General features: G+C 40.9%; 2 protein-coding genes and 3 long non-coding RNA genes across 6 annotated transcripts; 4 read left to right on the top strand and 1 right to left on the bottom strand.

The window, feature by feature from the left end:
* Positions 1–8,457: 8,457 nt before the first annotated feature.
* LOC143208446 (uncharacterized) lies at positions 8,458–21,412 on the top strand. Its single transcript, XR_013008907.1, has 3 exons — positions 8,458–8,903; positions 21,019–21,109; positions 21,184–21,412. It is a non-coding gene; the product is annotated as an uncharacterized LOC143208446 (long non-coding RNA).
* A 463-nt stretch (positions 21,413–21,875) lies between these two features.
* Positions 21,876–24,164, top strand: LOC143208439 (uncharacterized). The gene is made up of 4 exons (XR_013008906.1): positions 21,876–22,016; positions 22,390–22,612; positions 22,677–22,990; positions 23,073–24,164. It is a non-coding gene; the product is annotated as an uncharacterized LOC143208439 (long non-coding RNA).
* Positions 24,165–48,595: 24,431 nt separating this feature from the next.
* On the top strand, positions 48,596–51,525 carry LOC143210647 (protein lin-54 homolog; the record flags this gene model as incomplete). The annotated part of the gene is given in 9 exon segments (XM_076427694.1): positions 48,596–48,742; positions 48,817–49,024; positions 49,027–49,058; positions 49,127–49,332; positions 49,502–49,550; positions 49,553–49,640; positions 49,643–49,743; positions 49,806–50,002; positions 50,068–51,525. Coding segments are annotated over 9 exon segments (1,209 nt in total), but the record flags the coding sequence as incomplete, so codon positions are not given.
* Positions 51,526–57,693: 6,168 nt separating this feature from the next.
* Positions 57,694–61,656, top strand: LOC143208040 (uncharacterized). 2 transcript variants are annotated; one of them, XR_013008818.1, is made up of 4 exons: positions 57,694–58,746; positions 58,857–59,060; positions 59,952–60,012; positions 60,159–61,656. It is a non-coding gene; the product is annotated as an uncharacterized LOC143208040 (long non-coding RNA). The 2 variants fall into 2 exon arrangements; XR_013008817.1 differs by having other exon boundaries at positions 57,711–59,060.
* Positions 61,657–63,499: 1,843 nt separating this feature from the next.
* On the bottom strand, positions 63,500–64,577 carry LOC143210640 (uncharacterized). Its single transcript, XM_076427680.1, is given in 3 exon segments — positions 63,500–63,520; positions 63,740–64,130; positions 64,132–64,577. Coding segments are annotated over 3 exon segments (795 nt in total). The 5' UTR covers positions 64,515–64,577.
* Between the last annotated feature and the right edge of the window lie 7,512 nt (positions 64,578–72,089).

Here is a 72,089-nt window from a genome sequence, read left to right as displayed (position 1 = left end):
TTTCGCAACTGAGCGTCGGGGATTCCCGATGTCTTTCGACTCTCGAGCGTGTCAGAGCCCCGGGTGCTTTCGCCTCCCGAGAAAGGATGTCCTGCCGCTTTCGCGACTAGACAAGGGCGACCACTTTCGTATGTCGCGGAAGGGTCTCCCGGTTTCTTTCGAAGTCCGGGCATCGGAGTCGTGGATCGTGGATAGGTGCAGGAGAGTTCTTTGCTAGGCGCTTGATCAGGCGTGGTATTGCCACAGCTGTTCATGCTTCGGCTCAGAACGACTTTACTGGTATCGGCGGGCTGTATTTATACCGCTCCCGGTTCATCTTGACTCGCGAGAAACCGCGAATCCGCGGTGGCCACCTCGCGGCCGCCGCGTGAATTGGCGTGTCGCGGTCTCGCGTCGCGAACTCGCGCCGCGGTTTTCGCTGGTTAGCCTACGTTTAGGGGCGACGTGTCTCGCGTCTAACGTGATCGTCACATCCCCCTCTTTCTTCGGGGCGCGAGACTTTCCCCTGCTCTGTTTACGATTTTCGTTAGTCGATCTTGTGAAAAATAACTTTATTTCTTTTTTCACAACTAGTGACTCTGGCTTAATACTATGTAGGAACTTTTATCTTATACCTAGGAACACGTGAACACTTACTCTAACTTACGTCTAACTTATATTTAGTTGCCTCTTGGGTCCTCGTGGCGCCTGTACCGGATGTACTGCACGCCCTCCGCGTGCATCCGGATGAGGATCCATCCTCCTGTAACCGGGAGGCGGTACGCGTGCCTCCGTTGCAAATTGTCGACTCGTACTAGGTACGAGTCCGGGGCCTCGGCTGGTACGACGTGTTGGGGGAGGGGTCGTCGCTGTGGTTGGGTTTGGGTGGGCGGTGGCAGAGGCGGTGTTGGCCTCGTTGCTGCGTGGTCGGATGGTAGGGGGTGTGCTGGCCTCGGTGCTGAATTGGTGGGCGGGGGAGGGGCGGCGGCTGGCTTCGGTGTCGCCTGGGCTGGCGGGGGTGGTGTGCTGGCTTGCACTGGTGTAGCCGATGGTCCTGCCCCGGACTGCATCGGCATAGGTGGCTGGTGTTGTCCTGGCGTCTTCTTTTTTGGCGCTGACCCTGCTCCGGCCTTGGGTAAGGCCCTCGGTTTCGGCGGCGCCTTGGTTTTCGGCCGTGTTGCTCCCGCCGTTTTTGTGGCGCTCTGTTGGAGCTTGCTCCGTTCCGCCGGTGACGCAGTGCCCTTCCTTACCGGCGGGCCGGTCGGGATTGGCGGCGGTGGTGGTGATGGTGGCGCTGGCGCCATCTCGACCTCTGGTCCCGTCGTTGTTGGTGGTGACGGCGGTAGTGCCGGGAGGAGATCCGGTCGCCCCTCGTAGCTGGCGATTAATTCGTCCAGCTCCCTTAGCCCGTCTTCCAGGCTGAACTCTGGTGGGGTGGGGTCGGTGGCCTTCACCCCTGCTTTGTCCACTTTCCTCTGCTGGTCGCTGGAGGGAGCGTGGCTGTGCGAGGTTATGTTGCTCGCGGTCCCTCCTGCTGCTATCTCCATCAGCTGGTGTTCTCCTCGCGGAGGTGGCCGGACTTTTGTCGGTGGTCCTCGTATTTTGCCTGGCCATGGTGCGGAGCCGTCCCGTATCCTCTCCCGGATTTTGGCCTCCATAGGTCGGTCGGCCTTCTCCGGCTTCATTGGGATCGCCGTTTTCTTCGTAGCCTCGTGGTGTGGTCGTTTCGACATCGTTAGGCTTACTGGTCTTTTCGCTGAGCTCGTCGTTGCTTATATAGCCGGTGGGGATTTCTTCCTTCGTTTCCCCTTCTCCTGCTTCGCACGGTTTCAAGTCCTGTACGTGAACTTGGTGTTGTCGCCCTCTACCGGATTGAATTGTCACTACCGTTGGCCCTACAATCGCGCGTACTTCGAACGGCCCCGAAAATTTTGGGGCTAGTTTGGCGCAGAAGCCTTCTGCGGCAACCGATAGATGGTGTTCCCTTCGCATGACTTTGTCGCCGATTTTCGGTTGCCATTTCCTGCGGCGCAGATTGTAATGTCGGCGTTGTGTTTCGGTTGCCTGTGCTTGCGCGTTGCGGGCCAATTGGTATGCGGTTGGGAGCCGGTTGATCGCTTGTTCCCGTTGTTCGTAGTCCTGTTTGGCTACTTCTTCTCCCGGGTGTTCGGTTACTGGACGGTCCGTGCCGTGGTTGGCTAGTTCCCGGCCGTATGTCAGGTACGCGGGTGTTAAACCCGTGGCTCCGTGTTTCGCTGTATTGTATGCAAATGTTGCTGCGGCGACGGTTTGATCCCATGTCCGGTGATTGTCCGTGGCGAACTGTGCGATGATGGTTTTTAGGACGCGATTTGTTCGCTCCACCGGGTTACACTGTGGGGTGTACGGTGGGGTTTTCCGGTGTTCGATTCCGTAGCGTTGGAGTAGCGCTCGAAACTCTCGGCTTTCGAACTGTCGTCCATTGTCTGTAATTGCCATGCGGGGGCACCCATGTCTTAGTATTACGAGCTCTTCGAAGGCCCGGGTGACGGCGGGCGCCGTTGCTTGTCGCAAGGGTCGGACCTCGGCCCACTTGCTGAACTTGTCTTGGATTACTATTAAGGTTGTGTATCCTTGACTTGTTCGTGGTAATGGTCCTACGAGGTCCGCGGTGACGACATCCCATGGTCCTACGGTCGGTGTGGTGAACATTTCTCCCGCTGGTGCCTGTTGTATGGCTTTATATTGGAGACAACTGTTGCACCGTCGCACATACTTGGCTGCCTCCTGGCGCATTCGTGGCCAGTGAAATCGCTGTGTTAATCGTGCGATTGTTTTGGCCGTGCCCAGGTGTCCGGCGGTTGGGTCATCGTGCATTTGTTGCAGGATCGCTGTTCGTTCCTCGGTGGGGATGCACCTTTTCCATTCCCACTCCGGTCGTAGCCCAGTGTCGTCTGGTATCCGGCGGTAGATTTGTCCCTGGTGTTGACGGTACTCTGGGTAGCGTTCCGGGTTCTCTTCCACCCCCTTCTTTATTTGGTGGTACCAGGTATCTTGTGCCTGTTCCACGAGGCCCAGATCGTCTGGTTGTCTTGAGAGTGCGTCGGCTACGAAATTTTGTTCGCCCCGGCGGTATTGTATCGTAAAATCGTATTGCTGGAGTTCTAGTCCCCAGCGGGCTAGTCTTCCTGACGGATTCTCGATCCGTCGTAGCCACTGGAGGGCCTGGTGATCGGTTATCACTGTGAAGTGATATCCCTCCAGGTATGGTCGCATTTTTCGTATTCCCCAGACTACTGCCAGGCACTCTTGTTCTGTGACCGTATAGTTTCTTTCTGCTTTGTTTAGTGTACGGCTGGCATATGCGATTACCTTTTCCTCCCCGTTTATTTCCTGTGTGAGGACTACTCCGAGTCCCTGTCCGCTGGCGTCGGTCTGTAGGACAAACGGTTTGTCAAAGTCCGGGCAGGTTAATACTGGCGCCTGTGCCAACTGTGTCCGGAGAGCCTCGAACGCTCTGTTTTCTGTTTCTCCCCACTTCCAGCCTCTGCGTTTTTGCAGCAGCTGATGTAGTGGTTCCGCGGTGTTGGCGAAGTGTGGTATATACCGACGGTACCACGATACCATACCTAGGAACCGGCGGAGTTCTTTCACGCATCCCGGTGCTGGTATGCTGCGTATGGCTTGTACTTTTTCCGGATCTGTGTGTACGCCCTCGCTTGTTACCATATGGCCCAGGTATCTTAGTTCGGTTCGGCCGAAATGGCATTTCTCCGGGTTGATGCGTAGTTTTGCTTGTTGTAGTCGTTGTAGTACCTCGCGTAGATTCTTTAAGTGTTCCTCGAACGTGCGGCCGAGAACAATGATGTCGTCGAGGTACGCAAACGCTTTTGGTTCCAGTTGTGGCCCAATAATTGTATCTAGGAGCCGTTGGAACGTTGCCGGTGCGGAGTGCAAGCCGAATGGCATAACTTTGAAGTGGAATAGCCCTCTTCCTGGCACGGTGAATGCCGTAATCGGTCGGCTATTCGTGTCTAATGGTACTTGCCAATACCCGTTTGCCAAGTCGATGGTGGAGATATACCGAGCCTCTCGTAATTTCTCTAATGTTGCTTGCACCTGGGGCAATGGGTAGGCGTCTTTTTCGGTTACGTTGTTGACTCGCCGAAAGTCAATACAGAATCGGGGTTTCCCGTTTGCCTTCCGTACTATTACGACAGGGGAGCTCCACGGACTTGTGGATGGCTCTATGATTCCTTCTTGCAGCATCCGGTCAACTTCTTCGTTGATTATTTTCTGTGTCGCCGGGTTCCTTGGCGTGTACCGCTGTTTTATCGGTTCGTCTGTTTTTAGGCGGATACGGTGTGCGGTTAGGTGAGTTGTACCTTTGATTTCGGCGAATTTTGGTAATTCTTTTGCCAATAATTCCCTTAGCTGGCGGTCTTGTTCTGGTGTACACTTTGCCAGTCCCTCTGTGTCTAGTGTATCTAGTTCCTGTTGGAGGGACCAGTTCTGAGTCCCCAGTGCGCTGAGTGCGTCTACTCCTATGAGCATGGGTTGGGCCAGGGATGGTAGTACTGGGCAGGTGATTTCCAGCGCGTCTCCGCAGAGGTCCATGACTACTTCCATCTCCACGTTCATCTTGACCATGGTTCCGTCGGCGATTCGTACCGTAGTTTCTGCTGGTACTGTTTTTGCTCCCTGTCGTTGGCACCATTCGGCGACGTCTTGGCGTAGGTATGACCGTGTTGCCCCCGTATCTAGTAGCGCCCGGAAGCAACGGCCATATGCGGTTACTGGTATGAATATTCGAGTATCTCGCCCTAGTTCGGTTGAGGCGTTCTGTAGTTCGGTCGGATGGTGCCCCTGCCTCCGACTCGGTTCCCGTTTCCCGTCACCGAATTACAGGTGCACCTGATTGTCGTGGTTCCGGGTGTGCCGCAGTACGAGCAGAAGAGTTTTGTCGGTCTGCGACACTCTAGTCGCTGGTGTCCCCTCTGTCCGCACCTCCAGCAACACGTTGCCCGGTCGTATGTGTTTGTCACTTCGGCTGCGTCGTTGGAGACCGGTGTTGCCTTCCGTTGTCGCTTCTCTTCTGCGATTGTGTCTTCTAGCTCGTCTGTTCGCTCGAGGAGTTCGTCTGTCGATTTTATGTCTGCTCGGCGTATGAATTTTCTGAGTTCGGGTAGGAGGTTTCGGTATGTTCTCTCTAGTTGCATTTCGCTAGTGTACCCTCCATGCCGACGCATCATGGTCTCGAGATCTCCTGCGTACGTTCGCGTTTTCTCCCCCGGTTTCTGTACTCGGTCTCGTATGTTGTCCTCTAGGTCAATCAGCCGGTTCCGGGGTAGGAAGTTTTTGTGGAAGGCTTGGAGGAAGTCTTCCCAGGTTCCCCATTTCTCGTACTGGTTCCAGTACCATTTGAGTGCTTCTCCTCGGAATACCTCGGCTAAGCATGGGAGTATCTCCTCTGGTTCGACTTTGAAGCCTCTGCGGAGGTCCTTAAGTCGATCGAGGAAATCTTCTGCTCCCTTTCCTCCGTCGTAATGAGTGCCCCAGCGGCGGACCCGTTCCATGATGGGTTGGTTCTGGCTGGGGGTAGCGGAGACATCGGCCACCGGTGGGTCGTCCTTCTTTTCCATTGTCTCGCGGACGTGGGCTGCCACTCGTGCTCGTAGTTCGTCCAAGTTGCCTTCTGCGTTGATTCCTCGCTGGCGGGCTACTTTCACTAGTTCTGCTTTTCGGAGGTAATATATCCAGCTAGTACTCATTCGTGGTTCTCCCTGTTTAAAGAACCTGTTCGGGCGCCATTTGTAACACTGGCCGGTTGGGAGAAAGCCGACTCAGCCGATCGCACAGGGTCCTTCGAACCGCGAATGAATACTCCTGGTGGTAAAACAAAGTAAATGTTTATTAGTGGCTACGGCCGATAACTGAAGTATAACACACTATACGCGAACATCCCTCGTTTACCGAGCGCTGGTAGCATCGACGACGTGCCACGGAGACGGGCAGGATGCGCGGTGACGTGACGGGCAGGAGACGTGACACGGCGAACGCGAGTCGCGGCGGACGGCGGCGGTAACCAACGGTGATCGGACGCGGCAACACGGCGTGCGGGTGACCACGGTGATCCCGAGGAGCGGCGGTGTATCGGCGGCGAACGCAACTTATTTTCTAACGTGGTACATCGGCGCGACTTAACGACTAACGCGGTTTATTTACTACTGACGGACGCTGTACATTTATTATTGACGGGCGCGGCTAACGCGGGCATCTATTCTCAACGGACGCGTGGACTCGCAGGACGCTTATATGTTATCGCTCGCAGAACATTATACGGATCCTCTATTCACGCTGTAGAGGTGCGAAGGTGTTGAGGTGAGCGGGATGGTAGTTTGCTTGCCACTTTCGCAACTGAGCGTCGGGGATTCCCGATGTCTTTCGACTCTCGAGCGTGTCAGAGCCCCGGGTGCTTTCGCCTCCCGAGAAAGGATGTCCTGCCGCTTTCGCGACTAGACAAGGGCGACCACTTTCGTATGTCGCGGAAGGGTCTCCCGGTTTCTTTCGAAGTCCGGGCCTCGGAGTCGTGGATCGTGGATAGGTGCAGGAGAGTTCTTTGCTAGGCGCTTGATCAGGCGTGGTATTGCCACAGCTGTTCATGCTTCGGCTCAGAACGACTTTACTGGTATCGGCGGGCTGTATTTATACCGCTCCCGGTTCATCTTGACTCGCGAGAAACCGCGAATCCGCGGTGGCCACCTCGCGGCCGCCGCGTGAATTGGCGTGTCGCGGTCTCGCGTCGCGAACTCGCGCCGCGGTTTTCGCTGGTTAGCCTACGTTTAGGGGCGACGTGTCTCGCGTCTAACGTGATCGTCACAAATGTTTTCGTTGATTCTTAAGGTATAGCCGGAAAAGATGGTCAGAAGTATCCAACCAAATTTGTTTTTAGTCACGTCATGTTCAACAGAAAATTATGAAAAAATTCATGAATATTCTATCGAATAGCATACATGACTGAGATTTTTTCAAAATTTTTGGTTGCAAAATCTATTTTTAGACGAATCGGAAAACATAAAACTGCCGATTTTATATTGGTCTTCAGTTGACCACATTTGTTTTATATTATTACGTTAGTTATGTCTAATCCTGATTATTAATGTGTATTTCTTCAGGTTTTTTTGATTATGGAAACATGTTTTATAAAAATTGAAAACCTCCAAACATTCGAAGAAAATGCATATTTTGTATTGAAGTGTTAGAGACTCCAGTTTTATAAAAATTCAGTACTTGGATATTATTGAAGGAACTGTTCTTAATTTTTTAGAGATTGCGTAGTCGTTAACAAAACAACTATGCGGCTGCAAATCTTCTGGCCCCGAATCGAATCCCGCTGCTTCTGTTTCTTTCAGTAAATACTTGTTGCTTCGGGTTTTAATGAAAAGTTTAATCAAAAACATTTTTTAATTGTTTACATTTATTTTCAACTTAAAGTACTGCATCAGTCCTTTAAGTTGAAAATAAATGTAGACTGCAGACAATTAAAAAATGTTTTTGATTAAACTTTTCATTAAAACCCGAACCAAGTATTTACTGAAAGAAACGATTAGCAGCGGGATTCGATTCGGGGCCCGAAGATTCAATCTCTAAAAAATTATGAAAAAATTAAGAACAATTGCTTCAATAATATCTAAGTACTGAATTGTATCTAATTGTAAGTACTGAAACTAAGTTTGTTAGGAGGTTTTCAATTTTTTAAAACATGTTTCCATAATCCGAAAAATCTGAAAAAATACACATTAATAATTAGGATGAGACACAACTAACGTGATAATATGTTTATATGGCAATAATAATATGTAATAATATGGCAATTTTATGTTTTCCGATTTGTTTAAAAATCGTTTTTGCAACCAAAAATTTTGAAAAAAATCTCAGTAGTGTATGCTATTCGGTAGAATATTCATGAATTTTTTCATAATTTTCTGTTGAACATGACGTGACTAAAAACAAATTTGGTTGGATACTTCTGAACATCTTTTCCGGCTATACCTTAAGAATCGACGAAAACATTATTTAAAAAATACAAAATATATTTTTTTCTGTTTACATTGTTAAAACCGATTTTTCAAAAAAAATTAGGCCTAATTTCTCGTCGATATCTCTTTTAGATCGAAAGTTATAGCAAAATGTGCGTGCCTCGTGCTGTGCCCGAAATTCAAATGCTTGCCGTCTCCAGATTCCGACTTTTCGCCTCATGCCTTCGAAATTTCGGTAACGTGAAAACCGGAGGAACGCGTCGGCGTAGATCAGTCGAGCAGGTAGTTCACACGGACAGAGTAGAGGTACGCTTGTGTGTAGCGCGCGTGCAATCGAACAGGCACCAACACCGGCAAGCGCGGTCGACACAGACACAGATCGACACCTCACCGGCCGCTCACGGATACGACGATACGTCAGGGAAGGGGGGAAACTGCCGTTCAGTTTTCAGCAGTTTTCAGCAGTTTTCAGTTGTTCTCTCAACAGTTCTCAAGTCTCTCAAGTTCTCGTTCGCTTAGCTCGGTCGTAATTGGTCGTAAATGTCGTAATATCTGTGGTTGTCAGGAGGACGCCGCATGTCACACACTTTCACTTTCGAGATACATATTGTCGTTTAATGTTTTGATCACTAATGCTTTGACAAGGACATTGGTTACAAATTGTATTATTTTTTCGAGCCTTTTGAATTTATTTTCATCACGTTTTTTCTGGTAAATACCTAATCCTACAGTATAAATTCAATAAATGCATAAACTGAAATTTTTTGTGGTTACACGTTACACTCGCGAGTGCGGTCTGCGTTGCGGCATTTGACTATTTGACTATTAGATTGACTTGCTTGGATTATGTGATTACGTGGATTACTTGGATTACGTGCACTACGTGGAAGGAAGGAAGAAAGGAAGGTATGTGTACATATTTATATTGGTTAATCGGTTTCATTTTGCTCAAATGTCTCCCAAAATCTTCGCGTGAAAAAGCGTGAGAACGCTTGTCGGCACACCACGCGACAGTGCCATGTGCCATCACGTATGAGGTGCTACGGGGCGAGTATGTTCACTTCAATGCAAATAGAGTCCAAAATAGTAAATTGTTTATTTCTTTATCACTTTATCACTCTCTTTTCATTATCATTATTATCATTTATCACTTTAGACAAATCCAACACAATTCAGCTTTGAGCCATTCAGATTAGAATTAGCTTAACAATATTCTAAATCGGCAAAATGATGGCAAAAAGTTAGTAGTTCACGAGATATTTCAATTTAAATAACTCTAAAACACCATTACTGTCGTACTAAGACGTTAGCGTTTACATACTTGTGTAACGTTTACAAAATATTAAAAAATGATGTTTTGTCAACTTTTTTATCTGGGCATGTAACGATAATTTAAAAAATGCGTTTTATAGATTTCGGTAACTTATATGCATACTGAAAAGTTCATCGAAATCGGTCAACATTGCAATGAGCTACAAACGTTTAAAGATGATCACGTAAGGGCGAAATTTTCAGTATGAAAACTGAATGAAACTTTCAATATTCCTGGAGCTGTCCACCATGCTAGATGGATAGCTAAAGCCATATATATACTAAAAATATATTTATTCCGCGACGAAGTATCAATAAGCAGCGAAAATATTGTAGGAATTAGAGACATATGTATATTTTTGGCGAATTTATACATAGAAGCATGGTTTAATGCTCCGATTCCAGCTATAGCACCACGTCAAGATTTAGAATTTTTAAAACAGCTTGACGACTACAAAAAAATTGATGTAAACGTAAGCCGAATAGGATTACATAAATTTGGGGGGCATTTGTGGTACTTAATACCAGAATGTGCAACATTATGTTTTTTTGACGCTGGTGTGTCATGTGACAAAAGGAAGCTTATGGTAGAAAATTTGGAGAACGATGAAGTAACAATTTCTTCGAAAAAAGTTTCTCTAAGAAATATACATAATCTTGCCAATATCAGCATAGAAAGTTTCATTTGTGCAGAAAGCCGAAAATTTTTTAATAGATTCAATATATCTACAGATTTTTTGCAGAAAGACCCGTCAGTCTGGGAAAACGAGGAAACGTATAAAACAGGTCTAAAAATAGTTAAAAATTTGAAAAGCGGTAACGATACTGCAGAGCGGGGTGTAAAGTTAATATCGGAATATAATGCCTTATTAACAAGAGACGAAGAAAATAAACAAAATATTTTACAAATTTTAGAAGAGTACCGACAATGGTATCCGGATATAAATAAATCCAGTTTTTCAGACGACGTATATTAACAAATTTTATATATTATTTTAATTTACATTAAGTGTTTTTTCGAATAATTTGGTATATCGTGTATAGGTTAAGTTTTAATAATATTTCGAGCGTCACAATATAAATGTATATAATTGTAAATAAAAGGCATTATAGATTATGGCAACCCTAACTGCGTGTAGTGATTACGTTATTTCAATATTTTTGTTATTACTAAATTTATGAAAAAATGTGTGAAACAAAAGTTGTATTGTTAGACGAAGTAAATATAATGCTGAAAAAAAAATTTTTTTTTAAAATCCAATTTTCGAAATTTCAATGTTGCGGAACTTTTTTCTACGATGACCTTGTACGTTATTTGCACATGGTTATAGAGCGTGGAAAGACAAATTTAACGATATATAGAAATGTATATTTACGATTTACTATAATGGAGAAAATCAAGTTTCAAAAATAAACAATTTTCAAGCGCGCTGCGGCATGGGTTCCCATTGTCCGATCGAGTTGAAATTTTGCACATATCATTTTTTCACCAAGTGTCATATTTTAGGGAAGTAAGGCCAAAAAAATTCGAAAGTTGAAAAATAAGACCTACATAACGTAGGCCTGTTACGAACAAACCCCTGTCACACCTCCACCGGTTATACACGACGACGCGAATCTAGTAACGTACCACCGGCCTCCTGTCATAACAACAACACCGCCTGTAGCGCACGTACCCCGCACCCAGGCCCGTATTCCAACGGGAATCCAAATCAAACTTCCAAAATACTGTTCAGAAGAAGGTATACATCACCATCAAAATACCGCACCGCACCACCATCCCTTACTACCGAACCGTTCCTATAAAAGCCGTCGCGAACAGACTAGAATGACCTGAGTCTACCAGTAGCCATCCGGGAATCACCTCGTGTGATATTCCAGTGCTCTGAGTATTCTACCTGTAACCGTTGTCCACGTCTCCGCCGTTATCGGCATCCTGGTTCCGCTGGTACGAGCCGTGCTCTACCTCGAACACCCGGTGCGTCACCGGTCTCTTTCGCTAGGCGCGTCGCCTCCGAGAGTCGACGAACAAGAAGTGGTGTGTCACCCCTTCGGCTTCGTCGAAGAAATCCTGTTGTCCTGTCCGTCCGCTGGTGCGAGCCGTGCTCCACCTCGAACACCCGGTGCGTCACCGGTCACTTTCGTTAGGCGCGTCGCCTCCGAGAGCCAGCGAACAAGAAGTGGTGCGTCACCCCTTTGACTTCGTTGGAGAACCTCCTGTCCAGTTATCCTGTACTTCCGCTGGTGCGAGCTGTGCTCCATCTCGAACACCCGGTGCGTCACCGGTCACTTTCGTTAGGCGCGTCGCCTCCGAGAGCCGACGAACAAGAAGCGGTGCGTCACCCTCTGACCTCGTCGGAGAACCTCCTGTCCAGTTACCCTGTCGCTCCGCTGGTGCGAGTTGTACTCCACCTCGAACATACCCGGTGCGTCACCGGTATATTTCGTGAGACGCGTCGTCCACGAAATCGGCCGAACTAGAAGTGGTGCGTCACCCTTCGACGTCGCCTAAGAACCGCCTAGAAAGTCACCCTCGTGAGGCGAGTCGCCCACGAGGCCAGTCGAACCAGACAAGGTGCGTCACCTTGACCGAACTCCCTGAACGACTGTCCGGAGGAACTTCGATGACCCGTGCGTCACGGACATCGAAGGACCACGACAACCCGGCCTAGGTAGGGAGATCACGATGACAGTCGTGATCTAACTCTACTCCTGTCCATCCTGCCTGCGTCCTACGCCACATACAGGTTAAGGTAGCACTCTCACGGTCACACGTTCTAAAGTCACGGGCACCGTAGCATTACCATCGCGCACTGTATCCTGAGGCACCGTAGCTTACGCGTCCGAAAGGCAGCGAGTATAATTTATTTACCCGCAACCGACTCGTCTCAGTTATTTCACCCGTACCGACTCCGTTCCTCGCGTCGTCACTCCACTTGTCGTTTAGAACCCTGGGTCGGCGAGCTGTTCAACACCAAGGAGCCCGAACGCGAGGAAGCCGAACGACGACGAAACACACTTGTTTCAATATTTTTATTTAAATTACATACTACATACTATCAGGTCGTTCGGAAAGTAATTTCGTTTATCGTGTAGGGATGGCAATGCTTCCGTTTGTCATTACTAAACTGCGAATCTTTCTGCAAAGTAAAAATTGACTATATCGATTGCAAGAGATAGAAATCAAATTGAATGTTATTTCTTCAGCAAAGGAGAAAACGAAATGACTTTCCGAACGAGCTAATACATTAACATATTACAATAGGAGAGCTGCATAAAGTCTAAATAAAATCAATCTCATCATTTTCATACAAAGAAACATTTACCAGTTACTTTTAAGGTTCGGTAGGTGTAGAGGGTTGAAACGTCTTCGTGCAAAAAAAATGTGTCGTAGAAGGGAAAAGAAACTTAATTTATAATTTTCGGCTCGAGCGCGTTTCAAGCTACCCGAGTGCATCGGGCTGCCCGAGAGTGTCTCGATCTCGTCGGGCGGGTTCGGAAAGAATCGGACAATAATAACTCGCTCTCTTTTGTGGCAGCTAATTTCCTACATTTGCCACAAGATGGACAGATAGTCAAAGAAAGACCTTTCTCGCTGCTACCTGATCCGTCACCGATCTCTATATATACACTGTTACGTCCCGGGTCGGGAACGGTCCGACGGAATGGAGCGGGCCGGACGGAGATGCAACCGAGTAATTTATTAAGACGATCTTAGATCCACGTGGCGCGTAACGTCCACGTCTGATCAGGGACCCGATACCGGTGTTCGTCGTTAAAAAGGCGAAGACGAGGATAAATGCGAACCGAGACGGACGTCGTCCGTCGTGAACACCGCGTAGAACTAACACGCGTCGCGGTAGTAGTGATGGTTCCCAGTGGTCGAAGTGTCACTATGCGGGTGTGTGCAACTCGTCCGAACGCGTGGGTTTGCTCAATTTGTAACAGGAGATTTCGATCGATGGGAATTAGTGTTCTCTCGATACCGAGCACCCTCTGGGCTCAGACGTACACGATTGAAACACCAATTTTAGGGTTAGAAGAACGGACGTAGGAAGTCTAAGGAATTTGCGGAACAGGTCGGAGTCGAACAACCCGATGAAACACCACGCGCATACTCACTTTCGCGATCACTTTAACCGGTCACTGAGAACGACACTTTAGAAGTGAAAGATATCGAGGAGCAGGATGTTGCTGAATAAAGCTGCGAAATAATAGATTTAAACAAACAAGGTATAATGAACCAGAATGGATACAAAGTAATGATTTGCGAGCAGAACTCGGGAAACAAATCTGGTGACGTCTTGCGAGCAAGCTCGTGTAAACAAAATAGCACAAGAATAGCAATTATAATTTGAATAATAATGCGAGCAAGCTCGTATGAACAAAATAGCACAAGAATAGCAATTATAATTTGAATAATAATGCGAGCAAGCTCGTACGAACAAAATTGCACAAGAATAATAACTGTAAATATGTAATAATAATCTACGAGCAAGCTCTGATAACAATTTGGAATCAAATGATATATGAATATAATGTGTTGTAAACTCTAGCTATGAAAAGGATGAAACGGAAGGTAGTGCGAGAGAATGGTGAGACAGATTGAAATAACAAAATATATTTAAAGGAAAACCAGAAAAGTTACAAATGAGAAATGAGATGAAATGGTATAATGAGATATGAATGACTACGGTCGGTGAGAAGCGCAAGTATCGCGAGTTCGACCGGGCGTAACAACTTGTAAATAGTAGCGCGTGTCAGTTTGACAGAAGAGAAATTGCGAGAATTCCCGATGAGCGCACATACATCTCTTTTATACCCGCGTGGGCCATCGGTTTTGGAAGGATTAAGGAGTGGGGACTTTAAAATTAAACAGGTAGGATCGCAGCAACGTTCGTTAGGTTAATGACCTAATAAACGGTGCTGCGGAGGAGACAAAGGACTAGGGGAACGGAATTGGAATAAGGAAAACACGATGCGATGGCCCACGATACAATTCGACGGGTTCAATGACTGCTTCGATCCGGCGAGGTTTATATCGGCGGTCGATCACCTCGCCGGTTGTTGTCATTTGTCGCAGCGATGAGCAAAAACTCTCGATCGCGTTCTTCGGGCGCACCGGTGTCGAATACATATAATACAAACGCTTTGACGTTACTCAGAAAACGGATTTTAGGTTTTTGAACATAATGAAATAGTATAGAAATGGTAAGGTGCAATACGACCTGAGTATCGTGAGTGATCTGAAACAGAGTCCGAAAACGCGAGAAAATGATTGAACTGAACTGAACTGGATTGAAGACGCAAGAGAACTGGATAGTCAGAATTCCGAAACTGGAAGAGAGTCTGAACTGTATGAAATTCGGAACTAGAAGAGAGCGATTCGCGCGATTTCGTCTTATTTATAATGAGAGCGCGGACCATAGGGATTCGGTGAACCGTGAAGTTCTTTGTCTCGATCGTACGACGTACGGACGAATATGTTATTGCCGAATGTATACTTTTCGCTGTTTGAACAGGACAACGGTTGGCGTATACGTACACCTGTACTCGCGGTTACCATGCTGGCGTTCCCTTGTACCGGTGGCTATCGCGTCTTTTCCGATTCCCTATGTTCGCGCTCACGGGGATATGTGTATATATATATATATATATATATACATAAGTACGCGTAAGATATATATATATACATATCGTTGTGTACAAGTTTAAACGCGATTTCGGTTGGGGTTTTACGAAGGAGGTATAAGTATATATAAGTATACCATATATATATATATATATACCAATGTGTATAGAATTTGAACGCGATTTCGGTTTGGATGTTTGAAAAGGCTATATATATATATATGTATATACGCGGCGAGAATTTGCTCGTTCGAACAAAGCCGACGCAACACGTCGGTATGACGTTACAACACTCTTAAACCGCCTTCCGATATCGCAGCGTCTCGGGCAGGGCCCGCCTTACTGATGAGTCCTCTAGCGGTTCAGGACTGGTCGGTCAGAGCTGTGACAGACCTTTTTTGGCCATTCCGTCGCGATCCAGGGGGCGACCCTTGCAGCGACCCGTGCAGCTATTGGGTCGCTGCAAGGGTCGCTGCACGGGTCGCCGCAAGTTTCTGTGTTAAAGTCGAATAACTTTCGATAGAAAAGAGATAGAACGATGAATTTTGTTTAAATTAAAGCTCAAACTTTGCAGAATATGGGGAAAGTAGGGAAATGATGGTACGAACGTTTTTTAACCTTGACAAAATTCGTTAAACCTGCACAATTTCAATAAAACTTTTTTGCAACATGCTGTACATCATTTCCCGTAGATTCTTCCACGCTTATTTCAAATCTGGTCTCAGAATTTGTCTACTACCTCAGGATTTTCCAAAAAATCGAATTTTTTGTCAACGAAACAAATGAAATCATATTTTCGTTGAAATCCGATTGAGCTACACTTTTTTTTTGGTGGTTTTATTAGGAAAGGATTGGGCTATTGCAAAATTATTTTTTTAACCTCGACCATCAACTGTATGGAGTCGAAAAATTTAAGCTAATTCGTTTTTTACGTCTTTTTCGATGAGCCGTCACACAGTGGTCTGGATTGGAAAATCGTGTGCCTTTCTGCCCAAAAACGAACTTTCTCGTATCGATATCTATAAACATTGCTTCCCAAATGTTCACAGACCTCGGAAATGAAGAAAATAGTACAATTTAATAAATATAATAGTTGCAATAAACATTGAAAATAGGACATTTTAAGAGGAGGATTTTTCACGAGAAAAATTGCTTCTCTGTGATGCGGTGCCCTGACGTTCCTATTTAATATTATCTCTCGCTTTTTTTACATATTGAAGAGCAGACTTTTGTGATAAAAATCATATCTTTCTATTATTTATTAATGTAAATACTCTATTTATATAATAATGCTCAATGCCGTAAGAAAAATTTGTGAAGTCCTTTCCATTTAAGATGGTATATCTTTAAAGTTTAGCCGAGTTTAGCTTTCTAATTAATTGGAATATTTTTAGTACACCTTCCTTCTAAATAATCATGAAAAAATTAATTCCGCCCCTCTCCGCCCGCTCAAATTATTATTGTTTAAAGCCATTAAAGTTGGATGCGGTATCGCATCAATTGCTGAAACTCAAGGGTCGTTGAATATGAATCTGATGTCAAAATTAAAAAAACAAAATAGCGGTCGGGTATGTGAAAAAATTATGTATTTTCGCAAATATTTGGTAATAGAATGTTTGCGAGGTATATTGTTGGTACAAATTATTATCAGATGACTTCACATAGCGAAAAATGTAAGATTTTAGTGTTAAATATTGCATCCGAGGTAATTCTTTAGTATTAAAATATAATAGAAGTTTTTCAATTCTGTTTCGTTCTGATATTTCGCTCACCTCTAGTAAAATAAAGATATAAGGTAGTAGGCTCGTTTCGTTTTTTAATCATTATAAATTATTATAAAAAATATCTTTGACACGCTTGTAATGCGTTTTTACCTTTACGGTAATTTTTTTTGTGTATGTTGATTGCAACAAGATTTCTCAAATTTATATTTTACGTATTCCATAAAACGTTACACATGTGTGAAACATAAATATAAAAAATACATATTTAGAAAGTAAAAAATAGTACGTACGATTATATTCCAAAAAATTTTTTTTAAATCAAAAATATCAATGAAAATTTATAAAAAATTATTGTTTAACAAATGCAAAAAATATTTAATTACCTATAGCTAAAAATGACTATTTTTTAAATATTTTTTGTGAAAATTTTGTAACGATTACGCGAGACTTCACTCCTTACTCGCGAGCCGCGAGCACACATGCCGCGAGACGGTAGTACCGAGGCGGCCGCGAGGTGGCCGCCGCGACACCGTCGGTTTCTCGCATATGAAAATAGAGCAAGTGAGGGATAAATAGGCTAGCGCGGAAATGCAAATTCGAGTCGGAGTTTCCGAGCAATCAGGCGAGGCAAGTAGTCCACCGAACCGCACCGAAACCGAGACTTCTCTCCGTCCGTTACCGATTCCTAAATACCGATTCCCGATCACAGATTCCGAGGCCTACGTGGCAAACGACCGTAGGAATCCTTTCCAGCGGGAGGCAAACGACACCGCACCTCCTTACTTCCGAATCGCACACCTTCGATTCCCGATCACAGATTCCGAGGCCTACGCGGCAAACGACCGTAGGAATCCCTTCCGGCGGGAGGCAAACGACACCGCACCTCCTTACTTCCGAATCGCACACCTTCGATTCCCGATCACAGATTCCGAGGCCTACGCGGCAAACGACCGTAGGAATCCCTTCCGGCGGGAGGCAAACGACACCGCACCTCCTTACAATTCCCAATTACCGATTCCGGGATCTAAGCATCCACCGAGAGATACCGCTGATCTCTACCGACGGCGACCTCATCAGGTCACAAACGATCGAAACCGCGCCGGATACCGTTAATCCGCGATCGATCCACCGCCGACTCGACACACCGCTGCGCCGTCAATATTACCTCCTACTGTTCCTCTGTACTGTTCCGCTAATTGCAAATATATATATATATATTTACATGAACCCAAAAGCCAGTGTTCTCATTTGCGGAAAACGAATCCTCGACAACTGACTGAGCCGGCGAACTTCTCCCGAAGTAGTTATCACAATTTCATTGCAGTATCTCTACTGGTTCAAAAGTTATAACAAAATGGCACACGATTTTCCAATCCAAACCACTGTGCGTCAGTGATTTAAATTTTGAAAAAAATATGTTTATATTCCTTGGAGGTTCCATTGTAAAATGAGCCCTTCAAAAGAAATGGATATATAAAAATTGGCGTCACAAGGAGCTGGCAACGGACGCTGTATACGACTAAATAACCCCATTTACACCTCGAGAATAATATTAGCAACCAGTCTTGACCAACGATGCCTTTTTAAGTGAAAGGTAACAACCCTGGAACAGACATTTTCTGACGTAAGGATCGACAGCGTCTGTCCTGAAATTACATATTTCATTCACGTAGTGAAAAAACATTTTAGATTTGTCTATGTCCAACAAGTAATCCAATACACTGCCTCGTAAGTACGAGCGATAGCGGAACAGCAGTGGGTTAGGATACGATACCGTTACCGCCCACTACATACTACGCAATTGTAGGGGATGGCGGCAAGACGCCAACACGCATGGATTCGAACTGGTGACATTGTACTTGGTGTAAGCCTGAGAAGAAGGTTCCCAGGCAGGATTACGGTGAAGTGTCTAGGTGCGAATGCACGGACGATTGGATCAGAGTGGAGGAGGCAGGACTCGTTTCACACGCATTTTCGGCTGTATTGAAATACTTATTACAGCGGTCACACATACTACGCAGCGTGCGCCATCGAAGTCAACACATTGAGACTACGGGCGCGCGGCTGGGGTCGGGCTAGGCAGACCCAGGAAGACCCAGGCAGACCCAACCCGGTAGGCTCGATTTCTTTCAGTGCCGTTCCCGGGGCTGTTCTCTATAGAGAGATTTATGACAAGTCATTACTATTGAGCTGGAAGTCGACACTTCCTCGACCAACACGTTTTGACTGTAATTTTCAAATCACTCGACGAAGTCGAGCCACTCTTGGGCCGCTTGATATGTCACGAATAGACTGCGGATCTTTATGCATTTATAGCAAACTTGAGTAGATGAAATTGATAGTTGTTGGAAAATTTTTTAAATTGAAGATGTCAATATATGATTTCTCCTCTATTAAAATCATTAAGGGAAGAGATGACATTCAATTTAGTTTCTATTTCCTGTAATCGACGCTGACATTTTTTATTTTGCATAAAGATCCGCAGTCTATCCGTGACACACCATCGGGTGGCCCGGTGGCCCGAGAGTGGCTCGACTTCGTCGAGCGCGTTCAGACGTCAGACAGAAGCGTACAAGTTCGTGCGAACGCAGAATTGAATCTCGAGTAGCGCGAAAACTCGCTCGCCCGAACTTGTCCGATTCTTTCCGAACCCGCCCGACGAGATCGAGACACTCCCGGGCAGCCCGATGCACTCGGGTAGCTTGAAACGCGCTCGAGCCGAAAATTATAAATTAAGTTTCTTTTCCCTTCTACGACACATTTTTTTTGCACGAAGACGTTTCAACCCTCTACACCTACCGAACCATAAAAGTAACTGGTAAATGTTTCTTTGTATGAAAATGATGAGATTGATTTTATTTAGACTTTATGCAGCTCTCCTATTGTAATATGTTAATGTATTAGCTCGTTCGGAAAGTCATTTCGTTTTCTCCTTTGCTGAAGAAATAACATTCAATTTGATTTCTATCTCTTGCAATCGATATAGTCAATTTTTACTTTGCAGAAAGATTCGCAGTTTAGTAATGACAAACGGAAGCATTGCCATCCCTACACGATAAACGAAATTACTTTCCGAACGACCTGATAGTATGTAGTATGTAATTTAAATAAAAATATTAATTTTTGTCAGTAAAAAGAAAGGCTGCTGCTGCTACACATTTGTACAATAGACATTTACTTTACCGACATCTACCACATAGCACGTCCTACATTAGTGCGACCTGGTGCGACCGTGTTGCCCTCTTACGGCGAGGCAAAATCGAGCCCCGTTCTCCGTGCAGTGATGTGATCAGACCCACCGTAACTCGCGCATGCGCGGCCAAGACAGTAGCGTATCTACAATGACGCGGTCAGGGCCCTGACGCCTTGAGGCAGTTATTCTGGCAGGAATGTACCAGTGTTATTGGCGGGACGACTGATGGACGAGAGACGATTATGTATTCTTTTGCGTAGTTATTGCAGTGCTCTTTCCCTATCCCATCCTCAAAATAAAGAATAAGTTTCAATTATAAAAGTCTGCGGGGTGCTCAAGCTACACGATTTCATCGAAATAGTTACGCTACTGAGACTGAAATTGCCGCGCATGCGCGAGTTACGGTGGGTCTGATCACATCACTGTCTCCGTGCAGTGTCGCGGCAGCAGGGATCCAAAACGCGATATTGCTGCGGCGCAGTGCAGCTGCAGATCGGAGCAGTTGGTTGTCTGGGACGTGGAAGGAAGGAAGAAAGGAAGGTATTTGTACATATTTATATTGGTTAATCGGTTTCATTTTGCTCAAATGTCTCCCAAAATCTTCGCGTGAAAAAGCGTGAGAACGTTGTCAGCACACCACGCGACAGTGCCATGTGCCATCACGTATGAGGTGCTACGGGGCGAGTATGTTCACTTCAATGTAGAGTCCAAAATAGTTTATTTCTTTATCACTTTTTTTATCACTTTATTACTCTCTCTCTTTTCATTATCATTATTATCATTTATCACTTTAGACAAATCCAACACAATTCAGCTTTGACCCATTCAGATTAGAATTAGCTTAACAATATTCTAAATCGGCAAAATGATGGCTAAAACCAATTCAGTAAGGCAAGTATTTAATCTTCTTCACTTGCTTCTCATCATGGAATTTTTTCATTTCTGGTAGTACATTCTTTTGTTTGTCGTTCAACTTTAATCGATTTTTTATTAATATCATTGCAATATTTGAATCAGTTAGATATATTAGTTGATGAAAAACATCAGAAGACCTTTTGTAATTGTAGCACCAGAAATTAGAAAATTCGTTGAGATGAGAAATAAGCGAAGAAGATTAAATACTCACATTTACTCACTGTGTAATTGAAAATCTAATTTACAGAACGGAGGAAAAATATAATGTGCTATCCAGGGAAGGAGGAGAAGGAAGCTGCGGCAACCGGGGAAGAGGAAGACCTCTAATTTTTCGCGTGGTACGTATATCTAATTATGCCATTCAACGCACATACATATATTGTACATTACTGATTTTCTTTGTATTTTTGAGGTATCCCGCCTATGCCAGAACGTGCTACGGGCCACAAGTTTGGGGAAGCAGACCCAACCAGCACACATCGTCTCATAGACATCTGTTTCATGTCGTCGTCCCGTCTGAACGTCTATGTCCCAAAGATACGTCTTTTAGTCGTCAAAAAGATGTCTTTATGGAGACGTTGTTTTCACAGCAGAGGGTGAACGTCTTTCAGCTGTCTCATTTCAGTCGTAAAAGCAACGTCTCCATAAAGGATATCTTTTTGGCGACTGAGAGACATTTTCCGGAGACGTTGTTTTTCCTACACCGCCGGTAAAGAGTGGGGTGGAGTAGGGGGATACAGCTTCTAAGGAAGAACTTTTTTCTGTACACTTTTTCGAAAAAAGAGCTCTGCATGCTAATCCGCAATAATACAGAGAGTATTTCAACGCAAAGAGCATTTGGAAAAAATGTACAGAAAAAAAGTTCTTCCATAAAAACGTACACTTTTGTTGTTTACAAAGTTCCAAGAGCCAAATTGCAAAAAAGGGCTCTGTACGGGACCCCGCAATAATGCAGAGAATATTTCAACACAAAGAGCATCAAAAAATATTGCTTCTTCGCGAAATGCGGCTTACTCGCGTGATCGAAAAAATCAAGCTGTTTCATATATTCTCTGTCAGTGTCTTTCCTGCGAGAAACATATCTGCTTCTCTGTCTTCGTAGTTCACCCCGAGTGGCGCTGTTGAAGTTACTATTTTTGGTCCGGCGCACATGGTCGACACCCCCTGGTCGGTTTAGAGAAGTGTCTAATTGTATTAGTGTATTGTAATAGTGATCATTTATCCGACGAGTGTATATTTACAAAAGTAAGTACTTCCATTGCTGTTATTTGTTACCGTTAGTGTTTTTTGCTGATGCCCTTCCGCTATATTCGAAGTTTACTATTGGGTTGGCAAGAAAGTCAAAGAAAGTACTTTCGGTATTCTAAGGGGGTACACTGCTTTTTCCAGGATTGCAAGGGTGCGGGATTGCAATTGATTGCAATCCTGGAAACGAGTCTACCGCCCTAATGTGTAAATAAGTGTGAAGTCAAAAAATGAACAAAAATTGGTCATATTTCCATTCCTTCATTCTATTTGCTATTTTTCTAAATATATTCTCTAATTAATTATATTTACGTCGTAATTACATATATGTTTAAATTAGTCTCTAAATTTTACCATACTTTTCAATTCTTAGAATATATACACACAAATGGAGATGCCTACAAATACATGGACCGTTGTCCAATTTTTGGCGGACGGAACGGTAGAAGCAGTGCCAAATAGTTGGCTGGAAGGCGACAAATGTTATTGGCCACCGGTACACAAATCAAAATTGAGCAACGCGATCCAACAATGTGAACTGCCTCAACCTTCGTGGGAGTACTTTTCTGTAAAGATCTTCAAAAACAGTACCTTTGGTAAGATAAAGTAGTTACACACCATACATGTACAATTAAAATAATAATTATATAATACTTCTAGACGACTACACGAAGGCTAGAAGAAAAGCAAAGGAGGCCGAAGAGACCAGCGACTTGTTTAATAAATACACTTAAAATTATACTGACATTTATCTTTCATTTTCATTAAATTAGCAGAATGTGATATGCTACATAACAATTTTTTATTTTAGGCAGCAGAAGTGCACAATACGGGGGGCACAACAGCTACAACTTCGCCAGGAAAGTCTAGGTATCATTATGACTGACGTGCTGGCATGGCGGTCTGCTATAGCTGATTGGGCCGAAAGGGCAAAAAACCGTTTGCAAATTATCGAACGGCCAGCCTTGTTATATGTAATTATCACCCTTATTTTAATATTATTATTATAATGATTATTCATGTGCAAATTAATAAACAAAGATATTCTTATTCAAGGTGCAGCGGAGAAAGCCAAAGTGGACGGCAGCTGCAAGAAACATGAACAAAGCGAGTGTGACCAAGTGATTTTAATTTCAATATATCTGTGGTTATCAGGAAGAATGCCGCATGTCACATATACTTTCACTTTCGATCGCTAATACTTTGACATAGGAGGTTGGTTAAATTGCATTGTTGTCTGAGCCTTCCAAACGTGTTTCCATGACTTTTTTTCTGGTAAATATGTACAGTAGCGGACAAAAGTGTAAGACCGCTCTAAAGAAGACGATAACTTTTTTAATATTTTACTATACGATTTGAACTTTTTTGGGATACTAGAGCAATTAGTTTACTAAAGGACGCGAAAAGAAATTTTTTCAAAAATTGCAATTGATCGGAATTGTTGAAAAAGTACTAAAAGTTGATTGTTTATTTAAACATATCCTGAAAATTTCGTCAAAATCGGTCGACGTTGCAATGAGCTACAAACGTTTAAAGATGGTAAAAATTGCAGATTTTCGGCAATAAATCGTGAAAATCTGCAATTTCTACCATCTTTAAACGTTTGTAGCTCATTGCAACGTCGACCGATTTTTACGAAATTTTCAGGATATGTTTGATTGACACAGATCTACACAAAACGTGTTTTTTAAATTTTCAATATAGGCCCACATAAAATAGTTAAAAAATCAACTTTTAGTATTTTTTCAACAATTCCGATCAATTGCAATTTTTGAAAAAATTTCTTTTCACATCCTTTAGTAAACTAATTGCTCTAGCTTCCCAAAAAATGTTCAAATCGTATAGTACAATATTAAAAAAGTTATCGTCTTCTTTAGAGCGGTCTTGAACTTTTGTCCGCTACTGTAAATCCTATACTCTAAAGTCTAAAGCTCAATGAATGCATAAACTCGAATTTTTGAAATTGTGACATGCGGCGTTTTTCCTTACAACCACAGACATTATCAGTAATATTTTATTTTCACTTTTATATTTTATTTTAATTTTTATATTTTTTAATTTTAGTATACAGGGTGAGGCGCCAGAAACAGGCCCCCTGAATAAGCATTAATCAGATGTTAGTAGCTTTTTTGTAGATGGACGCGTAAAGGACATGTGAAGGTCAACTTAATTTTTTTAAATGGAATGAGGTATTTTTTAATACATCAATGATGCAGCTGGACATTCATTATAAAAGTACTAACCTATGTATGTCGAAAAATTAGTAGTTCAGGGGATATTTCAATTTAAATAACTCTAAAATACCATTACTGTCGTACTAAGACGTTAGTGTTTACTTACTTATGTAACGTCTTAGTACGACAGTAATGGTATTTTAGAGTTATTTAAATTGAAATATCTCCTGAACTATTAACTTTTCGACATACATAGGTCCAGCTGCATCATTGATGTATTAAAAAATACCTCATTCCATTTAAAAAAATTAAGTTGACCTTCACAAGTCCTTTACGCGTCCACCTGTAAAAAAAATAATACACTACATAATGTACCCCTTCAGACCATGCAACTTCTGTATACAAAACTTTTTCGTGCAACGCATACTTTGGAAGTTATTATAGGTGTGCAATAGGGTGGACCTAAGCTATACTTGGCGAAAAATTTTTATCGAGATACAAAGCACGACGCCCCCCAGAATGGTTCTCTTTGGTGAGAAAAAAATTTGGGCAAAGTTTGAAATCGATCGAAAAAAAGGATCACGTGGCGCATTTAAATTGAAAATTTTGAAATGTATCGTAACTATAAAGTATTATATATCGTTGGATTTGTAATTTTTTAAAAATAAGAATATGGAAAAATTATATGACCTTAATTAAAAAAAAAATAACGATGACCTTGAAATTTCGAAAATTTCATTTTTAAAAAAAATTTTTTTTGTGCCATTATATTTACCATATTGAACAGTGCAACTTTTTCCTCTGACATTTTTTCGTATAACCACAAATAACAGAGATATGTCATTTTGTATTGTACTATTGTACTATACATGTGAATGAATATTTTGAATATATTCTACAGAATAGTGATAAGGAACTATTTCTTATATTCTAATGTAAGACTATCCGCTTTTAAGATGGCAAGGACAGAGCGGGTCACCAAATAATACGCCGATCAATGGTGAAGCCGCTCGCCAAGAATGCATTTTATTAAATGAACAGAAAAACAATACAAAATCTAGAGAGAGAATCCAAACTTGACAAGTCACTGGAAGAACGGGTCCTCAGACCTGAAGTGGCTGTAAGGACCCGCGCTGCCAGCGTATTTTATGACGCTACCCCTCTGGGTTTCCCTGAGAGGGGTAGCTGTGTGGTTCGCCTGTGCTGCGGACCCTCGACGTTCGATTTACATGTTTTTCGCTATTGTTGTTTTCGTTGCGTCAGGATATTGCTGGCGGTAATCTTTTACCATTTGCAGTACCAACTGCTTTTTTTCCTCATTGCGAGCTAAAATTTGATTGTATGTAATCCTGTATTAGCTTAACGGCTCTTTCTGCCGAATCATTGACCACAGGTAAAGCCTTAACTATATCTAAACCTAGTTTGTAAGAATCTTCATCTTGCCAAACTACTGGATCTTTTTTTAAAAATTCTGTCAATATATTAAATCTACTAAAAAATTTCGGCTTTCGTCTGATATAAAACCTGAAATGTCCTCTTGCATGTGATCGGCCACATTAGTTGGTAAAATGACAAATTTTTTATAATAATCGCCGCTACTAAAAGATCACTAATTGATCAAGAAACTCTTGTTCCTGTTGATCTTGTATCTGGGATCGTCGTTTACAACTCTTTTGTAAGACCTTCCACTTGTGGTATAATGACTCCAATTTCTCGACGCAGCGACTGTTTAACTGAACTGGAATTTTGGCCTTTTCCCACAACACCTCCACTTCTTTAACAACAAGGTGTGCACTAGACCGAAGGTTCAATTTCACTTTCCGCAAATTATAAAATAGCACTCCTAAAACTTGTCGTTTCGATGGCAACTTAGCGTCAATTATCTGATTTTCATCATGTTCTAATAAGAACAGTTTTTCGCGACTTCTACTTTCCATTGGGCTTCTCAATTTATATAGAAATTGAGTAGTCTTCCTGTATGACTACTGTAACGTCTCGCGTCTGCCAAATCTGGATTGAACGACGATGATCACGAGTCCGATTTTGTAAGTTGAGGTGATAGTTGATCAAAGACAACACTTGAGGTTGTATGTTCGCTTACTCGATACTGATGATTACAGTTCGTTAGCTCAGACAGATCTAATCGGTGGTTCTCTGATACATCTAAATCTTACTTCGGTGTGGATGTCGTTTGTTTGAAAAAGCGTGATGATTGGTTGATGGAGTTGAAAGTACTTGGTGGAAAAACTTGTAAGGATAGGAGTAGGAATAGGAGTGGGAGTTTAAGTACGGGTTGTTATAAAATTTTTAACGAGGGTTTACATCTGTTTCCCGGGTGTGCGCTTATGAATTTCAAGATAGGTAAAATTGTAAAAAAGTAGACTTAAGGTCCACGGGGTACATCTGGAGGTAACGTAATAAATTATATTGGGTCATAGGTAATAAATGGATATGTTTAAATATCTGTTATTTGTGGTTCTACGAAAAAATGTCAGAGGAAAAAGTTGCATTGTTAAATATGGTAAATATAATGGCATAAAAAAATTTTTTTTTAAAAATCAAATTTTCGAAATTTCAAGGTCATCGTTATTTTTTTAAAAATTAAGGTCATATAATTTTTCCATATTCTTATTTAGAAAAAAATTACAAATCCAACGATATATAATACTTTATAGTTACGATGAATTTCAAAATTTTCAATTTAAATGCGCCACGTGATCCTTTTATCCGATCGATCTTAAATTTTGCACAAATTTTTTTCTCACCAAAGAGAACCATTCTGGGGGGCGTCGTGAAAAAAATTCGTTGGTCAAAAAATAAGGACCACCCTAGTGTGCAAGTTGCGTGGACCACCCTGTATACTGATTCTGATCCCAGACAACCAAGCGAATCGGAGCCACATCTCGAGCCCAGCGTGTCGACGCCACCAAACGGTCACGTACAATGGTCGACCCTATTCGCAGCTGTCCAAGCCACACGATGACTAGATTGTGGCCACGCCTCAAATGCGCGAGAGGGCTCGTAGTGTTCCCTGGACACGGATCTTGGCACATGATGTCGTTGCCACAATCCGGGATATCGTGCCCAGTTTAACGATCGGGCCGTTGTAAGAGGGCAGCACATAGCCGCACTATGTAGGATGGATGTAGATGGACACTCTCGGAGAGAATCAGAAGCTTCGGGGAAGGTACCGAAGAACGTAGCCTACTCTACGTTTTACTTGCAACACGTGGTTAGGACTTGGAGATAAAATTCACTGCAGAATTTGTAGTTCAACGAGAACCATTTAATAATATTTTATTCACCCGGTAGTGACGTCCGTCGTAACCGTACGACGGAGAATATATTACAAAAAGAGGTAAGCCTCAAAACACAGTACGACTGGATATTGGTGTTCAATACGTCTGACTCTACGAACTGACTATTTTGAACTGCTAGGGATGCCTAGCGTAACGGTCGCTACGAGAGACGGTTGGGAGTAGGACCGCCAACTCCCTATCGGTGATCTCCCTAGGCGCGACCTAGGGGAATGGCGACACGAGCGCCATAATCCCTACACACTCCCCCCCGAGTGTGTACGTGCAAACTTATGACGCTACACAACGATATACAAGCTCGCAACGCTGGGGATACCGCAACAATATAACAATATTATAACTATGAACTATTTACAATGAGTGCGCACTACATCTACTATACAAGTTGTTCTTACAAACTACGCGATTGCTATTTACATGTATACAACAGGCTTACAACTAAATCGGCGATATTAACTCGGCGGGACTGTTTGCACAGTTTTCGCCCGTGAATATGTTCGCAGCGCATTCCGTTGATTCGAGTCGGAGGGTTCGCTAGACGAGGTTGCTAATTCCTCTCGGAAGTGATACGCTGGTTTCACATTTTCTATCGAGACGGAACGCGGTTTTCCGTTGACATCGATCTCTAGAACGCGGTCGGTAGGGCGGCTTATTACTTTGTACGGGCCTGAGTATGGCCGTTCGAGCGCCTTTTTATTTGTACCGGCGCGCAAGAATACATGTGAACAGGTGTCTATGTCTTTAAATAAGAAAACACGCTTTTTATGACGCTGTCCTACGGGAACAGGTTTAACACTGCGCATGTGGTCTCGAAATTCTTCAATAAACATTTGCGGATCCGCGGGACCGTCATCGGGGAGTACGAACTCGCCCGGAATTCGCAACGAGGTGCCGTATAGATATTCGGCGGGCGACGAGCCCGAATCCATAACGTTATTTCGAAGACCAAGCATTACGGTAGATAACACGCGTGACCACGTAGGGTTCGCGTGACACATAATCGCAGTTTTGAGGCATCGGTGCCATCGTTCGATCATTCCATTCGACGCTGGATAAAAAGCGGTCGTCCGAATACGGTGGCATCCGGATAATTGTAGCAGCGCGGTGAAAAGTCTCGATTCGAATTGACTGCCCTGATCGGTCGTGAGAGTTTCAGGGGCGCCGAAACGTGAGATCCAGTGATCTACGAACGCTCTACATACGGTAGTAGCTTCAATATTCGCGAGCGGAACCGCCTCTGGCCATCTCGAGAAACGATCTATCATGGTCAGGCAGTAACGATAGCCTTCCGATATCGGCAACGGGCCGATAATGTCCATGTGGACATGACTAAAACGCTCATCGGGAGCAACGAATTCCGCTGGTTTTACATGGTTATGGCTCGTTATCTTAGATTGTTGACAATCCAGACACTCTGTCGACCATTTCGCGATGTCGTGATGCATTCGCGGCCAAACATACCGCTTTCGGATCACGCGATCGGTAATTTTCGCGCTCGGGTGCGCGGGTTTGTGAAATTTATCGAAAATGGCCTTGCGTGACGGGCCCGGAATGTATGGACGCAATACTTCTCCTTCTAAATCGCATACAATCGCAATGTGAGAGGGTCCCCACCGAATTCGCCGTAAAGCTAACGAGTGATCGGTAGAGGCCAATAAACTTTTCAATTCGTCGTCGGATTCCTGCAATCTCGCGAGCTCCTCCAAGGAGATATCTGCGGCAAGGTGCAAGGTATCTACACGCGACAGCGAGTCGGCGACGACGTTTTCAGAGCCAGGGAGATGCTCGATATGAGTAGTAAACTGTGATATGAATGATAATTGCCGAAGTTGGCGAGGCGATGCTTTATCGGCGCGTTGCCGGAACGCGTACACGAGTGGTTTGTGATCAGTCACAATTACGAAATTTCTACCTTCGAGGAAATGCCTGAAGTATTTGAGCGCTTCGTGAACAGCGGTTAACTCGCGATCATACGCACTGTAGTTTCTTTGAGATGGAGTAAACCTGCGAGAAAAGAATGCCAAAGGTTTCCATGAATTTTGGAATTTTTGTTCTAACGACGCTCCCATTCCAAAATCGGACGCATCGGTAACGAGACGCGTTACTGCATCAGGAGCAGGGTGATTTAGCAAGGTCGCGTTGGCGAGGTCAGATTTGACTCGTGCAAACGCTTCCTCGGCTTGAGAAGTCCAGACTATCTCACGTTTGTCATTTTTCTTCGACTCGCAAAGATATTCGTGCAAGGGTGCTTGCACGTCAGCGGCGCGACGAAGACTGCGTCGGTAAAAGTTGACCATACCCAGAAATCTGCGTAGGTCAGAGACTGTTTTGGGCTTCGGAAAATCCTGAATGGCCTTGACTTTTTCGGGAATAGGTGCAGACCCGTTCCAATCAACTACGTGTCCCAGAAACTCGAGACGGGACTTGCCGAATTCGCATTTGGCAAGATTCAGATGCAGCGCGTGTTCCTGCAAACGTTGCAGAACTATGCGGAGGTGACGCTCATGCTCTTCGAGGTTCGAAGAAGCGATGAGGATGTCGTCGATGTAGGCAAAGACGAAGTCGAGGTCTCCGAGGGCACGATGGATGTACCGTTGAAATGTCTGCCCGGCGTTACGGAGGCCGAAAGGCATCACGGTATACTCGAAGAGCCCAAAAGGTGTTATCACGGCAGTTTTCGCGATGTGCGACGGCGCAACCGGAATCTGCTGATACGCTCTCTGAAGATCGAGCTTGGTGAAGATCGTTTTGTTGTGTAAATTGACTGAGTAGTCATGTAAATGAGGAACTGGGTACATGTCGGGAACAGTCACCGAATTCAAACGACGATAGTCGCCACATACCCGCCAACCCCCATCTTTCTTAGGAACAAGATGGATGGGGCTACTCGATGGACGACATGTTCCTTCAGCAACGAGCCGTCGGAACTCGGCCTTAGCCACCTGAAGTTTATCGTGCGTCAGTCGTCGCGCACGCTCGGCTACGGGGGGACCCTCGGTCACAATATGATGTAAGACGTCGCGCGGCGAATCGCAATTCGATTGCGATGGTCCTATCACTCCCGGAAACTCGGAGAGTATTCCCGCGAACGGAGATGCGGGATCGATCGATTTCACGTTGAACACCGGCGAGGTTCTGACTGTGCAGACAGTGGAAATTCGCGTCAACGGATCGATCAATTTACGATGACGCAGATCGACCAACAAGCTAAAATGATTGAGAAAATCCGCGCCTAGAATTGGGTACGGTACCGCGGCGACGCAGAAGTTCCAAGAGAAGGCACGGCGAAGGCCTAGATTCAAATTGAGTCGCTTCTCTCCGTATGTATTGATCGTTGTCTCGTTTGCCGCGAACAATTTTAAACCGGTCGCACGTTTTTTCGCGGCCTCATCAGCCGGTAACAGAGAGATATCCGCTCCCGTGTCGATCAGAAACGTAAGACCGAGGTCGCGGTCACGGACATGGAGACGATGTGATGTAGCACTCAGCGCGCTCGCCTCCACGCGGCTAGTGCATATTAGTTTCCCGCCTGCCACGAGCAGGGTTTTATGCAATGACGTGCATCGCTTCCGTATTTCCGGTGCAGACGGCACAATGCGGAACCGCGCGACTTGGAACGCGAACTTTATCTCCCACGGGAAGTAGTTCTACCAGTTCGGCCAATTGATTCGCGAGACGGTCGACTTTTGCTTCAAGCTCGCGGTTTGAAGAACCTCGAGAAGAAACTGCGGATGCGACGGCATCCGATGCCTCGACATCGCGTCTAGAAGAGTCTCGCGGCGAAATTGATGAAATCGCGGGCATTTTTACTATCTGCGCGCGCACGCGATGCTAATTCACAGGACCCGCGGCGGTGGGTCTTACACTATCACGACGGAACTGAACGCGCGTCGGAAATGCAATGCGCAATGGATTCTACCGGAATCGCGATAACGAATGTTAACGGCTAAATTAGACGCTCGCACTTACGGAAGTCGCTCGCAATCTTCTATGCACGCCAGAATCCACCTGTGGAACGGCTCCTTCGAGGACCAAGATGGCGGCTTCACAGCGGCGTGCCTCGTGCAGCAGCAAAGATGGCGGACAGGAAACGTCCTTCCGACCGCGTGGCTTGGCCAAACAGCAAACCGGTACTCGAGTGCGTCCTCCTCGAGAGATCGTGGCGTCGGCGTGACGCTGCACTCTGCTTGGCTGGATCCTCGACGCTCCTCGATGAAGGTGCGTGCCAGCCAGAATAGCTGCAGGCACGGGATGTCCCCAAGATCGCGTGCTGACGTCCTTCCTTCTGGTGATCGGCGAGATCACGACGGCCGACGGATTCAGATCACGTCGGGGTCACCAATTGTAGGATGGATGTAGATGGATACTCTCGGAGAGAATCAGAAGCTTCGGGGAAGGTACCGAAGAACGTAGCCTACTCTACGTTTTACTTGCAACACGTGGTTAGGACTTGGAGATAAAATTCACTGCAGAATTTGTAGTTCAACGAGAACCATTTAATAATATTTTATTCACCCGGTAGTGACGTCCGTCGTAACCGTACGACGGAGAATATATTACAAAAAGAGGTAAGCCTCAAAACACAGTACGACTGGATATTGGTGTTCAATACGTCTGACTCTACGAACTGACTATTTTGAACTGCTAGGGATGCCTAGCGTAACGGTCGCTACGAGAGACGGTTGGGAGTAGGACCGCCAACTCCCTATCGGTGATCTCCCTAGGCGCGACCTAGGGGAATGGCGACACGAGCGCCATAATCCCTACAACTAACTCTTCCTTTTTACTTATTTTGTACGCATTGAAGGCGGGAAAATTAAATGATAGGTTTTATTTATTGTAGTATTTGTAGTAGTTTTCCTAGACTGCGGATCTTTATGCAAAATAAAAATTGTCTGCATCGATTGCAAGAGATAGAAACTAAATTGAATGTTACTTTTTTATGCAAAAAAAAAGTTCTCGTCATAAAAGCTACATTTATTTTATAATGCTCATATAAATATTCATTAGAAACGAATCAAATTTTATTTCATTTAAAAAGGAAGGCGTGACAATCTTATTTGTTAGCACAGCACAGTCGCACTAATGTGCCGAATGCCGTGAGTTATACAGGGCACTCTCTTCCTTTTTGTTATCTCTTCCTTATGTTACTTCTTCCCCCCTCGCCGTTCCATTATCTTTACAGTTACATTAAGAGTAAACCTACACATAAATCAATAAACTAGTAATACATTAATTATCCCCTAATACGTACAGTTACACGAATTAATATTCGGACGATCTAAAGAAGATGATAACTTTTTTAATATTGTACTATACGATTCGAACTTTTTTGGGGAGCTAGAGCAATTAGTTTACTACATCATGTGAAAAGAAATTTTTTCAAAAATTGCATTTGGTCGGAATTGCAGAGAAAATACTAAATCTTACATTTTACAACTTTTTCGTGCCGGCCTATATTGAAAATTTAAAAAGTACGTTTTCTAGGCCTGCGTAAATAATATGCACTGTGAAAGTTTCATCGAAATCGGTTGATGCGGGAAAAAAACGACAGGGCTTCAAAGATGTAAGAATTATTCGATATAGGCTGAAAATCTGCGATTTTTACCATTTTTAAACGTTTTAAACGTAGCTCATTGCAACGTTAACCGATTTTGACGAAATTTTCAAAATATGTTTAGTCGACACAAATCTACAAAGCGTATTTTTCAATTTTTCAATATGGGCCCACATAAAAAAGTTGTAAAATGCAACTCTTAGTATTTTTCCATACAATTCCGATCAATTGCAATTTTTGAAAAAATTTCTTTTCACATCCTGTAGTAAACTAATTGCTCTAGCTCCCCAAAAAGTTCAAATCGTTTAGTACAATATTAAAAAAGTTCTCGTCTGTTTTAGAACGTCCGAATATTAATTCGAGTAACTGCAGTTCCAGTATCTCCTTTTTCCAGGATTGCAAGGGTAAGATAACGTAAAAGAAAATATACTTTATTTAAGATCTAACGATACTAAGCTAACCTAAACTAACTATATCGAAAAGAAAAGTCCACTCGGTACTAAGCTGTTCTACGCTGTGCAGTTCGATCTGCTCGCATTGACTTCCAGAGCCACTATGCCTATTTAGCCTTCGTCAAGGGCTCTCGTCGCCAGTCGTTCTTTTACTTCTCCCCCACGATCTATACCTGAGTAATAAACGTAACGGTTTTTTCCGCGAAGGTTTGGGACTGTTTGGGACTTGGGACCAGTGATGGTATATTCGTGGGCCGTGGGTCGTTCCCCTGAGTCACATTCAATTTAGTTTCTATCTCTTGCAATCGATGCAGACAATTTTTATTTTGCATAAAGATCCGCAGTCTAGGAAAACTACTACAAATATTACAATAAATAAAATCTATCATTTAATTTTCCCGCCTTGAATGCGTACAAAATAAGTAAAAAGGAAGAGTTAGTGCGGCTGTGCTGCCCTCTTACAACGGCCCGATCGTTAAACTGGGCACGATATCCCGGATTGTGGCAACGACATCATGTGCCAAGATCCGTGTCCAGGGAACACTACGAGCCCTCACGCGCATTTGTGGCCTGGTCAGAATCAAGGATTTTGGCTGTCTGGGATGTTTCAACTGTATATTTTATTTCAATTTTTATATTTTAATTTAAGTATATTAATTTTAATGTTTTAAGTGTGTGATACTTTATTCTGAATGTAGTATTTTATTTTACTTTTAATAATTTAATTTTAATGATTTGTCTATCTGTGGTTGTAAGGAAAAGCGCCGCATGTTACAATTTCAAAAATCTCAGTTTATGCATTAATTGAATTTTAGAGTATAGGATTTACGTATTTACCAGAAAAAAGTATATGTGACATGTGGCGTTCTGCCTGACAACTACAGATATAATATTATAATATAGTAAATAATATTAAAATATACATTATAAAATATAGTACATATATTATTATAATAAACTATTTGTTCGTTTACTTTAAACTATTATCGTAAATTGATTTTTCCCTCCCACTCCCTTTTCGCATAAATACGTCTCTCTAACAAGCTCAAGAGACATCTGAAAGTCGCCTAAAAGATGCCCGACAGAGTCGTGGAACATGTCTCTACAATGCCTGAAACACGACTAACAGTCGTTCTAAAGACGACTTTAAGACAGGCAAATTTGTAACAAATGACCTTCCGGAGCCCTTGTAGAGACTTTCCGGAGACATTCGCAGACATCTTTCAGACATCTTTGAGCTGTATCTGTGCTGGTTGGGCCCCATTGTACCATTCAACTTTGTCTTTACCATATTTTACGTATCTTTCGAAACAACAAAGATATTTGAGGTGCAAACGTTAGGTGACTCACTCTGTAGATTTAGGTCCATGTAAAGATTGTAAATTTTTGTAATTTCCAATAATAAAGCATAGTAATAATAAAAAATTATAATATTTATTATTCCTTGTGTCATTGTCCCTATCACAGTCCCTATGTCTTCACCAACTCCCCCTGCGGCGTATTAAAAAATAAAAAAATATAAATTTTCTTTTCCCTTATACGACGAGAATTTTTTTGCATAAAGACCCGTTAAGAGGGAAGAAGTAACATTCAATTTAGTTTCTATCTCTTGCAATCGATGCAGACAATTTTTATGTTGCATAAAGTCTAGGAAGTCTAATACACACAAGCAGTCTAGGAATACTACAATAAATAAAACCTATAATCAGAGAGTATATGAGAGTGCTCACGCCCGGGTTTTGGCCGTGCCGCTTTTGTCTCCACATCATGTTTAGCCTGGAACAGCTCCTACATCATCTTTAGCCTGGAACAGAACCTACATCATCTTTAGCAAGAAACAGAACCCACTTTACTGTTAGCACATCTGACGACATCTGTGTCGCTCGAATATTTCTCTTACGCCCTCTAGGATATATTCTGACTGGAGTGAGAAACAGGAGGCCACCAGAGGCCACCACAGAAGACACTGTATCGTGTTAGCAACGCGCCCGCGCGCTACACTCACCAGCGTATCTTTACTATATCCGTGTGCGCTGCTTGTGCGCTTATGCCAGCCACAATCTATTTTTAGCACTTGCCATGTTGCCATGTTGTATTGCTTTACGGCGGAAGCGAAACTGAAATTCGGCTGTCGAGCCGTCGAGCGTATGAATCGCAATCTGGAGCTAGCATTCGAGTCCCCGTGCAGCGGGGATTTTTTTTTAATTTTTATTTTTCATTACTTTTTTAATTACATTTTTTAACCTTCCAAAAAATTAAAAATGTAAAAACTATGTTCAAAATATGTATTCATTTTAAATAGAAACGTTTTGTTACTGTCATAATTGCATTAATAAAAATTGGTATATGATCGAGAACAGGTTGATGGTATTTATTTGGACTGATTGGAGAATACGAAAATGCAGGAAGTATTTTTTAGTTTATAAATCAATTTGTAGATTTATTAGTTGTCAAACAAATAATAAAATAAATTGTATAATATATATAAATTGATTTTATACTAGCATACACAAGTTTATTTATTAAAAAATACAGTCATAACTATAATTATAATAGAATTTCATAAAATGTATATTGAGGTTATTGCAAACTCATCTTTTTTCGCAATGATGCTCTAATTTCATTGCTTCTCTCGAATGTCCATTTCCTTCCGAGACAGTGGCGTTTTTAGGTGTAAATAAAAAATGTTGATATAATTATATCAATTTTAAAATATATCATAATTAAACTACAATTATTCTAATAACGTGGAATGTAGTACATATTAAGTTTTAGTTACCCGGATTTCCTTCTTCGACGTTAAGCACTCTTTACTGCTTCTCGTAATTTACGTATATGCAACATTAGGGTGGACCTTATTTTTCGACCATGAAATTTTTTTGGTCCCGTAAACCAGAATTGTGACAAATGTTGAGAAAATGGTCTGGAAAAATTTTGGGGCCGTTTGGATCATGGGAAAATGAGTTTTTAATGGAAAATGAGAATTTTTTAAATCATGACATAAATAGACGTTATGATATATCGTTGAATTTGTCTTTTTTCTCTTTAAGAATCCATATATAGCATAAACAGTTGTTGATAGAAAAAACATCCGTGACCTTGAAAACTTTAAATAATGACTTTGAAAAAATTTTTTTTCTTTGATACTATATCCACCTCCTTATATATATACTAAAAATTTTGTTTGAAGAGTTTTTTCATATATGTATACATAACTGACAGAGATATTATATATAAATAAATTCATTAATACGCTCCAATCTACAAAAGAACAAGAAAGCGAGCTAATAAAAACGTGGTAAAAATAGTTCTAATATCGGAAAAAGAAGTTATTATGAATAATAAGTAGTCTGACTGAAACATGGACTGAAGGTGGTCAATGATACCGCTGAACGGGGCGTTAAACTAATGGAGGATCATAATAAAATTTTATCTAGAAACAAAGAGGAGAAATAATATATGTATACTATACAAACTGTGATGGAATGTCGAAAGCAGTATCCTGACGCCACAAAGCAGAATTTGTCAAAGGATTTGTAAATATTTTTTAATATAGCGAGAAACACCTGATCAATCCCTACATGATTAATTGCATTTTTAAGAGGCATTGAAGACTGCTTGTTAACTGGGAGTTATTAAATTTTTCATTTTCCTCAGAGTCAGTAAGTTCTTTATTTTTTTCAAAGTCATTAAGTTTTCCATTTTTCTTGGAGTTATTAAATTTTTCATTTTCCTCAGTGCCGTCAAGTTTTTTCATAGAGTCATTGAAGTTTCCATTTTTCTTGGAGTTATTAAATTTTTCATTTTCCTCAGCGTCATTAAGTTCTCTATTTTTCTCGGAGTCATTAAGTTTTCCATTTTTCTTGGAGTCATTGAAAAGTCCCTCTTTGTCGTTTACGCGCTGTCGTAAAAAAAGTTCTGGTATGTTGCTAGTCTAAAAATATGATCAATGCTATTTTTCAGTTTCTCTAATAAATCTGCATTTGTCGAATTTTTGCGTGTTTTTCAGTTTGTGTAATTAACATTTTGAACCAAAAAATCGGGAAAAAATCTCAATTATCAATTTCAATTAAATGCAATTATATGATTAAATTAATGCAAGTAAATGGGAAAAATTGACCGAAAATTGAATGGCGCAACGGCTGTTTAAATTATTCGGAGGACTACCTCGTCCGCCTAGACCCTTCATTCCAAATTGTAATATTCCAATATTTCAGTATCATTTTTAATATTGTTCAAGTACTATTTAAAACTATTAATGAGTTTTAACAACAAAATATTTTAAATGGAAAACTAAATTTTGACAAATAAGATACGATTATAGCAAGCTTGCTATAAATGTCGAAAACTCGAGTCTGGCCAGAGACATTCAATTTTCAGGAAACACTATTCTATGATGACGAACGGAGAAAAGGGAAGTGAAGCTCGAGGGTTTCGGTCGCCGCGGAGTGGAGAGAAACATTGTAACATGATACGGGTCGGGTCGGGTATATCGGTGTAAAATAACAGAATATTTTTTAAGAATTATTATTTTATATTAAAACGTTTGTAGCTCATTGCAACGTCGACCGATTTTGACGAAATTTTCAGAATATGTTTAATTGACACAGATTTACAAAACGTATTTTTTAAATTTTCAATGTCGGCCCATATAAAGATGTTGTAAAATGCAATTTTTAGTAAGTAAGTAAATACGTATTTATTTATTTATTTCAGCCTCGTGGCCCAGAAATTGGACTTGGATTATAATTCTTTCCTTTTTTTCTCTATACTCCTAACCCATTCTACAATTTCTCCCACTCTTTTCTCCTGTACTATCTTTTCTATACCTATGTTAATTCTTTCTACCCCCTCACAGTCTTCTGCCAGGTGTTTTAGTTTCCCCAAGTGTCTCTCATTTTTTCTACAATTCCGATCAGTTGCTATTTTTGAAAAAATTATTTTCACATCCTGTACTATACTAATTGTTCTAGCTTCCCAAAAAGTTCAAATCGTATAGTACAATATTAAAAAAGTTATCATTTTTAGAGCGTCCGAAAATTTTTGCGAGTCACAGTATGTACATATATTGCGCACAGAACACAATTCTTCTTTCTATTAAATCGCATTTCTTAGGTCAAACAATTGCGTTTTGTAATGTATAATAACATGTAATAATAAAGTAAAATGTAATAACGTTAAAAATTACTTAATATACACCCGCGGTAAAATCAATAAGTATAACTTTCCTCCTCACAGCAGAAACGTCGAGAAAAGTTTGACAATGATGTCCCACAATAAAAAAATCTGAAAAAAATTGACGACACTGCCTGCTGTAGTACTTTATCAAGGAACCAAACAGTAAAAAGCATGTTTTCATATTTTCTAGAAATCTGCATTTTTCCGATTTTTGGGGGGTTTTTCATTGTTTACGACCACAGTTTGCAACCAAAAAATCTGAAAAAATTCTATAAAATGCGTCTTAGGATCCAAAATATGTAACATTTTTTTTAGAATTTTAGAACGTATTTGAGACCGGAAAATTGCGCTCGACTGTGCAACAGGCCTAACGGTTCTGGAGAACCGATTACACTGTCCAACACCAAATTTGTTTTCAATATACTGTTGGGTCTTTGTTATAGAGTTTTTTGCGCTGATTCCGAATCTGTCCTTAATTTTTCTCCTATACGCACAGTTTTTGAAAAACATGGCTTTGAAAAAAAAACATATTTTTCAACTTTAAACAAATATTGTGGTTATTATAAAAGATATTGAATTGTTCTTTACAGCAAAAGATTCTGTAGACTTTCCCGAATACAGTGATATCCAATATTAATACATTATGATTGTTTAAACATGTTTAAACAATGATTAAAGACGAAGAGACACTACTTTTGCACCAATTTTTGAGGATATTTTTCAATTTATCTCAAAAAATTAGGGTCCAGCGGAAAATCGAACTATACCACGCGATAGAGCAGACTTTTATCTTGAGAAACCACCCTTTCAAGTTTGTAACGTCGACGTTTTTTTCGAACCAGAAAACAAAATAACTTCGCCCGACATGAACCACCAGTGGCGCGGCGAGGCGGCCTTCGTCGCCGATTTTCAATTGTTACTTCCAACAATTGCGTCCGTTGCCGGTTGCGGCCCGCGCGTATTCTTATGTTTTCACTTTTGGCCCACTGCAGTCCGCGGGGGTTGCTCATCTCACTGGTTTAAATAAATAAATTTATATATTTTTCTATTTGTGAATTATATTATTCTAATAATTTATTGTGAAAATAATTGTTTAAATAAATAAAAACAAATAACAAATTTGCATAGATTATAAAAATCTATTTATTTTAACAATAAATTATTGAAATAACAATTCAAATAATGAATATGGAAACAAATTATAAAAATTTATTTATTTAAACAATTATTTTAACAATAAATTATTAAGGAGAAATAACAATTCAAATAATTAATATAAAAACAAATTATAAAAATTTATTTATTTAAACAATTATTTTAACAATAAATTATTATTGAAATAACAATTCAAATAATTACTATAGAAACAAATTATAAAAATTTATTTATTTATAAATTGTTTAAATAATAAATATTAGGTCGAACACAATATAGAATACAGAATGACAGAGAACCGAAATCCGGAACCGAAATCCTGAACCGAAATACATAATATCGATTCTCCAAAATCGTAACCGTAACCGATATAAGCCAGTACTGCCAGCCAGTACCGATATTCTCGTAACAGTTATAAGTGTTATAACATAACATCATTTCGGTTCTTAATAACTATTTCAATCAGAACCGAAAAATAACAGTTTAAACAGTTATTTTCATAACCGTTCCAATCCCTGTCTGTAGCGTAGATTTACCACTATTTTAATATACTATACGATTTGAACTTTTTTTGGAAACTAGAGCAATTAGTTTACTGCAGGATGTGAAAAGAAGTTTATTAAAAAATTGCAATTGATCAGAATTATAGAAAAAATACTAAAAGTTGCGTTTTACAACTTTTTAATGTGGGTCTATCTATACTTAAAATTTAAAAAATACGTTTTATACGTTGGAGACAGTATTGATGACAGTAAGTACTTCATCACATTAAATTAATTTCCAAGATGGTCGCTTTTAAGCTTCGATATAAAATCTGTGTTTCTTCGAAATCTTCCGGCTTTTTTATTTTTTACAACTAGAGTTTGCAACAAAAGCTCGGGAAAAATTAAAATACTTCTATGAATATAATTTATATTATTAGAGATTTATATATTAGTTACATATTTTATATAAAACAATATAAATTGTATGTCATAATCCTGGCCAATGATGATGTAGGATCTGATCCAGTCTAAAGATGATGTAGGATCTGATCTAGGCTAAAGATGATGTAGGATCTGATCTAGGCTAAAGATGATGTAGGATCTGATCCAGGCTAAAGATGATGTAGGATCTGATCCAGGCTAAAGATGATGTAGGATCTGATCCAAGCTAAAGATGATGTAGGATCTTGTCCATGCTAAAGATGATGTACGAGCTGATCCAGGCCACCGACGAGATACTATTAAAGACTGCCAGCCCCTGTGTTATTCCGCGGGACCGGTAAGTGGGCGCGAGTGGGCGCGGGGATAACGGGAAAGTTACAGTGATCTGATATACCACAGCGGTAAAAGTTCCACAATCGACGAGATATTCGTCAAGTTGAAGAAGAATGATATAGTAGAATGCTGACATTACCTATTCTGTAATTGCCTTATAATACTATATATAATTCACTTATTGCATTCTTATTTTCCTTATTATCACCATTGTAATAATTGTTTACAATATAATCGATAGTTTATAGATGTAGGAAAAATGGAAGTAATTACTACGTAATATTCTACAAATGTATTGGAATTTAAAAGTAATTTGAACATTATTGCGTTATATATAAAATAATGATTCTTAAAAAATATTTTGTTATGTTGTGTAATGACAAAATTCAATCGTTCTTATTAAGATCCTTAGTAGGAAACAGAAAATTAATTTTTTTACTTATTTATCCCATACTTGTAATGCTCGACAGCATTATTGACTGCAATTATTAAAGTAGAGGTAGTAACAAGATAAAAGTATTAACTAATTAAACTAATTTTCGACGGCTCCTATCCATACAATGTTATTTAGAGGCAGTATTTCGTACGAAGATATCTAAAAAAAATAATTCTATTTGACTCTATACGAATATTTCTTGCACCATATATGACGCTATTTAAAAAGTGCTTGTAACATTATTTTATTTCATTCTGAACTGAACCACTTCCTGAAACATGATTCATTTATGAGTACATTGTGCGACGAGGCGAAGATCTAGCAGACGAAGTCGAAGTCGAAATCTTAAAAGAATAAGGACTCTCCGAGTCTCTTTTTTCCCGACGCTGTCCTTCATTGTGTCCGAAACTTGCGTCGCTCATTGCATAAGCAAATATCATCGGAATTATATAATTTTGGTATCATTTTCATAAAAAGAAACAAAATTCACCAAATATGTTAAGGAAAATCCTATAAAAAAGTAATGATAAATAATTAAGCTTTGTTGTTTGATTAGTAGTCTCACACCGATATACCCGATCCGACCCGTATCATGTTACAATGTTTCACTCCACTCCACGGCGACCAAAGCCCCCGAGCTTCACTTCCCTTTTCTCCGTTCGTCATCATAGAATAGTGTTTCCTGAAAATTGAATGTCTCTGGCCAGACTCGAGTTTTCGACATTTATAGCAAGCTTGCTATAATCTTATCTTATATGTCAAAATTCAGTTTTCTATTTAAAATATTTTGTTGTTAAAACTCATTAATAGTTTTAAATAGTACTTGAATATATTTAAAATGATATTGGAATATTGGAATATTACAATTTGGAATGAAGGGCCTAGCCGGACGAGATAGTCCTTCGAATTATTTAAACAGCCGTTGTGCCATTCAATTTTCGGTCCATTTTCCCCATTTACTTGCATTAATTTAATCATATAATTGCATTTAATTGAAATTGATATTTGAGATTTTTTCCCGATTTTTTGGTTCAAAATGTTAATTACACAAAGTGAAAAACACGCAAAAATTCGACAAATGCAGGTTTTTTAGAGAAATTTTTAGACTATCAACATATGTACCAGAACTTTTTTTACGACAGCTCGTAAACGACAAAGAGGGACTGAGGTACGAGGCAGCCGACACAGTTCAAAAGGCTGCGTACCGATTACACCAATGCACATAGGAAAGTTTTTTATTTTTCAATCTTTTTTACGGAATTACCAACGTATTTGTGAGATCCTTCTAATTAAAATGAGCCTAAATACGGCATAATTTGAGCCATATTTACTTATTTAAAGTGTGATAATAATGACCTAATATAGGTTATTATAATATAGGTCATTTAATATAATATATTTATAATTATAAATAATTTAGGGATGTGCGGGCCGCTCGATGTTCGGGTTCGAGTCGAGTCGGCTCGGGTCGCAGAAAGTCCGGCGGCGGCCCTTCGATTCGACTTCGAATTCGTCGGGCGGGTACGAAAAGAATCGAACAAGTTCGGGCGGACGAGTTATTGCGTTATCCGAGATTCAAATACTCTGCGTTCTTATGACATAGATAATGGTAATAATGGTTTTCTTTCTTTACTTATAACGTGATTTTTAATATACTTGGTTTTTTTATAACTACATTAGGTATATTCGCCAAACGCGTGCCTGTTCTTTATTTGTATTAAAGCTTGAATAATGCACGTTTCATGTGAAAAACTTAAAAGACAATATTTCTAGCTTTTTAACGAATTTTCTCCGAATGAACTTAGATATGTATCGATAATATCATTAAAATGTCTTTACGGAAGTTATACAATACACCTAGAAGATTACAATATGGTAAAGTATGGCAATAATTAAAAACGAAATATAAATATAAACATTATACGTATTATATTTCGTGTTTATATTTTATTCTGTATTATCTATAGGCTCTATATAATTAACTTCCCGATTTTATAGGGAAGTTATTGTAATGACCCCGAAAATCGAAAATCGATTTTTTAGCAGATCTTCACGTTTCATGGTCATTGCAGTCATTTTAGACTATTTTCAGCAAAATGTTCGTATATGTGTGTGTGTGTGTGTGTGTGTGTGTGCGCGCGTATGGCCGTTTCTATGTAATCAAATTTTTCGTTAACGTTTTCAGAAAAAGTAACAACGCGATCAGGATGATGAATGATGCAATCGATATGCCCCGCTGTAACTTAGAGCTGATTAGATTTTGGTCCATTTTGGTCAAGTAGTTTTTTAGTTTTTTTAGTTTTTTCGAAAGAAGTTCATTCAACAATGCAATTTATACGAGAGAACGGAAAGTTTCCACCGAAGAAACAAACGTAATTACACAAAAAAATTTTTTTCGATTTCTTTAAAATTTAAAAAAAAAAAATTTTTTTAAATTTTTTTTTGTACCTTACGATGATGTTTCCGCTTACAATAATCGAAAATTATCCCAATGCAAGAGTGAGTTAATCATCTCTACAGGCGAGAATACATTTTCAAAGAATATCGATGAAAGTACAAAAAAAATTTATATTACAATCTTTAAAAAAACAATCAGTTCAAAACGAATTATTAACTGAGATTAAATTGAAAATTAATATAAACTATATGATAATTATTAATAACATTGATGTTGAAAACGGATTGATTAATGGAGCACACATGCGGAATATTAAAATTTATTACTTTTCAAGAAAATACTAAAATTCCGTCTATATTGTGGTTAGATTTTCAATTGGCCAGAGTAGGAGTGAAAGTAAGAACTCGTTATCGTGATTATATGAAAAATGCACAAATATTGATCAAAATTTTACACCAATAATAAAAATATCGAATCAAGTAAATATGTCGAGTGAGGAAAAATATCAAATCACACGTAGTCAATTTCCAGTGGTTCCTGCTGAAGCGATTACGATTCATAAAAGTCAGGGACAAACATACGAGAAAGTATGTTTGGATTTTAAAAAATCAGAAAGGCGAACTTTACAAATATTGTATGTAGCACTGAGCAGAGTTTCAAAATTGAGCGCAGTTTATATATTTTGGGACAATTTAAATTAACAGTATCGAAGAAAACCAAGATCACTACTGCAAACCCGGATAATGAGGAGTTGTATCGTTTGCGAAAAACTAATTAAGACAATTTATTTTGCAACATTAGTATGCTATAACAAGGAACCAAGCGAGCAACGAGCATACGATGCTGGTTTAATGTGACGCCATATAGCAAACATTTTGATAAGTAGAAAACTATTGAATTTCCCTGAAAACGTATAATTTTCTTAAAACGTACACTTAATAATGATAATAATATACTGCAACTAACGAATCGGGAAGTTCTTTGTGTGGCTCGTGGAGAGTCACACACCAAATAAAAAAAAACATTAATAGCTATAGGTACTACTAGCCATGCGTACCACTAACCCTTTCGCAGGAGCAGTCCTATCCGCGAGCGAGCAAAGCGAGCGAGCAAAAACAACCCTACTCGCGAGCGAGCGAAGCGAGCGAGCAACAATAACCCTCTAGTTTTTTATTTTATATGATTTTATTTTAAGTTAATTTCTATTTTATTTTATATTGTATACTATATATTATCTTTTAAGAATTTGTGTAAGATTAATGATAGTTAAGTAGGTTACTTAACAGTTAATAAAAACATCACCCACTGAAAAGTTATCATAACTTATTACATACCACGTTGTAAATATTTTCTTATAATTTTTTCACGTGAAACGTGCATTATTTCAAATTTTAATACAAATAACGATCATGCACATGTCTGCCGAATATACCTAATGTACTTATATAAAAATCACATTATGGACAAGTTATGAAAGAAATACGTACCATTATTATTATTATCTATTTCATAAGAACGCACAGTTGATTCTCGGGTATCGCGATAACTCGTTCGCGCGATCTTGTTCTATTGTTTTAGAAGCCGCCCGACAAAAGTGAGTCATGAGTACACTGCGGATCTTTATGCAAAATAAAAAATGCTTGCATTGATTGCACGGCACATGAGCCAAATATAAATTGTATTCTTCTTTTAATTATCCTATTAAGCTGAAACTAATACGTTGATGTCCTTAAATATTTTTAACATGTCCACTGCTTTAAATTGAACGTGTACATTTTTGTCATACATGCATAAAATCCGCAGTCTAGTCATAAGCTTCCCGATGTGTCTGATGTATCGCGTACCCGACTCGAGCCCGATAGGCGAAAAACCAAAACAAGGTAATAAAAGTAGTGGTTTTTTCCCCCTCCCCAAGTTAGCACAGAGTCCTCGAGGTCGAAAACTGAGATTCGACACCCCAGAGTACCCCTAAATGACGTGTCAAAATTTCATTAAGTTCGGAATACTTTCCAGGTAGACGCCTTTTTTCGACCTGCCGACTGAAAATGAAAAATTGAATAACTCCAAGAAAAATGGAAAACTTAATGACTCCGAGAAAAATAAAGAACTTACTGACTCTGAGGAAAATGAAAACTTTAATAACTCTCAGTTAATAAGCTGTCTTCAATGCCTCTTAAAAATGCAATTAATCGCATGTAGGGATTGATCAGGTGTTTCTCTCTCTATATTAAAAAATATTTAAAAATCCTTTGACAAATCTGTTTTGTGGCGTCAGGATACTGCTGTCGATATTCCATCACAGTTTGTATAGTATATATTATTTCTCCACTTTGTTTCTATATAAAATTTTAATATGATCCTCCATTAGTTTAACGCCCCGTTCAGCGGTATCATTGACCACCTTCAGTCTATGTTTCAGTCAGTCTACTTATTATTCATAATAACTTCTTTTTCCGATATTTTAACTGTTTTTCTTTTGTAGATTGGAGCGTATTAATGAATTTAGTTAAGGTAGTAGAGAGACTTCCAGGATTGCAAGATATTCATTTACTCATTTCTCGATAATACAAACACGGGGTTTTTCACTAGTCAAAAACGCTAGATAAAACATCGATCTAGGGCGCTATCTGCCTCAAAAGTCCTATTTTTTCGATTACGAGGCGTAATTTTCATTATTCGGCAGCATGTAGCTATGAAAATAGCTATATGCGCAGTTGTATGCTTCCGAATAATGCAAATTACGCCCCTTAATATCTCTGTCAGTTATGTATATATAAAGAAACTCTTCAAACAAAAGTTGTAGTATATAAGGAGGTGGATATAGTATCAGAGAAAAAATTTTTTTTCAAAGTAATTATTTCAAGTTTTCAAAGTCACGGATGTTTTTTCTATCAACAACTGTTTATGCTACATACGGATTCTTAAAGAGAAAAAAGACAAATTCAACGATATATCATAACGTCTATTTATGTAAAGATTTAAAAAATTCAAAATTTTCAAATTTGCTGCGCCTCATTTTCCCATGATCCAATCGGCCCCAAAATTTTTCCAGATCATTTTCTCAACATTTGTTACAATTCTGGTTTACGGGACAAAAAAATTTCATGGTCGAAAAATAAGGTCCACCCTAATGTCCATATACGTAAATTACGAGAAGCAGTAAAGGGTGCTTAACGTCGAAGAAGAAAATCCTGGTAATTAAAACTTAATATGTACTACATTCTACGTTATTAGAATAATTGTAGTTTAATTATGATACATTTTATATCAACATTTTTTATTTACACTTAGAAACGCACTGTCTCGGAAGGAAATGGACATTCGAGAGAAGCAATAAAATTAGAGCATCATCGCGAAAAAAGATGAGTTTGCAATAACCTCAATATTTTATGAAATTCTATTATAATTATAGTTATGACTGTGTTTTTTTATTATAGGAAGACAGAAGATCAAATAAACTTGTGTATGCTAGTATAAAATCAATTTATATATATTATACAATTTATTTTATTATTTGTTTGACAACTAATAAATCTACAAATTGTTTCATAAACTAAAAAATACTTCCTGCATTTTCGTATTCTCCAATCAGTCCAAATAAATACCATCAACCTGTTCTCGATCATATACCAATTTTTATTAATGCAATTATGACAGTAACAAAAGGTTTCTATTTAAAATGAATACATATTTTGAACATAGTTTTAACATTTTTAATTTTTTGGAAGGTTAAAAAATGTAATTAAAAAAGTAATGAAAAATAAAAATTAAAAAAAAATCCTCGCTGCACGGGGACCCGAAGGCTAGCTCCAGATTGCGATTCATACGCTCGACGGCTCGACAGTCGAATTTCAGTTTCGTTTCCGTAAGCCGTAAAGCATGGCAACATGGCAAGTTCTAAAAATAGATTGTGGCTCGCACAAGCAGCGCACACGGATATAGTAAAGGTACGCTGGTGAGTGTAGCGCGCGGGCGCGTTGCTAACACGATACCAATACAGTGTCTTCTGCACCGACGAAATTCCGTCGTTGGCCTCCTGTTTCTCACTCCAGTCAGAATATATCCTAGAGGGCGTAAGAGAACACCGAAAAATTCGAGTCCCGCCAACTCCCGTAAGGCTGGCAGTCTTTAACAGTATCTCGTCGGTGTCCAGGCTAACAATAAGTACTAGACTAGGGGGCAGCACTATATGGGCACGGCCAAAACCCGGGCGTGAGCACTCTCATATACTCTCTGCTATAATTTAATTTTCCCGCCTTGAATGTGTACAAAATAAGTAAAAAGGAAGAGTTAGTGCGGCTGTGCTGCCCTCTTACAACGGCCCGATCGTTAAACCAGGCACGATCGTCCCGGATTGTGGCAACGACATCATGTGCCAAGATCCGTGTCCAGGGAACACTACGAGCCCTCACGCGCATTTGTGGCCTGGACAGAATCAAGGATTTTGGCTGTCTGGGATTTAACAGAGCTCTCTGAAACCTGGAACTGTGCTCGGAAGCGGACAAGTTATTAGGATACCGGCTAAGTAGAACATCGTGACCGGATCTAACCAAGTGCATCAGATACAAATGCCTGGAAGACAACTAAGTGATTCATCTCTGGTTCTGGTTACAATTCGGTAGGAAGTAGGAATAATGCACGACTTAATCTTCTTCAAGGTGCAATACGTCAGACTTGTTAGTATGTACTCCTTCGTCGGGAACCACGAATGTTGTCACTGTGGGTAAAGCAAAGTCGCAGACTACTTTGCAGACTGTTGGCGTCAGTCAGGAGATCGGAGGCCAGCAGCTGATTGTCAAGGTCTGTGCGATTGATCAATAAAGCATGTTTACTAGAAGACTGTATCATTTACTTGCTTCGATACGTTGATACAGGTGGTTCCATTGAACACTAGTAACCAGTTGTTACGGACAGTTGCACCGAAGGCTACGTTAATCAGTAGCGGTCAAGGGTTGCTAATCCCTGCAACCGCTATGGTGGGCGGCAACTAGTCGAAGAACACTGTAGCTATTCCAGCATCTGCGTTGAGCCAATTAGCATCCGGACAGGCAGTTCTCTCGATCAACTCGAACGTGGGAAATATCTAGTTCTACAAGCTCAGTACATCCAGCAACAGGTTCGGTATATTTCAGACAGAAAAAGAATTCTACCGGTACGAGAAGTAATTCCTAATTCCTAACACAGACATCGGACGACGCGAAGATCAAGTCCCAGCAAGCTATGCCTAGTCTTCTGGGCAGTACGCAGAACTTGCAAGCTTCGACAGGAAATTTATCTGTGGGATCCGTTATAGAAAACAAGGGCTTCCAGAGATCCTACACCAGCGTCGAGCCTAACGGCATCAGGCCGTGGAAACCATGTAATTGTACCAAGTCGCAGTGTCTTAAACTGTGAGTATACATATGTAATTGAGCTGTTGTTGTTCAATTTTGTCAACTGTACACCTGTTATTGTTCTAACTCGTCTTTCAAAAATTAAACGTCGACTCTCCGCTGGTTTGTTATGCGAATTGACAATTAAGAATCAATCCTGACGGATTATGAATGTGTTTTATGATAGATACTGCGACTGCTCCGCGAACGGGGAGTTCTGCTACATGTGCAACTGTATACCAATTGCTTCAATAATCTCGGGAACGAGGAGGACAGACAGCGAGCCATCAAGTCCTGTTTGGAACGCAACCCAAACGCGTGTCGCCCGAAGGGGAAGGTCGCGAGACCGGCGACGGCATCCGTAGACACAATAAGGGCTGTAATTGCAAGCGTAGCGGATGTTTAAAAAATTATTGTGAATGCTACGAGGTGTGTACCGTTTAGTCATAGATGCAGGACATTTTTATGAATTTTCTAAACAACTATTTCAGGCCAAGATTCCGTGTTCGGCCAATTGTAAGTGCATAGGGTGTCGCAACGTGGAGGAGCCGAATTTAGAAAAGAAATCTCTGAAGGATCTTGCAGAAGCGGCTGAAGTTAGGACAACGCAGCTGACATTGAACAAGGCGAAGTTACAGCTGTCCGAAATGGCCTCCAGACCGCCAGCTATATCTAACACGGGCGCAAAGTATGCTTTTTCGATTATAATAGCAAGTTATTCATTTTACATATTTGATACATTCTTCTTTGCAGACAACCCTTCAACTTCTTGACCGACAAAGCAGTCGAAATATCGTGCCAGTGTCTAATGGCTCAAGCCGACGAAGCGGAGCGTGACATGTCCGACGATGATACGTCTCAAAGATTGATAATCGAAGAGAATCGGTGTCTGAAGGAAATCATCGAATCGGCTCACAAAGCCGGAGCTACCTAGCAGTTACATTTCCAAGAGTTTATGGTTCGTTCGAATGTATTCGAAAGCAAGAAACTCGGACGCACTGGTTGTTGGTACTTCTTGATTTAATCGTTTGGCAGGGAACTTGCGGAGGTATTGAAATTGTTGTAAACCAAAGATAATGGTAACAATGCTGATGTACAATGCATTCGGCCGGCTGTAATTAATCTACGATTTTACTTGTAATTAGACTGCGGATCTTTACGGCTTCTGAGATGTTTAAGATATCCTACCAAGGCTGCTAGAACTTAAAAGTCGTCTTGGAACAACTGCAAATTGCATAAGCTTCCGCAAACTACTTCGCAAGCTTATCCAATGCTTTCAGATTAAGTAATAGTTTGCATAATTGCATAAAGAAGGAACAAATTGAAAATGGCATGGTTGAATGTACTGTGACATTAAAATTCGACGCAGAACGTTTTTGTACCTTTGTCGTTCATTCTCGAAGCGTTAATATTTCACAAAAGCAATTTTACATCCATTAATCTTCTGTGGTACTTTACAAATTTTCTATTAAACATCGCAAACATTTCACTTTCGAACTGCTCCGAATATCTTAAACCAATTATTTAAGAAAAGCGATTACACACGATCGAGGAGATATTAAAGCGGTAAATTAAGCAGTAGCGACGGTATAAAAACGATCTAGTATTCTTGCATTTTTACGATTTCTTTATTAAAAAACTCTTTAAATTTTATTTTCCATTCTGACACAGCGACGGTACGATTTATTTAACATTAAAGTTTCGAGAACAAAGTTTAGCAAACGTTTGGAAATTTCAGATTTTCAATATATACATTATGTTTTACACGTTTCCTTATTACTTTTATTACGATACAATGACAGACATACAATTCTTAATCAGTTATTGAGTCAATTAACAAGAGAATGGCATTGCAGCGAAGATCAATAATACAATTAATAAATCTGTTCCGTAGTGTACAGGTGCAAAAATTTATTCGTCCACCGTTAGGGCTGTGTAGGGACAAATGTAATATAGAGGTACAAATCTAAATATATGTTATATATTCTTAGAATTCGCGTACTTGAAAGTTTATTTTAAATATACAAATTGTACAGACTATGTATACAAGCTCGATCAAATGATTTCGAGAGTGAAATACTTTCACTCGCAACAAGTGAATCAAGTTGCAAAGCTACCAATGTATGTGCTATGTATAATAAATACTATTCGCATATTTCGAAATATATCTTTGTTGTACATATTTTATTTAGAAATTATTTATTTAGAAATTTATTTAAACTAGAAGAGATTTTCCTAACTGAAATGTACATACTCTTCTGTTCGATATCAGATTTCTCAAGTACAATAAATCAATAAATTATATGTTTACATTGTAACCGAGCAGCTGATTTGCATCGCAGGTTCAAAATTTCACTACTCTCTTCGGTCTTTTGCTCTCCGCTCCTTGAACTAAGCATCTACTTCCGTCCAAAGACTCTACATTGCCATCTACGATCGTATTCACCGTAATCGTATTCTCCTTCTCTTTGACCAAGTCTGGATGTCCTTTTTCAAATGTGTCATGTCACATCGCAGTAGAGTATGTCTTTATCTTGCAACACATCTATCGCTGATTTAGGCTCTCTGTATAAGCTTGCGTAGGCAAGTTTCCCTTCCGTTATGGTTTCAGTACGTGCCACGGCTTGGCTTCGTTTGGAGTTTTCTCGTTCGATGCTTTGGATCCCTTCGCTCTTGCGTATCGAATGATATTCTAGAAACAATAATACAATTTAGTGCTGTTTATTAAGAGAGTAGGTTATTGATAAACACCTATTTACTGTTTAATATGCGCGTTAATGAAACTTGTACGTATGTACCTAGAAATAGTACATAACGTATGTTAATATTCTTTAAAATGTACTGTTTGTCCGTTATTCTGTTTGAAAAATAGTAACAAGAAGAAACTTACTGTTTATTAAACACTAAGCGGATCATGAGATTATTGCAAATTCTTGGAAAAATCGATTCATCGAAAATAATAATGAAGAATGTTTGTTACGCACGAAATAATCTCACTTTCTTACACGCGATAAATATTTTTATCTCTTGCTTTTGAGCGATATTGTACATTGGCGGGAAAATACCGATATTCTACAGGATGTTCAAGGTACCCCACATTATCGAGAAGTTTACTTTATCTTTTATCTAGAATTTTAATAAATCTTGCACAATATCTCACCCTTAGACCATATATACCTATAGACCCGGCGCAGATAATTTGGCCCTCGGAAAAGATGAAAACGGTGTGACGTCACGTTCTCGAAAGATGTATAAGGGGGTAGTCTACCCTCGATTTGTAACTAGAAAGGAACTAGAATCTTACTAGATTTTGGGTCGAAAATATGGGTTTGCCTCCAGACGTTGATTGACCTTATTAGAACAAATTGTGGGCTGTGTGAGGGCTCATTCGAAAGAGGAAGGTTAGACGCAGCGCGCTTTTCTCACGAGGTTAACGAGATTATGTTTATATCTAATAATATGATGGCCCAAAGTCGAGAAAAAATCTAGGAAAAAATCCCGCAGATTTCAATGCATTTTCTGTCTCTAATAGACTTTTTTGACTTATGAGATGAGAAAAGCGCGCTGCGTTGAACCTTCCTCTTTCGAATGAGCCCTCACACAGCCCACAATTTGTTCTAATAGGGTCAATCAACGTCTGGGCGCAAACCCATATTTTCGACCCAAAATCTAGTAAGATTCTAGTAAATAGCAAATATCTAGCAAATAACTAGAATCTTACTAGAAAAATGGGTCGAAACATGGATCTGCGCCCAGACGTTGATTGACCCTATTAGAACAAATTGTGGGCTGTGTGAGGGCTCATTCGAAAGAGGAAGGTTCAACGCAGCGCGCTTTTCTCATCTCATAAGTCAAAAAAGTCTATTAGAGACAGAAAATGCATTGAAATCTGCGGGATTTTTTCCTAGATTTTTTCTCGACTTTGGGCCATCATATTATTAGATATAAACATAATCTCGTTAACCTCGTGAGAAAAGCGCGCTGCGTCTAACCTTCCTCTTTCGAATGAGCCCTCACACAGCCCACAATTTGTTCTAATAAGGTCAATCAACGTCTGGAGGCAAACCCATATTTTCGACCCAAAATCTAGTAAGATTCTAGTTCCTTTCTAGTTACAAATCGAGGGTAGACTACCCCCATAAGCTATGCTCATCGACAGTGCCTACGCTTGGCTTATGTGGAGGGTGAGGGGGATCACCGGGTGCGCCATGTACATGCACATACCCAGTACGCAGGAAGAATGGACAGGATAATTTCAAAGAATTTGACATTGTATCATGAAATTATCTATTATAAACTGTATTTGAGATACAGACGTTTATTCTGTATGTTTTATTAAGATATAAAGTAATAATAGTATTATATATATTAACTATTTTAGGAATCGCGCGATATTTGATTCTGAAGACATATTATGCAGGTTACAAAATGGTTTTTTTACATATAAATTGATCACATTTACAACATTTTAAGATAGTACTGCTAGTTTTACACAATTTACATTTACCTCGCTTGTGATTAGTTATTGCATTGCTAGACTACGGATCTTTATGCATTTACAAAAAAATTGAGTAGATGAAATTCAAATTCGTTGAAAAATTGAAAATGTCAATACATGATTTCTGCTCTATTACAATCATTCAGGGAAGAAATAACATTCAATTTAATTTCTATTTCTTGCCATCGATGTATTGCTAATTGCTACCAGCTTGCTACACAAAATTTACACGGAGCAAGTGTATGATGGCGTAGTGTCGGCGTCGGTCTGCCGTTTCAGCCATTTTGAAATTATCTTAAGACAGCTTAAAACTTATCTTGTGACGTCACACCGTCCTTTATCTTTTCCGAGTTGTACTCTCGGTTTTCCTATACACATACTATACCTATGCCGGGTCTATTGGTATATATGGTCTAAGGCTTCTGGTCACTTGAATAATTTGTTTAGGGATATTGGCGCTGCTGCACCATCTCCACTGATCTCCACCCAATCTCCACCAATCTCCACCAATCCCCACTGATCCCCATCAATCCCCACCTTAGACACGTGCCTAGCAGTGCCTAGAGAATATGATCCGACGAGGTTGGCAGCGCCGATTTCGACAAGGCAGGCGGGAGAAATCGCCATCGTTCCTCTATTGTTGCCTGATCGTCGATCGTGATCAATCGTGATAGACGTGTCTCAATAGTGTTCTCATTTCGATATTAAAGTTATTTTTACATCTTTGTGGTGGTTAACTGCAGAGTAGGCTGCATAATAATTCTGTTTTAATTCGCGGGACTCTGTAACGTACAACTGACGTGATCTTGAAATCAAAAACCACGCTGCACGTGCCCGGAAGCCGTTGCACGTTTACACGGAGACTAAACCAGAGGAAGAGGATTCTATTATGGACGTCTCCAGAGGACGAGCTCGCTGGTGTGCCATTAATTGCGTAAAGCCATCGACCTCTGGCGTTTTTACCAAATTCCTGTATCAAGTGGCCACCACGTGCGTGAGAAGCCACCGACCACCGGCGCCTTGACGTATTTATATCAGCGTGTTGCCGGTTTTGCGCTCGTTCCAGCTATGCATGCGCCAACAGGTATGATTCTGTCTATGCAAAAATTCGCGTCATTATTGTAAATGTTCGTGATGTCCGTGCGGTACCTCGTTGCGAAAATATCGACGAAACCACGATCGTGTTTTGGTTGATTCAACCGTAATCGTGACCGTCGCGAGGAAGTGTTTCTGCCGTGTCTTTCGGTACGTAAACAAGTGACTCTTGAAACACGACACAAAGTTATGTTGCTCGAGTACCTATTTACTAGAGATCGTGGTTTTGTACGTGTACTATTTCACGTGTATTTCACTATTTATGTACACGTATTTACAGTGATTCGGATTAATATTCGGACGTACTAAAAAAGGCGATAACTTTTTTAATATTGTTCTATACGATTTCAACTTTTTTTGGGAAGCTAGAGCAATTAGTTCACTACAGGATGTGAAAAAAAATTTTTTCAAAAATTGCAATTGTTCGGAACAGTAGAAATTGTAATACTAAAAGTTGTATTTTACAACTTTTTTATGTGGGCCTATACTGAAAATTTAAAAATTACGTTTTGCAGATCCGTGTCAATTATATGCACTGTGAAAGTTTCGAAAACGACAGGCATTGAAAGATGTAAGAATCCGTAGATTTATAGTAGTTAGAGGCCGAAAATGTGAAAATCTGAAATTACTACCATCTTTAAATCTGTTTGTAGCTCATTGCAACGTCGATCAATTTTCACGAAATTTTCAGAATATGTTTAGGTAATTGTGCATAAAAGGTCCCACCTCACCGATTTTGATAAAATTTAAATATGTTGTAAAACTCAACATTCTGAACAACTTTTTCCTATACATGTAACCGCCGCTCAGCCTTAGTTTTTGAGAGATTTGCGAAAAACGGCAGCTACTAAATACTACATTGAATTTTGCCTATACCTGCACGCCCGTGTCGTGCGTATGCGTTAGCATGATGCGACCACTCGTCAACTGTTTCTGCAGACATATCACTATATACGATCGTCGAATGATCTATATACCGCGTGAACTTTTTAAATCATATGATGATGAAGAATGAGTACATATTATATTACGACGACACCACACACACCCACCCAGTGCTTAACACGCACCCACTGTTTCTAAATTATACTCTAGATTCTTACGTATTTTCACGTGCTGATTACGCATATGATATTGAAAATTTGCACAAATGTTAATTTCTTAACGGAAACCTCCTTTTTAGAAACATTGGTTGCGTGTTAAGCACTGGGTGGGTGTATGTGGTGTTGTCGCTTCTCATCTCCACTATGTCTTTACAAACACAAAATAAACAGATGCAAGTACTTTTCTATATGTATAATTACCCTGTGATCATACATACATAGACTGAGCTTTCAATTTTCAAAGACATTTCTTGGATTCTTGGGTTCCATCTGTTTATTTTGTGTTTGTAAAGACATAGTGGAGATGAGAAGCGACAACACCACACACACCCACCCAGTGCTTAACACGCACCCAATGTTTCTAAAAAGGAGGTTTCCGTTAAGAAATTAACATTTGTGCAAATTTTCAATATCATATTCGTAATCAGCACGTGAAAATACGTAAGAATCTAGAGTATAATTTAGAAACAGTGGGTGCGTGTTAAGCACTGGGTGGGTGTGTGTGGTGTCGTCGTAATATAATATGTACTCATTCTTCATCATCATATGATTTAAAAAGTTCACGCGGTATATAGATCGTTCGACGATCGTAGTGATTAGGAGTGCGCGGGTTCCCGCATATACGGGTTCGGGTCGAGCCGGAGAAAGTCGAGCGAGCTCGAGCGAGTACTCGAGACATCTGAATGTTCGAGTAGCTTGATCGCATCGAGTAGCGTGATCGCATCGGGTAGCTTGATCGCATCGGGTAGCTTGATCGCATCGGGTAGCTTGATCGTCACGGATAGCCGGATACATTCGGATTACATTATTACATAGATTAGCCAAACTCGGACGCGATCTTTTTATACTCGTGATTAAATTTGATTTCGGTTTCGGCTATGATTCTGATGATTTCGATGATTTTTTATAATGTTATACAAATCAACATTTTGAACAAATAATTACAAAAATTTGTATTATTATGTATTATTAAAGTATTATCTATTATTATTCTTTATTTGAACAATTTTTTAAATAAGTAATCTTTTATAATATTTTTACAAGAACGCTAACAGTCGAATGATTTTAATGGCTTTGTTCACGCGACAGAAACGTGCAATTTCCGCACGTCGTTTGTTTTAGCCTTTCCTTTGTTTTGACGGTTAAAACGACTTTGTTGCATTTCAGATTATTGAGATACAGCTAATGTCCGATACTAGGTGCTGTCCGGGGCTAGGGTAACTCCCCCTATATAAATATATATATATATATATATGTATATATATATATATATTACAGATATTTATTTATTTAAATAATCGTTTTGACAATAAATTCTTATTCAAACAATAATTAAAATAATGTAAAATAAACAAGTTTCTATACATTATAAAAATTTATTTATTTAAAAATTGTTTAAATAAATAATAATAAATAGCTATATAAATAATAAGTATACAAACGGATTTGTATACATTATATTTTGCAGCATAAAAATTTATTTAAATAATTGTTTAAATAATAAATACGTATTTAAATAATGAGTATATAAATAAAATTGTAAATATTACAAAAGATTACTTATTTAAAAAATTGTTCAAATAAAGAATAATAATAGATAATACTTTAATAATACATAATAATACAAATTTTTGTAATTATTTGTTCAAAATGTTAATTTGTATAACATTATAAAAAATCATCGAAATCATCAGAACCAAAGCCGAAACCGAAATCCACAACCGAAATATATATATATATTGTATATTTCGTCTTATAAAACCGAGTACATAATTTAGGACCGCATTAGTGCGAATTACGAATCGTATGTTTAATCACGAGTATAAAAAGATCGCGTCCGAGTTTGGCTAATCTATGTAATAATGTAATCCGAATGTCTCCGGCTATCCGTGACGATCAAGCATCCGACGCGATCAAGCTACCCGATGCGATCAAGCTACCCGATGCGATCAAGCTACTCGAACATTCAGATGTCTCGAGTACTCGCTCGAGCTCGCTCGACTTTCTCCGGCTCGACTCGACTGTCGGGTTCCCGTAAATTTCGGGAACCCGCGCACTCCTAGTAGTGATATATCTGTAGAAACAGTTGACGAGCGGTCGCATCATGCTGAAGCATACGCGCAGCACGGGCGTGCACGTATAGGCAAAATTAAATGTAGTAGTAGCTGCAGTTTTTCGCAAATCTCTCAAAAACTAAGGCTGAGCGGCGGTTACATGTATAGGAAAAAGTTGTTCAGAATCTTCACCCTGACAACATATTAAAAAATCATCGAAATCGGTGAGGTGGGACCTTTTATGCACAATTACCTATGTTTAATTGACACAGATCTAGGAAACGTATTTTTTAAATTTTCTATATAGACCCACGTAAAAAAATGGTAAAATACAACTTTTAGTATTACAATTTCTACTGTTCCGAACAATTGCAATTTTTGAAAATTTTTTTTCGCATCCTGTAGTAAACTAATTGCTCTAGCTTCCCAAAAAAAGTTTAAATCGTATAGTACAATATTAAAAAAGTTATAGCCTTCTTTAGAGCGGCACAGCCTACTCTAGTACTAGCCGTGCTGAACAACGTGGCAACACCGCTTTGTTTACAGATCGGGAGTCCCGATTTTCAATACTGGGAGTCTTGTGCTTGGGATTATAATTAACGCTTTTTTCATAGAAAATTATGTTAAAATACATAGTTCGTTGTTGATTATGTTTAAACAATGTGTAAATATTCTTACTATGGTAAGTAGAAGTGATATTAAAGCATATTAGTATTTATAAATGCGGTATACATTTTGTGGACTCTCGGAATAGTTTGGTGTTGTGATACATAATATGTGAAATATTTCCAGTGGTTTTAAGAAAATAGAAACATGAAGCAATGGGAAATCATCTTTGAACTAAAATGCAACATTTGAAAATGAATGAAGGAATATATAAGTCAATAGAAGCCTGAAATAGACGAAATTATTGTGACGAAGTCGAAGAGGTTAAGTGACTGCGTGTATACGTCAAAAAGGTTGGGTAAACCGTTACTGAAGAGAAAAGTTGTGCAGGTAATATATTATATTTATTATAATATCGTCTTATAAAGGATAATTTTATAATTGTTGTAAATTTCCTCACCACCCTAGGGGTATTATTGTGGCGCGTTACCTTTTTTTTATCATAATGGGTGGTTCGCCAATAGCCATATCATCCCATTTTACAAAATAAAATACATTTTTTTAAATAGAAAGAAAATACAAATGAAAAAACATCAATTTTATAATAGATAACAATGAATAAAATAATCTCGATGATGATTCTATATTATATGTGATAATATCTTCGTAGATATTATTTTTAGAAAACAAAAAAATAACTTTTCACATATAAACACAAAAATAAAATATTAAAGTTTTCAACAATAATAAATAATTTTTAATATTAATAACAATATACTTAATATACAAATATACTTCTCTGCTTTTTCTTGAAATACTGCTAATACTACCTTGAGAATCCTGTAACATATATACACTAACATTAATAAAAATTGTTATTAATAATAAAAAAATATAAAAAGAAAATAAATAAACTAAGACAAATAAAAAACTCTGTTGATGCATTAACTAACACATATTAGAAAGAATAAGTTAAATATATCAAAATTAATGCTTTAAAAAAAGTTGAATTAAAAAAAAAATAATTGAAAATTTATGTTCTATTGAAAGTTTTTATTTTACGATATTTAGAAATGGTATGTGCATTCATTTCTAATTGACTATTATTTATAGTTTTAACGTAATCATTGAGTAAAATATTTGAAAAAATTGATAATAATCTAAACAAAATACTGTGATAATCTTTACCACAAATGCATCTATCTAAAAATGCTAAATGGTATATATCTGATTGTATACTAATATATGTTAATTTACATAAAATATGTTTATGATTTTCAGATATTAGAAAATCTGATTCCAAATTAGGAACATTTATTATGGCCTCCATTATTGCACACATGTGAGTAAAAACATTTATTACATCTTCTGTAGGAGTGGAAAGACCACCCCTTTGTAAATGATCAAAATATACATTATTTACAGTTGTTCCTTTATCCTCCACAATTAATAATTTGCATATATCACAATTTAATTTTTTTGCAACAGAATGGGACCCATAACCGGATATATAAATCTTAATGGAATCATCAACAATACAAGTGGATAAATAATCAGTGTCAAAAATTTCTGAAAAACCGCTGACATCAACAGGAGCATCACGAAGATCGTTACCATCGTCGTCGTCGTTGCAAATTTGGAATTTATTTTTTATATCAGCAAAAGAAAACGAACTTGCCGATTTTGAAAATATACGTTTTAATCTAATCTTTTTTTCGGCATGAATTGCTTCATCATATGATACGTGGTAATTACAACCAGACAAAAGTCTATAATTTCCGAACCGCTTTTCTAATTTCTCAGTTGTGAATTTACCAGCTAGAAGATAAGATATATCAAAATTTTTAAAACAGTACTCTGTAAGTAGCAAAAGAACCGTAGTACTTTGTTGTAAAGCTTTAAAAGTATCTAACGTTAAATGACCATTTGTCTCTGAATTTTTCCAAGAATTTAAAAATGTTAGAAATTTTTTTAAAAATTGACATCTAAAATCATTAAAATCTAAAATCGGTTTACAAAATTCGTTTCGTTTCCTGTTGCCTTTTACATTACTAGTATTGTTCACAATGTCCCACCAGTTGCGAAAAATTTCTAAAAAATGTGCTGTATCTAGATAATTAAAATCTTTCATAGCTGCTATTGTAGAATGATGAAATAAGTTATCTACAAGAAAAACCTTTTGGCGATCAAAATTGTTAGAATATAATGATTTATAATTTAATTTATAAGCTTTCTTAACTATTAAATTTTTTTCATAATCGTAAACTAAACGTACATCATTAAATTTAGCCAATTTTAGTTCTTTAGATTCGAAATCAGGGAAAGTGAAAGTTTTATTTAAATTCTTTAAATTCAACCAATTATTTCTAATATTTTTCATTATATGAACAAAATCAAAACATAAAAAGATAGTTTTATCTGATTGTGCAGGATTAGGAAAACTGATACCATTATCCGATAACACTGTCCAACAAATTTCAACTTTTTTTGTGATTTCAATATACTGTTGGGTCCTTCTTATAGAGTTTTTTGCGCTAATTCCGAATCTGGTTTTAATTTTTTTCCTATACGTCCAGTTTTTGAAAATCATGGCTTTGAAAAAAAAAACATATTTTTCAACTTTAAACAAATATTGTGATGTTATTATAAAAGATATTGAATTGTTGTTTACAGCAAACGATTCTGTAGACTTTCCCGAATACAGTGATATCCAATATTAATACATTATGATTGTTTAAACATGTTTAAACAATGATTAAAGACGGAGATGCACCACTTTTGCACCAATTTTTGCGGATATTTTCGAATTTATCTCAAAAAATAAGGGTCCAGCGAAAAATTGAACTATACCACGCGAAAGAGCAGACTTTTATCTTGAGAAACCCCCCTGTGAAGTTTGCATGGTCGACGTTTTTACCGAACCAGAAAGCAAAATATCTTCGCCCGACATGCGTTGACGCCAGTGGTGCTCTTCCACTAGCGCGGTCGTTCGTCAGGATACGGCGCGGCGCGCTGCGGTAAAACGGCGCGTGGCTATAAGCGCGCAATTGTCAGCTTACTTAAATGTAATATTTTATTAAATGTTATATTATTGTTATTTATTATTTATTAGTATATTTATTCTGTATAAATTATTTTATGTATTTTTTAATGTTAGTCTCCCGTTTATAGTATATTTAATACAAAAAATACCTTTTGTAACAAAAAAATAATTTATTCACACACTACACTATTACCCCATTTACAATGCTAATATATATGTGTACACTATTCAGATATAATACACTACTAAAATACATATATTATATACACAACAACTAAAATACTATAAATAACTATAAATGTTTTTTATGAAGTTTTATACGTAGCAATGCAGATTTGAAATGCTTGACACGACTGATTTCAACAAACACAAAGCCGAAACTGAACTCTGGCATCAGTTTTCTTAAGAACCAACACGATATTTTGAAATAAATGACGGTCTACGGACAACGGAATACATACAATGTAAGGAAAGTCTGCAATGCGGTGACTGAAAAATTTTATTTTCAGTAATTGTCGTCTTATCTATGTATTGTAATTATAGTGCCAATGAACACTCGAGATTCTTCCGAGTAAAATAAGTCCAAACACAATATAAACGGGACTATTTTTATTGGCTTAAATACATAATTAAAATAGTTTGCTCCATATTAAATCGATATAGTGTAGTGTGTGAATAAATTATTTTTTTGTTACAAAAGGTATTTTTTGTATTAAATATACTATAAACGAGAGACTAACATTAAAAAATACATAAAATAATTTATACAGAATAAATATACTAATAAATAATAAATAACAATAATATAACATTTAATAAAATATTACATTTAAGTAAGCTGACATAATTGCGCGCTTATAGCCACGCGCCGTTTCACCGCAGCGCGCCGCGCCGTATCACGACGAACGACCGCGCTAGTGGAAGAGCACCACTGGCGTCAACGCATGTCGGGCGAAGATATTTTGCTTTCTGGTTCGGTAAAAATGTCGACCATGCAAACTTCACAGGGGGGTTTCTCAAGATAAAAGTCTGCTCTTTCGCGTGGTATAGTTCAATTTTTCGCTGGACCCTTATTTTTTGAGATAAATTCGAAAATATCCGCAAAAATTGGTGCAAAAGTGGTGCATCTCCGTCTTTAATCATTGTTTAAACATGTTTAAACAATCATAATGTATTAATATTGGATATCACTGTATTCGGGAAAGTCTACAGAAGCTTTTGCTGTAAACAACAATTCAATATCTTTTATAATAACATCGCAATATTTGTTTAAAGTTGAAAAATATGTCTTTTTTTAAAACTCCATTTTCTCAAAAACTGGACATATAGGGAAAAAATTAAAACCAGATTCGGAATCAGCGCAAAAAACTCTATAAGAAGGACCCAACAGTATATTGAAATCAAATTTGGTGTTGGACAGTGTAATTTATTAAACATATTTCTATTTATTCTATGATTGTCTGTTACTATACATATGACCTCGAAACCACAATTTTGAATAGATAATATAATTTCACGAACAATCGGTAACATTTCATCTCCGGTAATGTTAAAAACGGGTAATAATTTAATAATTTCAGAAAAATTTCCAAAAGCTGAACTTATCATGAAAGCTAAAATGGTTTTTGCTAATTCATTAGAATTCGAAGCACAACCAGCAAGTTTATTTGATCTATATTGTAATTTTGAAGCTATGTAAATTTCATCAATTAATAAAATCACTACTTTTTCTCTTGCTGTTAAATTTGAAGATATATTAATGAGATAATGTTGATTTTTTTTATCGTTATCGGGTGTTACGTTCATGCTGGATGAAAGTTGTTGCAAATATCGTTTATGAGGTAATATAAAAAAACTTCTCAATAAATTGTATGCAGCCGAAGATTGGCTATATAATGAAAAGGCCATAATAATTGTGCATGAACTATATCTATTTTTTTTTATTTTTTATTTGTCTTATCTGGTCTATTATTATTTCAAGATTTTTCGTATAAGCAAATTCAGCTGATTCTGAAATAATATATGCCTTATTGAGTTCTTCTAGAGACCTCTCAAGATGTTTCTCAATAAGACATATATCAGTGCTAGAAGGTGTACAGGAGATAATATCATGTCTAGTTAATAAATTCTGAATTTGTGACCATCGAGATAGTTTTTGGTCAATAGGTAATACCCACTTTAAATCATGAAATAATAATTCATTACCATCTTGAAAAACTTGTAATTTCATGTCATCATTAATCACAATCTGTGTTTTAAGTACCAAGAAATCAGATGTATCACTACATACAAGCATGCAAAAATAAATTTTTGAATTTGTTATTTTGATACTCCAATGGTTCGAAATTACAAGCTTTTCTTTATAATTGTTTATCAAATTTAAGAAACCACTAATTAGATCAGAATCAATAAACTCTAACTAAATTTTCATGGTTTTCAATTATTCTTTCCCTGCGCTCTATAGGATCTTTTCTTTGTGGTAGCACATGTTTTGATGGCGAATTGGAAAAAATGGAAGGTATTGCATTTTCCATAAGTCTTGGACATCTGAACAAAACATTCTCCAGTACACCGTTAGGAGATGGGATATTCTGATACCTTTGGATATCAGTTTCTGCAAAGTGCAGACTACAAACTGCAGAATATTTTGTCGGTGTCCAATTTTTACGGGGAATAGCAGCCATCCATTTTTTCCGCAATTGCTCATCTTTGGGGAATTTAAATATAGAAATATAATTATTTTCTTTAAGAGTAGTATCATAATTTCCCTTACAATTGGGGACACAACAACGCCGTGGCATTATTAACTAATAAATAAGGTATAAAACTTTTGAAAAGAACTATGTAAAACAAATTTTCGGAGAACTCTGTACGTATATGATTTTGTAAAAATTTAGATGCTATACTATTAAAATGTTATTGAAATGCATTGAAAGAACAATAGATTGTATTAATTAAATGTGCTACACACAAAGATAAAGACCTAAAAAGTTAATAAAGAATACTTAGCTCCATTATTGCACGATGTGTACTACACAATGTGTACTACACACTGATGAGAACATTTGAAAACTACGCGGGAAACTGAGAGGCCGGTAGGGGAGATTGAGAGTCTGATTCAGTGGGTTGGGTTAGGTATATTGGTATATATATATCAATCGGACTCCCGCGTTGTTGCCATTTTTACCTTCAGCACGGCTAGTACTAGAGTAGGCTGTGAGAGCGGTCTTAAACTTTTGTCCGCCACTGTATATTTAAATACACATGTACAGGCTTGCCATATTCCGCGCGGTACCAGGCCCCTTACCGCTGCGCCCCTCGCCCACCTGCTGGGCTAAGCCCAAAGCCCAAAACCCGCCTGGGGCACTGGCGAGGAGTGGGGCAAGCCAGGCGGGTTTAGCCCAGCAGATGGGCGAGGGGCGCAGCAGTAAGGGGCCTGGTACCGCGCGGAATATGGCAAGCCTGCACATGTAATAAGGAGGTAGACTCCTTTTTCCAGGATTGCAAGGGTGCGGGATTCGCCTTCTCATTTCTCGATACTGTAAACACGGGGTTTTTCAGTAGTCAAAGACGCTAGATAAAAGATCGATCTAGTCGACTATCTATCTATCGAATAATGCAAATTGCGCCTCGTAAACGAAAAAATAGGACTTTTATCTAACGTTTTCGACTACTGAAAAACCCCGTGTTTGTATTATCGAGAAATGAGAAGGTGAATCCCGCACCCTTGCAATCCTGGGGACGAGTCTACCGCTTTAATGTATCCTCATTTTAATTCGTATAATTTTTAGAACATTAATATTAATATTAATTTATGTATCGAGACTATGGTTTCATAAATTCCGCGGTTGTTGGAACAATAATAAATTTAAACACATCATTTTTATTCACAAAGTTTATTCAATAAATTGTCGGTTTTGATACAAAAACACTAACATATGTATTTACGTTTTCTGGTAACAGTCGATTTCTTTCGGAAGTTACTATATTCCCAGCAATTGAGAAACATCTTTCGGATGCAACTGACGTTGCTGGTACATATGTTTAAATATTTCATTGCAAGCTCTGCAATTCTCGGATATTTAGTTCTCCGCGTTTTCCACCATCAAAAGCATCTGAATCAAATTTTAATTGCGGTTCGGCCATATACGTGTCGGATTCGATGCTTAGGTCACTCATTTCATTCGCTTCGTCATATATAAATTGCAAAGCACTTGTTTGGAACGGTGTTTCTTTTATGTTTGATGCACATGGAGGCAAAGCTTCAAGTAAACTTCTTACTTTTGAACGAATTACAGATCTTGCTTGCATTGGCTCGTGGTCCAGATCTTTGTATGTATGTACCTTGGATCAAGAAGGCACGAAATATGCCTCAGAGTTACAAAGTTTGCTTAAATTTGTAACGAGTCCGAATCCTCGTCACAACCGGATCTCTCCCTCGTTGCTGAATGGCTCGCCGAGCCAGGGTTCGCGGCGAGGGAAGCGGACGGGAGACGGTAGTTCGGGCGAGGTGTGAAATAAACAGAACACGCGACGTAACTTTTACGTCTCACAGGGCCGCGGGTCGCGAAGATTTCCGATAACGTTCGCGGGTGCACGCACGCGGATTCGCGGTTCGCGGATCTGTCGGTCGACGACGGAAAACGGCCCGTCGCGGCAGGTACGGATTTTCCGCGACGGCTCGTCGACTTACTCGGATACGGGAACCGGCGGCTCGCGGCAACAGGTATTCGGGATCGGTCAGGACGGTTCGTGGGAACGGTGACGGGAACTTCGGCGCGAAGTTAAACGGATTCGTTCGACGGCACGTTGAACGAACGAGGATACAACGGCGCGTTGCAAAAGGTGTCTCGACGGCACGTGGAGACGGCGACGGGAACTTCGGTGCGAAGTTAACGGGTTCGTTCGACGGCACGTGGAACGGGCAAGGATACAACGGCGCGTTGCAAAAGGTGCCTTGACGGCGCGTGGAGACGGCGACGGGAACTTCGGCGCGAAGTTAACGGATTCGTTCGACGGCACGTGGAACGGGCGAGGATACAACGGCGCGTTGCAAAAGGTGTCTCGACGGCACGTGGAGACTGCGACGGGAACTTCGGCGCGAAGTTAACGGATTCGTTCGACGGCACGTGGAACGGGCGAGGATACAACGGCGCGTTGCAAAAGGTGTCTCGACGGCACGTGGAGACGGCGACGGGAACTTCGGCGCGAAGTTAACGGATTCGTTCGACGGCACGTGGAACGGGCGAGGATACAACGGCGCGTTGCAAAAGGTGTCTCGACGGCACGTGGAGACGGCGACGGGAACTTCGGCGCGAAGTTGAACGGAAGATTCGTTCGACGGCACGTGGAACGGGCGAGGATACAACGGCGCGTTGCAAAAGGTGTCTCGACGGCACGTGGAGACGGCGACGGGAACTTCGGCGCGAAGTTGAACGGAAGATTCGTTCGACGGCACGTTGAACGGACGGGGATACAACGGCGCGTTGCACGGGGAACAGGAACGGTCGGGATCAGGGTCTTGACGGCTCGTCAGGGTAAGGCGCTTACCAGGGTTCCAGTCGATCAAGCGGCTCGCCTGCTGGACTCGGAAAGAGAGCGTGTCGCCTTCCGCGTTGCCTCTTATAGGCAAATTCGGTGATTACCGCGGGGTGCGCGGGTTGCGGTATGTATGCGGCGTCTGTCTCCAGGCGCGAAAACGCGGGAAGGTGCGTAGCGATGTGTCGCGCCTGGTTACGAGGCGTGAAATCGCGCGTTACGGGTTCGGTTTCGGTCGGGATCGTTCGGCGTGCTTCGGCAATATGCGAGTCTTCGCGTTAGTAGCAGAGCTGTACTGAGCCCGCTGTACAGGTCTGCTACACCCCCCTCCCTCTTCGGGGCGACGACCGAGCGGCAGTGAGACCATTTATTGAGAAAATGAAAATTACATAATATCTACTTATAAACTACCGCAGTCTTAGCCTAGGGTATGGGGTCAGGTTAGACAATACACACAGGAAATCCGGGATAAACGGCACGTTTATTTCGCCCCCAAGCGGAGGCTCTCACCCGACTGATACCTTTGGTATCGTATAATACATTCGGTATTCGGTAAACCTGTATCACGAGGTCTCACATTTATCATTGTCAGTCGGCTAACAACAATTTTGCCAAGCCGGCTCGGGCGTGGCGGTCAGTCTTATGACTCGCTTGTGAACACAAAATGAACACAGAGACGGAGGAGACAACAAGAAAAATAATACTTATTGCAGCATGCGCGCCTAGAGGAACAAAAGAAACAAAACGAGTCGTTGCAGCTTGCGCGCGGCGAAAACAGGCTGAGTACGAGGGGGACTAAAAAAAAATAAAAATAACATGCCACTTCTACTCGGTGTAGCTGTATGCTACTAATATCACGGTGCCTACGAGCTATCTATGTATATTCGTACAAAATAGACTTAACCCTATCGTAACCGGTATCACCTATCTGTAACAAAATAACGGGGTTGAACCGGTCACGTGTAAATATGTTCAAGCTAACCTACTCGGGCTTACAGCTAGTAAAAAACGCGGTTGATTTTAGCGGGGTGCCCTCGGCGCGAGGGCGATCGCGGCGCGCGATCTTTAGTGTGGTGCGATGGCATCCCGTCGCTTGCACCGTCGTAGGTGGCCGTTCCTCTTGAAGAAGAGGATCCACCTCTCTTCCGGGGTGGATGCCCGGTACTGCCCCGTTTTGACGTAATACCCGGGTACTTCTACTCGACGACCCGTCGGCAGCTGGTACCACGCGGTGGTACCAGGTACGGGCTTTCCCTTGTATGGCAAGGACGGTGGTGCGCCGGGGAGGCGCTCCCCGGTCGGTACTGGTCGGCCTCCGTTGCCGGGCTGTTCCGTCCAGGCCTGTATGGACGGCTGCTGTCGCGGTGCATCCTGTCTGAACGGTGTTGACAGCTTCGGGGGGGTGGCTTTGACGGCCACTGACGGCCCTGGTGGTGCGTTGGCCTGACTCACCCCAAATACGGTGACTGGCGGCCGTGGTGCCACCGTCTCTGGTGCTGGTTTCCTCGTTACCGGAGGTGCGGGTACCGTGGCGTCTGGTCCGGTCAAGTCCACGAGCAGGAGCGGTTTGGTGCCTTGGGGCGTCGTGGGTTGCCCCTGGCGCGGCCCCTTCGTTCGTTGGCGGCCTGTCTTCGTCGGCGGTGCGATTACGCCGTCCCACCAGGTCGGGGGTTCGGTTGGTTTCCCTGAGCACGGGACTGGGTCGAACGGCCCCGCCGTCGTGTGCTCGGTAACACCTGATGGTCCGGGGACGGTGGTCGGAGGGCTGGTGATAGCCGGACTGTGCTTCCTCGCGGCTTCCTCTAGTTCGGCCTTGCGTTTGAGTAGGGCCGGGAGCCACGTTACCGGTCGTACGGACCGTACTCGCGGGCCGCTACGGCGGTAAGGCGACGGTCCCGCTGGCCTCGGGGGTTGCGCTGCGGGTGGTTGGGTTGCCACCCCGAGGTGCTCTGGTTGTTCGACGACTGGCTCGGCACTGGGTTGCCCCACTGTTGGCGGTGTCGATGTTGCGGTGGTTGCGGTGTCTCCGGTCGGCTCGACCGGTGAGGCCTCCAAGTCAGTTAACTGGAATGTCGGCGTTCGGGGCATCTCGTCCGTGTTCGGCTCCTCCAGCAGGTCTGCTAGCTCTTGGACCCAGGGCTCCATGTTGTTCTGCCGCTTTGCTTCTATTGTGTACTTTTGGTTACAACAAGAAATGCTCGGGATTAGTTTACGGGGTCGGCCTCGGCGACGAGGGGCTGGTACGTTGGCGGGGGTATCGGGTGGAGGAGACGTGCCGCTCGGTTCCGTATTATTCCCAGCGTGGGTCGCGGCTCGCGTTTCGGAGTCCGGTTCTACCGCAGGTTTTAAATCCTGGACATGAATATGGCGTGTCCACTTTCGGTTATCGCCCCGTAAATCGACAATGACCGGAGACACGATTTTTCCCACGGTGTACGGACCGCTGTACTTGGGCGCGAGCTTCGCGTTGATTCCGGCAGCTTTGTCCGACAGCGTATGTTCGCGTTTCCAGACGCGTTCTCCGACGGCTGGGCGCCAGTCGCGGTGTCGAAGGTTGTAGTACTTTGCTTGCCGTCCGAATGCACGTGCTAAATGCAATTTCGCGAGCTCCTGCGCGTCCCGTAGATTCTTCCAACGTTGTTTCGGTGCCTCGTTCGGATCTTCGGTCGGTGATTGTCCCGGTGCTCGGAGTTCTCTTCCCTGGTTGAGATACGCCGGACTGTACCCGGTCGACTCATGCCAGGCGGTGTTGACGGCAAAGCGAGCTTCTTCAATTCTCTCGTCCCACTGGTTGTGCCGGGCGCCGGTGTATTGGGCGAGCATCGTCTTTACAACCCTGTTGGCTCGTTCAACCGGGTTGCAGTGGGGCGAGTACGGCGGTGTCTTCCGGTGGACGGTTCCGGCGGCCTCGAGCAGGGCGGTGAACGGTCCCCCGATGAACTGGCGACCGTTGTCGGTGATGACCACCTCAGGGGCCCCGTGACGGAGAATGACTTCCCTCTGGATTGCGGCGGTGACGGCGGCGCTGGTGGCCTTTCGGAGCGGTACAAGCTCCACCCACTTGGTGAAGCGGTCGAGGGCGACCAGCAGCCAGCTGTTCCCCTGGCGTGACCTTGGCAGTGGTCCGACGAGGTCGATGGACACCGTATGCCATGGTCTGGTGCCTGGATTGGCATGGAGATGCCCCGCGGGTTGCTGCGGTGGTGACTTGTACCGCTGGCAGCTGGCACAGCTGCGAACGTATCGGGCGGTTTCCCGAAACATTCCGGGCCAGTAGAATCGTTGTGCCAGTCGAACGATGGTCTTCGCGACCCCCAGATGTCCGGCGGTGGGGTCGTCGTGATATTTTCGGAGTATTCTTTCTCGTTCGTCGGTGGGCACGCAGATCTTCCAGGCGTTTCCCGGCTCGGGCTCGTTATAATCGAGCTGGTGCGGTACGTGGCGTTGCAGCTTTCCGTCCTGGATTCGGAAGTCGGTGACGGACAACGGATTGTTCTGGACGGCCTCGAATTTCTTCTGATACCATGTGTCGGGGCGCTGTTTCGGTCGGAGCAGGTTAACGCCCACCGTGGGTGCGTTACGGGACAGCGCGTCCGCCACGTGGTTCAACTTTCCGGGCCGGTATCGGACGTCAAAATCGTACTGCTGTAGCTCGAGTGCCCATCTTGCCAGGCGTCCGGTCGGGTTCTCGATTTGGCGGAGCCATCGGAGTGCCTGATGATCGGTGACTACGGTGAAGTGGTAGCCTTCGAGGTACGGCTTCATTTTCCGTATTCCCCATATGACGGCGAGGCACTCCTTTTCTGTGGCGCTGTACTTCCGCTCGGTGGTGCTCAGCGTGTGACTGGCGTAGGCAATGACGTGCTCATCGTTCTCCGGACCTTGCGTGAGCACGATTCCCAGGCCGCTGTCACTGGCGTCCGTCTGGAGCGTGAACGGCTGCGTGAAATCCGGACAAGCGAGAACCGGCGCGGCCACAAGCTTTTCCTTCATTGTCCGGAACGCAGTTTCTTCTTCCTCGGTCCACCTCCACTTGGCATTCTTCCTGGCGAGCCTCGTCAGGGGTTCCATGATCTCGGCAAAATTCGGCACGAATCGCCGATACCATGCAGCCATGCCGTGAAATCGTCGAACATCTCGAATCGTTTTCGGAGCAGCCAGCTGTGCTATTGCGCTCGTCTTCTCGGGATCGGTCCGGATTCCTTGCTGATCCACGATGTGGCCGAGGTAGCGGAGGCTGTCGACGCAGAATCTGCATTTCTCTGGATTAAGACGCAGGCCGGCGGCGCGGAGACGGCGAAAGACCTCGCGTAGGTGGCGACGGTGTTCGCTGAGGCTCCGGCTGACGATGATGATGTCGTCGAGATACGCAAACGCGTTCGGCTCCATCTCTGGCCCGATGATTTGGTCCAGGAGTCGTTGGAACGTGGCGGGTGCCGAGTGGAGGCCGAACGGCATTACCGTGAACTGAAATAGTCCTCTTCCGGTCACGGTGAAGGCGGTGAGTGGTCGACTGGCTGCTTCTAACGGGACCTGCCAATATCCGTTCTTTAAATCCAACGTTGTTAAGAACTTGGCCCCTCGCAATTTGTCGAGGGTGGCCTGGATATGTGGCAGCGGGTATGCGTCCTTCTCGGAACGGTCGTTCAGGCGGCGGAAGTCGACGCAGAAGCGTGGTTTGCCGTCTTTCTTCTTGACGACGACCACTGGCGAGCTCCACGGGCTGCTGGATCGCTCGATGACTCCGTCTCGCAGCATTTTGTCGACTTCTTCGTCGATCACGGCTTGCATCACCGGATTGCGGGGCCGGTATCGTTGCTTGAGCGGCGTCTCATTGA

The sequence above is a fragment of the Lasioglossum baleicum genome, chromosome 1 (assembly GCF_051020765.1).
Source record: "Lasioglossum baleicum chromosome 1, iyLasBale1, whole genome shotgun sequence".
Classification (NCBI taxonomy): domain Eukaryota; kingdom Metazoa; phylum Arthropoda; class Insecta; order Hymenoptera; family Halictidae; genus Lasioglossum; species Lasioglossum baleicum.
The sequence above is the reverse complement of the archived record's forward strand: the minus strand, read 5'-3'. Positions and strand labels throughout refer to the sequence as shown.